The sequence below is a fragment of the Macaca mulatta genome, chromosome 16, assembly GCF_049350105.2.
Source record: "Macaca mulatta isolate MMU2019108-1 chromosome 16, T2T-MMU8v2.0, whole genome shotgun sequence".
Lineage (NCBI taxonomy): Eukaryota > Metazoa > Chordata > Mammalia > Primates > Cercopithecidae > Macaca > Macaca mulatta.
Window position 1 is genome coordinate 46,233,526 of NC_133421.1, and position 71,293 is coordinate 46,304,818.

At 45.3% G+C, this 71,293-nt stretch overlaps 1 protein-coding gene across 1 annotated transcript; it reads right to left on the reverse strand.

The window, feature by feature from the left end:
* Positions 1 to 36,152: 36,152 nt before the first annotated feature.
* On the reverse strand, positions 36,153 to 44,740 carry LOC144335562 (TBC1 domain family member 3G-like). The gene is made up of 13 exons (XM_077971037.1): positions 44,669 to 44,740; positions 44,424 to 44,506; positions 43,094 to 43,133; positions 42,541 to 42,621; positions 41,981 to 42,088; positions 41,542 to 41,651; positions 40,262 to 40,310; positions 39,860 to 39,980; positions 39,053 to 39,147; positions 38,639 to 38,704; positions 38,069 to 38,168; positions 37,546 to 37,698; positions 36,153 to 36,568 (listed from the first exon to the last, which is right to left on the reverse strand). The coding sequence occupies exons 1-13, from the start codon at positions 44,738 to 44,740 to the stop codon at positions 36,153 to 36,155; spliced, it is 1,494 nt and encodes a 497-aa protein (XP_077827163.1).
* Between the last annotated feature and the right edge of the window lie 26,553 nt (positions 44,741 to 71,293).

Below are 71,293 nucleotides of genomic sequence, written 5' to 3' on the forward strand. Positions count from 1 at the left end.
AAATTATGTAACCACTTCCCTAATGCTGGCCTTTTGTATTATTTTCTGTTTTTATTATTATACACAGAAAGCCTTTGTGTGTATCCATCATTATTTTGATAAGTTCCTAAATTAGAATTGCAGGATTAAAAAACACACTCATTCGCAGTTTTTTCTATAATATTGCCAAATTTCCAAGTTTGATATTTTGTGGTAGGATCAGACTGTTTATGGCAAGAACTATGTTTAAGCTTATGCTTCTTCATAAATCTTTCATGATAATGTAAATTTTTACTTGTTCCAAAAGTACATATTTTCGCTTGGAAAAAGAGTAGATCAATTATTGTAAATGAATGCCAGACTTTAACACACACACACACACACACACACACACACACACACACAGAGAGAGAGAGAGAGAGAGAGAGAGAGAGAGAGAGAATTAACTTTGTAATGAATTGTTTTTACCAGTTCTCCTTAATACTCTTTTTATCTGAAAATGGATGTTTGTAGGTTTTAGCAGTTTGTGTTATGGAAGACAGAAATTTCTTTTCCTACAAGGTGAATAAGATAACTTTCATTTTTGGCTTGCTTTCCCTGAGTCTCAGTCAGAAGAAAATACTGACTTTGAATTAGTGTCAAGCTTGTAGCTATTTGTTTTCCACGGGACTGTTGATACATTTTTAGAAAGTTTTTGGTTGCTGTTTGGGTTAATTTCTCTTCCTTTCTACAATTGTTGTCTTTCAGTACTCCCTGATGTTTTTAGTCTTAAAGAAGTAGCTAGTTAATTTTAAAGTTCTTCTCCTCACCCCAAGAACTTCTGCCTTTATAATTGTTTCTCTCTTCATATTTATTTTATACAAGATATGTGGCTGATTATATTGTTTCTGTCTGTACAGATGGAGAGTTAAGGAATAAAGAGGACAGACTAGATTACCTCAAACACTGAAATGCTATGATTTGTCGCAAGTCATACATGCATTATCTGACCAGACATAATATGCTTTTTCTCTAGAAGCATTTTACCATTTTGAATAAAATAGATCTTCTGAATTTACCTTAATGAAGTTGACAACTTTCAGAGTTTTTCAGTGGTGAAGAGAAACTAGAATAAGGAGATAACTGACACAAACAGAAAAAGCCTCGTCTCTTCTGGATTCCTTTAATGCCAGTGGTCATCACCAGCTGTAGATCAGCCACCCTTTACCCAAGCTGGGACCTCCACCTTCTCATCTACAGGTGTATCACCTCAGAAATCTTCTGCATCTCACTGTCACCCAACACATTTTCTCCTTCCAGGCCTCTGTAGTCTCACAAGTTTGTCTGTATTTTTCTTCTTATAACCTACCCTGCTACCCTAGCCCGCCTGGATCTCACAGGAGATTAACTGAAATCCTCCCAACATTGGGCCTTTCCTGTGCCCGTCTTCCTGCTGTACCCTGGTAAAATGCCAGCCCAATCCAGTCTGTTGTTCTACTTCTGTATCTGAAGGCTAAAGAAAAAGCAACTAGTCATAGAGATGAACCCTGTTTTAAAGTAACTACTAAATCTTTTCAAACTCATACAAGTGCTCAGCCTTGCCTAATGCCTTTTCCTTGCCCAACCCTGTTTAGGTCTCTCATTCTCTTCAACATCTTTACCCAATCTCCTTCCCCCTCTTGACCTTCCTGTCTCTTCACCTGATACTGAGGTTCTTAGCTCCTACTTCATTGAGAATGTTAAGGTTTTGCTCTCTTCCATAAATTGACCTATAGGAGTATCCTTCACCCCTTTCCTATGGTTTTTAGGGGATGGAATATTTGTCCTGAGAAGGCCAATACATCCATCGGACGCTTGTCTCTATCCCCATTTGCTACGTAAGTATTTGACTTCAGCCATCCGGTACGCTGGCTCTGTCTCTGGTTTACACCTGCTGTCTCTGTGTCAGCACTCACTTCCGCTTTAGCCCATTGACTTCTTCCCTCACAACACTACTGAACTTGTCAATAGGCACATCGGTGATCTCCTGCATGCCAAGTCTCACGGACATTTTTCTTTGTGTTGTTTGGCTGCTGCTCTGCCTGACTTGATATTATAATCTCCTTTCCTGAAACCCTAGGCTACTGTAGCACAACACTTTAGTGGTTCTCCACTTACCTTCCTTACTTCTCTTTCATTTTTTTTTCTAGATCCCTCCAGATGTGGCCTAGGAATCCTTTCAAACACAGTGCTCCAGGCAGAAATTAGTTGGAGTTAGTTCACAAGATGCAATTTATTTGCCATCCACCCTTGCATTTCAGCTCCATGATTTGTCCTTGACATGCCTGTCTATAAAAACACTTTCTCTTTCCCAGAGATGGCAGCTAACAAGACCTAGCAAAGAGAAATGGGAATTTTCATTCACAATTTCATAGGGAAAGCAATTGATAAGATTATTTTACTGCTAAGGATAATAAAATGAATGAGAGAGTTGAAGAAAGAGGCACAAATTCTGAAACTGTCTAGAACCATCTAAGAGGTAAAGCTGAAGCGTTTTATCCATACTTGTAGGCTGTGATTTTTTTTTTTTTTTTTTTTTTTTTTTTTTGAGACGGAGTCTCGCTTTGTCGCCCAGGCTGGAGTGCAGTGGCAAGATCTCGGCTCACTGCAAGCTCCGCCTCCCGGGTTCCCACCATTCTCCTGCCTCAGCCTCCCGAGTAGCTGGGACTACAGGCGCCCGCCACCACGCCCGGCTAATTTTTTGTATTTTTAGTAGAGACGGGGTTTCACTGGGTTAGCCAGGATGGTCTCGATCTCCTGACCTCGTGATCCGCCTGTCTCGCCCTCCCAAAGTGCTGGGATTACAGGCTTGAGCCACCGTGCCCGGCCTGTGACTGTTTCATAGAAGTACTCTCTGATTTATGGGCATGTCATTGATCACAACTAGAATTACAGATTGGGTACATTAAGCACATCAGCGTAAAAATCCTTGACATTTTGGCCGGGCGCGGTGGCTCACGCCTGTAATCCCAGCACTTGGGGATGCCAAGGCGGGTGGATCACGAGGTCAGGAGTTCGAGATCAGCCTGACCAACATGGTGAAACCCCGTCTCTATTAAAAATACAAAAATTAGCCGGGTTTGGTGGCACGTGCCTGCAATCCCAGCTACTCGGGAAGCTGAGGTAGGAGAATGGCTTGAACCCGGGAGGCAGAGGTTGCAGTGAGCCAAGATCTGGCTGTTGCACTCTAGCCTGGCGACAGAGGGAGTCTCCGTCTTAAAAAAAAAAAAAAAAAAAAAAAAAAAAAAAAAAAAAAGCCTTGACATTTAAAAAATACCTCTGGCACGGTTTCAGTGTAGTCATAATATTTAAAATATTACCATGATTTTTCAGTTTCTTACACATAATTTTGTTTAGTCACATGAGTGATAAGAACATATAGACTTCTTGCTGGGGCATTGGCTCATGCCTGTAATGCCTGTAATCCCCTCTACTCAGGAGGCTGAGTCGGGAGGATTGCTTGAGGTCAGGACTTTGAGACTAGCCTGGACAATATAGCAAGACTCTGTCTCCTACAAAATACATAGCCATAAATAGATTTCTTGGTTTGCAGGGTTAACTTTTAATATTTTCCTCCCATTAATTGGCCCCCCCCTTTTTTTTTTTTTTTTTTTTTTTGAGATGGAGTCTCGCTCTGTCACCCAGGCTGGAGTGCAGTGGCATGATCTCGGCTCACTGCAACCTTTGCCTCTCGGGTTCAAGTGATTCTCCTGACTCAGCCTCCTGAGTAGCTGGGACTACAGGCATGTGTCACCACGCTGACTAATTTTTTGTATTTTTTTAGTAGAGTTGGGGTTTCATCATGTTAGTCAGGATGGTCTCGATCTCTTGACCTCGTGATCTGCCCGCCTCGGCCTTCCTAAGTGCTGGGATCACAGGCCTGAGCCACCGCGCTCGGTCTGATTTGCCACTTTTATCTAAGATACCTTAACTTTTTCCTTGGATTGGTGATATAGTGAAATGATTAGGGCAGGGTTTTGAAGCCAGAGAGATTTGGGTTCCTACCCTGCTGTGGGCTGTAGATTTTGGGGGCAGTGGACTTAAATTCTCTGACTTTCCAGTTACTTTTATTTATTTTGTTTTTACTTTTTGAGATGGAGTCTCCCTCTGCCATCCGGGCTGGAGTGCAGCCGCGCGATCTCGGCTCCCTGCAAGCTCCGCCCCTCGGGTTCACGCCATTCTCCTGCCTCAGCCTCCCGAGTAGCTGGGACTACAGGCGCCCGCCACCATGCCTGGCTAATTCATTTTTGTATTTTTAGTAGAGATGGGGTTTCACCGTGTTAGCCAGGGTGATCTTGATCTCCTGACCTCGCGATCCGCCCGCCTCAGCCTCCCAAAGTGCTGGGATTACAGGCCTGAGCCACCGCCCCCGGCATCCAGTGACTTTTAAGTGGGTAAAATAACCCTTACTTTGTAGAATGTTGCAAAGATTAGAAAGGATGTATGTAAAATGTTTACCTATTCCAGTGCTTGGTATGTAGTAGACGAATTCTAAAATTACACTGAGCCATTTTGCCCACTGTGGCTTTAGAATAGAAAAGTATACTCATACATTAGAATTGTGCACCTAGAGCTAAGTGACTCCAGCCCTGGGGAACCCTTCAATGCCAAAATGGCATGTAGGACTAGATAGACGAATGTCACCTGTCCCTGTCTATTAAAACTCGCTGTATTGGGCCGAGGACATCGCTTGGCGGATGAGTAAGCCTCACCCATCTGCACAGCAGCATTTATACTTCAACGTTACTTTTATCTTCATATTTGCTGCTTGTTGTTATTTATGTGGTAACTAGCATGAATGATTCACATACACACATACATATTCTCTGTCTTGTTGTGAAATATTACACCAAGGAGAAAACACCATTGTGCAGTTAGTGACAGTAAAGTAGCCCCAGACACAGTGCTCTTCAGTGGAAACATGAGAAGTTTACGGAAGAAGCTCTGTGTCATAGTGATAGCCGTAAACTTTGGAATATGCAAAGATCTTGAAGTGTATCTCTCACCTATACCAGGGATTTTGGTAGAGTAGAGAATTGCATTTTGAGCTTATGAGAACTGGTAGCATTGGATTATTTCACTTTATGTCTATCACTCCGTTCATGGGGTATTTTCAGATTTCACGTCAAGGCTCCATTTGGCTCAGATGGTACAATTGTCTGCCATGTTGAAATAGGTGGCAATGCAAATTAATATTACCCTGAAACAAGACTTTATTTTTTTTATTTTCAAAATTTTTAAAAATTATAGTTTAAGTTCTGAGATACATGTGCAGAACATGCAGGTTTGTTACACAGGTATACATGTGCCATGGTGGTTTGCTGTACCTATCAACCTGCCATCTAGGTTTTAAGCCCTTGATGCATTAAGTATTTGTCCTAATGCTATCCCTCCCCTTGCCCGCCGTCCCCTGACAGGCCCTGGTATGTGATGTTTCCCTCCCTGTGTCCATGTGTTCTCATTGTTCAACTCCCACTCATGAGTGAGAACATGCGGTGTTTGGTTTTCTGTTCCTGTGTTAGTTTGCCGAGATGATGGTTTACAGCATCATCCATGTCCCTGAAAATGACATGAACTCATTCGTTTTTATGGCTGCCTAGTATTCCATGGGGTACATGTGCCATGTTTTCTTTATCCAGTCTATCCTTGATGGGCATTTGGGTTGGTTCCAAGTCTTTGCTGTTGTAAATAGTGCTGCAGTAAACATACGTGTACATGTGTCTTTAGAGTAGAATGATTTACAATCCTTTGGGTATATATCCAGTAATGGGATTGCTGGGTCTAATGGTATTTCTGGTTCTAAAAGTCTTAAAATATCCTCTAAAGCAGATTTCAAAATACAACATCCATGAGTCCACAAGAGACCTGCTCACAGACGGCATCTGTAATTTATAGGAAGATGACGCTGACACTGGCTTAACCATGCACTTAGCACACCACAGTTACAATGAAAATCCAATTTTGTGCCAAAAGTGGGAAATAAATGGAGGTGTAAGTGTTTGCTTTAGGAGACTTTGATCCATGTAAATAGAAAATGGTTTTATTACATGTGAAATAAGATTTAAAGTGGTCACTGTGAGGAATCGCCATACTGTCTTCCACAATGATTGAACTAATTTACACTCCCACCAACGGTGTAAAAGCATGCCTGTATCTCCACATCCTTTCCAGCATCTGTTGTTTCCTGACTTTTTAATGATCGCCATTTTAACTGGCATGAGATGGAATCTCATTGTGGTTTTGATTTGCATTTCTCTAATGAGCAGTGATGATGAGCTTTATTTCATATGTTTGTTGACCGCATAAATATCTTCTTTTGAGAAGTGTCTGTTCATATCTTTCACCCTCTTTTTGATGGGGTTTTCTTTCTTGTAAATTTGTTTAAATTCCTTGAGGATTCTGGATATTAAATCTTTGTCAGATGGATAGATTGCAAACATTTTCTCCCATTCTGTAGGTTGCCTGTTCACTCTGATGATAGTTTTTTTGCTGTGCAGAAGCCCTTTAGTTTAAGTGTTTATTTTAATATTTGTGTAATAATGTCCAGTTTTATCAAGCAGAATGATCTACATAGGAGCTTTTATACAGAACTCAATGTTCTTCACTTAGAGCTTGTTAGTCCCGTAGTAAAGTCAAATCCATCTTCAGTTGCTACGTGCCTTTGTTACACAGTTAAACTTGAGTTGGAGATGCTCTGCTGGAGGGAGGAATTTTCACTCCCCAGATGTGTTTGTGTAATATAATGTATTTTTCCCCTTTCCCCTGTGGAAACTTTGTGGAGGATTATTTCAGTGTTAACCCTGATGGATAGTTTAGTAATCGAACAAGTGTCTGTTACTCCTTTATTCGTTGATTTATCAAGCACTTAATGTGTGTCTTCTGGGTGCCAGACACTGCACTAGACTCTGGGGAGTCAAAGGTGAATCACACTTAGTCTCTACCCCCTGGGAATTCATTCTGGTGAGAGAAATTGCAAACAAACCATTATGATCCTATGGAATATTTTTTAAAGTATGAAATGAGATAATGTGTGTGAAAAACTTTGTAAGCTTTACACATTTAAGATTTTTTTCTCCAGTGCATAGCATGATGCCTGACATATTTTAATTGCTCTTTATACCCTTGAATGAACTGGTGAAGGGCCAAGAGTTATGAGAGTATAATACTAGAGTGGAGACGGATTCGTTCTGCTGAATGGACAGGTGGGATGCAGAGGCTTCCAAGAATATCACTTTTGCACCGGACTTCGAAATATAAGCTGTTTATTTTAAGAATCAAGAAAAGAGATTCTGGGGGGCAGCTGTCAGTCGTTAAAGTGCCTGGATTAAGATGAACCACATATCTACAGGCTTATACAGTTTACAGGACGCTTTGTTTACAGTATCTCTTTTGAGCCTTATGACAGGTGCATGAGGTGAGTTCATACAACCAAGAGAAGCCTTGACCAGACCTGGGTTCTAGGGTGTAAGAGACAGCATCTGGCCGGTTTATTCTCTTCAGTTTCACGGATGCTATGATTGCTAATATTATGGTATTTCAATTTGTGAAAGCATGGTTTTCTGAGTTACAAGTATATGAAAGACAAATGTATACATGTAATAAAATGTATAGTTTTCTTTTTCTTTTTCTTTTTTTTTTTTTTTTTTTTTTTTTTTTGAGAGAGAGTCTCGCTCAGTCCCAGGCTAGAGTGCAGTGGTGCGATCTTGGCACACTGCAAACTCTGCCTCTGAGGTTCAAGCTATTTTCCTGCCTCAGCCTCCCAAGGAGCTGGGATTGCAGGTGTGCACCACCATGCCTGCCTAATTTTTGTATTTTTAGTAGAGAGGGGGTTTCACCATGTTGGCCAGGCTGGCTTCGAACTGCTGACCTCATGATCTGCCTGCCTCGACCTCCAAAAGTGATGGGATTTTAGACCTGAGCCACCGCACCCATAGTTTTCTTTTTATTTCTGTGTAGCAGGTTAGCTTGTATTGATACATGAGAAGGTTTTTTTCAGAGGTTTCAAAAACAAGCTAGAAAATGCTTCCATAATATTTCATAGATTCTTTATGATTCAAGCAGTTTTTCAGGATTTTCAGTCCATTTAAAGCATTTCTCTAACGAACACTAAAAATTATGAGCTCTACATTCTCTTGTAAGCTTTCTTTTTCTGTTATAGTTGAGCAACTTTGTTGACATTTTTACTTTTATTTTTATTTTTTATTATTTTTTTGAGACGGAGTCTCCCTCTGTCACCCAGGCTGGAGTGCAGTGGTGCGATCTCAGCTCACTGCAAGCTCCACCTCCCGGGTTCATGCCATTCTCCTGCCTCAGCCTCCCAAGTAGCTGGGACTACAGGCGCCCGCCGCCACGCCTGGATAGTTTTTTTGTAGTTTTAGTAGAGAGGGTGTTTCACCGTGTTAGCCAGGATGGTCTCGATCACCTGACCTCATGATCCACCTGCCTCAACCTCCAAAAGTGCTGGGATTACAGGTGTGACCCACCATGCCTGGCCCAGTTGTAGCTCTTATGTTTAGATCTTCGATCCATTTTGAGTCAATTTTTGTGTGTGGTGTAAAGTAAGTGTCCACCTACATTCTTTTGCATGTAGATAATCCAGTTTTCCCAGCATTATTTGTTGAAAAGACTCTTTCCCACGGAATGATCCTGGCACTTTGTTGCAAATCACTTCCCCATATAAGGGAGAGTTTATTTCTGAACTCTCTATTCTCTTTCAGTGCTCTGTTTTTATGCCAGTACAACACTGTTTTTTATTTTATTTATTTATCTTTTTGAGGTGAAGTTTCACTCTTGTTGCCCAGGCTGGAGTGTAGTGGCCTGATCTTTGCTCACTGCAACCTCTGCCTCCTGGGTTCAAGCGATTCTCCTTCCTCAGACTCCCGAGTAGCTAAGATTACAGGCATGCACCACCACGCCTGGCTAATTTTTGTAGTTTTAGCAGAGACAAGATTTCTCCATGTTGGTTAGGCTGGTCTGAAACTCCCGACCTCAGGTGATCCACCCACCTCGGCCTCCCAAAGTGCTGGGATTACAGGCATGAGCCACCACAGCTGGCAACACCATTTTGATTACTGTAGCTTTGTAGTAAGTTTTGAAATCAGGAAGTGTGATGTCTTCCAATTTATTCTTCCTTTTCAAGATTGTTTTGACTATTTGAGGTCCCTTGAGATTCTATGTGAGTTTTGGAATGTATTTTTTTTTTATTTCTGCAAAAAAGCATTCTTGGGATTTTGACAGGGATTTGATTAAATGCGTAGATTGCTTTGGAGTAGGAACTCTTAGCAACACTGAGGTGTTGCAGTCCAAGAACATGAAATGTCTTTCCATTTATTATGTTGTCTTCAGTTTATTTCAGAAAAGTTTTCTGATTTTTCTGTGTAGAAGTCCTGCATCGTCTTCATTGCTGACTTATATATACTTGTTTTGTTTGTTTTTTCTTTCTTTTTTCTTTTTTTTTTGAGGTGGAGTTTCGCTCTTGTTGCCCAGACTGGAGTGCAATGGCAGAATCTTGGCGCACTGCAACCTCCGCCTCCTGGGTTCAAACAGTTCTCCCACCTCAGCCTCCCAAGTAATTGGGACCACACATGTGCACCATCACACCTGGCTAATTTTTTATTATTTGTAGGGACGAGGTCTTGTTATGTTGCCCAGCCTGGTCTCGAACTCCTGGGCTCAAGAGACCCTCCTGTGATGGCCTCTCAAAGCTCTGGCATTACAGGCGTGAGCCACCATGCTTGGCTTTAGGTTAGTTTTTAAAATCCAGTTTGTCAATCTGTCTTTTTTTTTGAGACGGAGTATCGCTCTGTCACCCAGGGTGGAGTGCAGTGGTATGACCTTGGCTCACTACAACCTCCACCTAGTGGGTTCAAATGATTCTCCTGCCTCAGCCTCCGGAGTAGCTATTACAAGTGCCTACCACTACGCCTGGCTAAATTTTTTTTTTTTTTTTTTTGTATTTTTACTAGAGAAGGGTTTTCACCATGTTGGCCAGGTTGGTCTCGAACACCAAACCTCAAGTGATCTGCTCTCCTCGGCCTCCCAAAGTGCTGGGATTACGGTCGTGAGCCACTGCACCTGGCCAGTTTTTGTCTTTTATTTGCTGTATTTAGGTATTTGGGGCATTTACATAGTTACAGATGTTGTCAGAGTCCCATTTATTTGGGGGGGACGTGGGGGGACAAAGTCTTACTCTTGCCCAGGCCGGAGTGTAGTGGCTCAGTCTTGGCCTACTGCAACCTCTGCCTCCCGGGTTCAAGCAGTTCTTGTGCTTCAGTCTCCCAAGTAACTGGGATTACAGGCATGTGCCACCATGCCCAGCTAATTTTTGTATTTTTAGCTAGAATTACAGGCCTCAGCCACCATGCCTCTTTTAAGTTTTTGTTTTTTGATTGCTCTTTTTCCTGCTTTCTTTTGGGTTACTTGAACATTTTTGGAATTCCATTTTTCTTGTATTTTTTTTTCTACCCCAATTCACTATGCCAAAACCATTTTTCTTTATTGTGTTTTGTATCTGTTTATTTTAGTTCGTTGATATTGTTTGGATATTTTTTCCATTGAATTATTTTTTCTTCTTTTTTGAGACAAAGTTTTGCTCTTGTTGCCCAGGCTGAAGTGCAGTGGCACGATCTCGGCTCATCGCAAACTCCGCCTCCCAGGTTCAAGCGATTCTCCTGCCTCAGCCTCCTAAGTAGCTGGGATTACAGGCATGTGCCACCACACCGGCTAATTTTAGTAGAGATGGAGTTTGTCCATGTTGGTCAGGCTGCTCTCGAACTCCCGACCTAAGGTAATCCACCCACCTCAGCCTCCCAAAGTGATGGGATTACAGGCATGAGCCACCGTGTCCGGCATTTTTTTGGGGAGGCCAAGATGGGTTAGTCACCTGGGGTCAGGGTTTGAAATCAGCCTGGCCAACATGGCAAAAGCCCGTCTCTACTAAAAACACAAACATTAGCCAGGCGAGATAGCGGCACCTGTAATCCCAGCTACTCAGGAGACTGTGGCAGGAAAATCGCTTGAATTTGGGAGGTGAGCTGAGATCATGCCAGTGCGCTCCCGCTTAGGCAACAGAACAAGACTCCATCTCCAAAAACAAACAAAAAACAACCACAAACAAACAAAAAAAGTTTTTTTCAGTTAATTCTGATTCTTATTTCTAATATCTGTGAGATATTAGAAATAAGATATATCGATGTTTGCATTTGTTTATTGCCTTTTTCCATTCAATTTGAAATCTTCCCAATTCTTGGTGTCTTTTTGGTATCACAAATAACTTTTGATTGAAACCTGCACATGTTTGTGTTGTCATGAGACTATGCAGCTGAAACAACTGTTTTAACTCTTACACTGATCTAACAGGGGTAGAGTGTTGGTGCCACCTTGTTAAGCCACGTAGGGGATGAAGTTCAGGTTCTCTACCTTGTCTATGTTGACGTTTGAGGTAAACTGCCTTTTAGTTCCTTTTTTTTTTTTTGAGACGGAGTCTCCCTCTGTCACCCACCCTGGAGTACAGTGACCCGATCTCGGCTCACTGCAAGCTCCGCCTCCTGGGTTCACGCCATTCTCCTGCCTTAGCCTCCCGAGTAGCTGGGACTACAGGCGCCCGCCGCCACGCCCAGCTAATTTTTTTGTATTTTTCTTAGAGATGGGGTTTCACCGTGTTAGCCAGGATGGTCTCGATCTTCTGACCTCGTGATCCGCCCGCCTCGGCCTCCCAAGTGCTGGGATTACAGGCGTGAGCCACCGCGCCCGGCCTCCCTTTTAGTTCTTTGCAGAGGTGGAAGTCGTGGCTCCCCACCTGCCTGATCTCCGTGGTGGATGTGGCCTCATTTGTTACTGTGTGTGGGTGAAAGTTCTGACTGTCTCCTAGGTCTTCTCTGCTACCGCTCCAGTGGGAACAGGGAGGGATGCCCTATTACTGGCAGATGGTGGTGAAGGCCAGGCTTCCCCACGTTTCTCCACTGACACGGTGGGGAGAGGATGCTCATTAACTAGCATTTGGAATGAAAGTTCCAGTGCCCTGCTTAATTTGCTCTGACACCACCTGTGGGAATCTTGGATTGTTTTCATGACAGTCTCACGAGGGTGGATATCTAGGTTCCCATGCGATCATTGCTGGTATGGGTGGGGCTAGGTTTTCTGTGGTGTTATGCTGGATTAGAGCAGTTCTTCTTCAAAAGTTTTCTTTCTGGTGAACATACCACTTTACTGGTAATTTGGTCCGGAGAGAGAAGGTTTTCGTTGGGGCTTCTTTTTTTTTTTTTTTTTTTTTTTTGGAAACAATCTCTTTCACCCAGACTGGAGTGCAGCGGCGCGATCTCTGCTCACTGCAACCTCCGCCTCCCGAGTTCAAGCGGTTCTCGTGCCTCAGCCTCCGGGGTAGCTGGGATTACAGGCGCCGGCCAACACGCCTGGCTAATTTTTATTTTTAGTGGAGACGGGATTTTGCCATGTTGGCCAGGCTGGTCTCCAACTCCTGACCTCAGGTGATCCACCCGCCTCGGCCTCCCGAAGTGCTGGGATTATAGGCGTGAGCCACCGCGCCCGGCCCTGTTGGGGATTGTTTTGGTCTGTGCCCATCGGTGTTCCTGATGTACTCACTTCTTGCATTCCAGGAGTAGGATACATTAGTCAAGAAGAATACCCAGGGAATTTACTGCTATACTGTGCCTTGTGTCTTGTGATCCTGAACTAATTTGCCTTCTCTCCACCTTTCAGAGAATATTCGTTTCATTTATAATATTCACTTTTTAAATTTGTACTTAGTGGGAGGAATAGGGAAAAGTATGTCCGTTCCATCCTCCCAGAAGTGTAAGTCTAACCTTTGATTTCATTGAGTGTGCCCTATTTTTCTGTTTCTGTTTCATTGACTTCTGCTCGATCTTTCTTTTGCTCTTCTCGTTTCTTAAGGAAAAGATGAAGTCACTGATTTGTTTCTTTTCTAATATAGTCGTGTAATCGTATAAATTTCTCTCTCAATTACTGCTTTAACTGTCTTAAAAATACTTGATTTTTTTTTTTTTACCCGTTGGTTATTTTATTTAATTAATTTATTTATTTTATATTTTGAGACAGATTCTTGCTCTGTCGCTCAGGCTGGAGTGCAGCGGCTGCGATGTTGGCTCACTGCAAACGCCACCTCCTGGGTTCAAGCAATTCTCTGCCTCAGCCTCCTGAGTAGCTACGGTTACAAGTGCCTGCTACCATGCTCGGCTAACTTTCGTATTTTTAGTAGAGACGGAGTTTCCCCATCTTGGCCACACTGGTCTTGAACTCCTGACCTTGTGATCCACCTGCCTTGATCTCCCAAAGTGATGGAATTACAGGCGTGAACCACCGCTCCCGGTCCCCATTGGTTATTTTAAAAGTATGTTTTGATTCCAAATATCGGGATTGTCTATTGATTTTTTTTTCTGTCACTGATTGCTAAATTAATAACACAGTGGTAAGAAAAAAACTCGTGATAAGACCTGAAACCTTTTAAATTTACCAAGAGTTGTTTTTCTGGTTCTAATATAGTATATCTTGGTAAGTGTTCCAAATGCACTTGAACAGAATTTTTATTCTGGTAGTTTGTGCAGAGTATTCTATAGTTAGGTCAGTTTGCTTAATGATGTTATTCAAGCTTCTGTATCCTTACTCATTCTCTGTCTACTGGTCCTGTTATTATGATTATCATTCCTTTGTTTTGAACATGATGTCGCTCTGTCACCTAGGCTGGAGTGCAGTGACATGCACAATCATAGCTCACTGAGCCTCCACCCCCTGGGCTCAAGTGATCCTCCCACCTCAGCCTCCCCAGTAGCTGGGTCTACAGGCGTATGCTACCACACCTAGCAAAAATTTTTTTTTTCTTTTTTGAGATGGAATCACGCTCTGTCGCCCAGGCTGGAGTGCAATGGCGCGATCTCTGCTCACTGCAACCTCCGCCTCCTGGGTTCAAGCGATTCTCCTACCTCAGCCTCCCGAGTAGCTAGGATTACTGTTGTACGCCACCACGCCCAGCTAATTTTTGTATTTTTAGTAGAGACGGGGTTTCACCATTTTGGCCATGCTGGACTCAAATTCCTGACCTCAGGTGATCCGCCTGCCTCAGGCTCCCAAAGTGCTGGGACTACAGGTGTGAGCCAACACGCCCGGCCCACCCACTTAGTTTTTTAAAATCTTTTTGTAGAGACAGGGTCTCCCTGTGTTGCTCAGGTGGGTCTTGAACTCCTGTGCTCAAGCAATCCTGTCTCGGGCTCCCAAAGTTCAGGGATAACAGGTGTGAATCGCCACGCCTGACCTGGTTCTATCACATAGAGAGGTTTGCTGAAATTTTAAAATATAATTGTAGACTCTGGCCGGGAGCGGTGGGTCAAGCCTGTAATCCCAGCACTCTGGGAGGCGGAGACGGGTGGATCACAAGGTCAGGAGATGAAGACCATCCTGGCTAACACGGTGAAACCCTGTCTCTACTAAAAAATACAAAAAACTAGCCGGGCGAGGTGGCGGGCGCCTGTAGTCCCAGCTACTCGGGAGGCTGAGGCAGGAGAATGGCGTAAACCCGGGAGGCAGAGCTTGCAGTGAGCTGAGATCCGGCCACTGCAATCCAGCCTGGGCGACACAGCGAGACTCCGTCTCAAAAAAATAAATAAATAAAAAAATAAAAATAAATTGTAGATTCTTTCATTTCTTCTTACAGTTCATACTTTCATTTTTGCTTTTTTTTTTTTGAAGCTCTGTTATTAATAGGTAAATAAATGTTTAGAATTTGCATGTGTTCTTGATGAATTAAACCCTTAATGTTTATAAAATGATGCTCTTTTTTCCTCATAAAATTTTTATTTTTGTCTACTTTACATGATAGTATTATAACGATTTCAACTTTCTTTTGACTTTTTAGTGTGTAATAAGATCTTTTTCTTTGGCTGCATTAGAATTTTAATTTCTGATTTTAGTCATTTTGGTCGTGGTTTACCTTATTTTTTGGAGATACACTTTTACTCTATCGCCTGGGCTGGAGTGCAGGGTCACAATCATGGCTCACTATGGCCTCAACCTCCTCCTGCCTTAGCTGGAAGGACCACAAGTGTGTGCCACTACCCGTGGCTAATTTTTGTGTGTGTGGTTTTTGTTTTGTTTTTGTTTTTTTTGAGACGGAGTTTCCCTCTTGTTGCCCAGGCTGGAGTGCAGTGGCACAATCTCGGCTCACTGCAATCTCCGTCTCCGTGGTTCAAGCAATTCTCCTGCCTCAGTTTCCCAAGTAGCTGGGATTACTGGCATGCACCACGATGCCTATCTATATTTGTATTTTTAGTAGAGACAGGGTTTGTCCATGTTGGTCAGGCTGGTCTCGAACTCCTGACCTCAGGTGACCTGCTGGCCTCGGCCTCCCAAAGTGCTGGGATTACAGGTGTGAGCCACAGGGCCAGGCCATGTTTCGTGTGTGTGTGTGTGTGTGTGTTTTGTTTTGTTTTGTTTTGTTTTTTTAAGAGACGGTGTTCTGCAGTGTTGCCCACACTGGTCTCAAACTCCTGGCCTAAAGAGATTTTCCCATCTCGGCCTCCCAGAGTGCTGGGATTACAGGCGTGAGCCACTGCACTCAGCCACTTTTCTTCATGTTTCTAATGACTGATAGTTGATTAATAGAGCGCTGTGTTATATATGCTTATGATTTCCATCAAACGTGAAAGTTTTTGGCCATGATTTCTAAAGTTTTTTTTTCTATATTATCTCCTGTTTTGTGGCTCTGGTTACAAGTATGTTTGGCCTCTTGAAGTTATTTCAATTATCACATATTACATTTTTTAGTGTTTTTTTTTTCTGTTTCATTTAGGTTAGTAAGTTTGGTTTCACGGGTTGTAAATTTCAAAGTGTATTTTTCATCTTAGACTTTGTAATTTTTCATCTTTAGAAGTTCAAATTTTAAAAATATTTCATATTTTTTCTTGTTTGTTCTAACCTTCTGATCACATGAAATAGCATCATAATTGTTTTAAAGGACTCGTGTACTAATTCTATTTTCTGTTTCATTTCAAAATTGGTTTGTTTTTTTGTTTCATTGTGGGGTGTAATTTCCTGCTTCTATGTAAGTCTTATAAATTTTGATTGACTTTTAACCAGTGGGAATTTTACCTTGTTTTCTCGTTTCTCTAGTTTTGCTTGCCTTTTAAAAATATTTGTGGACTTTGTTCTGTAGTAGTATTCAGTTGCTTGAAAACAGTTTCTTTCTGTTGGGTCTTTTATGTTTTCTTTGACTGGACCAGGGCTGTGTTTAGGGTTAATTTTTTCCTCCTTCTGAAGCTTTTTCTTTCCTAGTACTCCGATGTCATATCTCCAATGTGATATAAATTACATCACATCATTTCCTTTTGGATTTTGGGTACGGGTACTATTCACATCCTTATGTCAGTTCTGGATGCTATTACCTCTAATTCTTTTGGTGATTTCTCACCTTGCCCTTGGATAGTTCCTTTACATTGCAAGTGCTGATTTGTCATTCAACCAAAAGTTCTAGGGTGAGCCTTTGTAGATCTCTTCATTTCTCTCTCTCTCTCTCTCCAGCTGTCTACTCAGTGCTGGTCTCCCTTGTGAGCTCTAGGCACCTTGGTCTCCTTGGACTTCCAGCTCCATTTCCTCAACTTGGGGAGACCACATGCTCTGCCTGGGTTCCTCCTCCCTGTTCCACGACCTGGAAACTCTCGAGGCAGTAAGCTGGGCACGCCTGCAGCCCGTTTGTTTTTGTCTTCCAGGGATCACTGTCTTTTGTTACTTGTCCAATATCTTCAGTGTTGTTGTTTCATTCATTTTATTAGATTTTTATTATTTCATGCAAGGAGGCTAAATCTGGTCCCCTTATTCACGCCGTCTTGACCGGAAGTAGTATCATTGTGGTTTCAATCTACCTTTTCATGAGAACTGGTGATACTGAGCACATTTTAGCTTGTGTGTTGACGATTTGTGTGCTCTCATTGGTGATGAGTTTGTTCATTTAGCCTTTAGTGTTCTTTGTTTTCTTTTTTTCATCTGTTTGAGTTGCAGAAGGTGTTTTCTATGTCCTAAATACTCATCCTTTGTTAGATAAATGTTTTGTAAATACTTTCCTCAAGTCTATGTGGTTTACCTATTTATTTTAACTGTACCTTTTGATGAGCAGAAATATTTATATCTGATAAATTTAATTTATCAATGTTTTCTTTTGTAGTTATTGCTTACTGTGAGCTAAGACACTTTTGCCTAACCTCGAAATCATGAAGGTAGTTTCCTTGATTTCCTCTAAAGGTTTTGCTTTTGCTAATTTGTATTAGGTCTGTGATGCATCTGCAGTTATTTTTGTAGGTTTGAGTTTTTTGTATATGGCTGTCCAGTTGTTTTTCACCATTGGTTGAAAAGAGTCTCCTTTTCTCGCTGGGTTGCTTTGGAAACATCCTGTGGCTGCATAAGTGGGATCTCTTTCAGAAATCTTCCTTCTGCTCCAAAAATCTGCTTGTCTAGCTCAGTTAGAGTATTCTGATTAGTTTGTAACTTTATATTGTCTTGAAGTCAGAATTGCAAGTCCTTAAACCTTTTTCTTCTTTTTCGAAGTTCTGCATATTCTACGTCCTTTACATTTCCGTATCAATTTTAATAATCTCTTTTCTCTCTTCTCCAAAAAAGGCTGATGGGATCATGATTGTAATTGTCTTGAATCTGCTGATCAGTTTAAGGAGAACTGACATCTTGACAACCATTGAGTCTTAATCATTAGTATAGTATATCTCTCCATTTATTAGGTCTTTTTTGTTTTGCCTGAGCAGTTGTTTGTTGCTTTTAGCCTTTGGTCTGTTTTTAAAATTACTTATTTTTTTTCCTTTTGTTGAGACGGAGTCTCACTCTGTTGCCTAAATGGAGTGCAGTGGCACAGTCTTGGCTCACTACATCTCCTGGGTTCAAATAATTCTCCTGCCTCAGCCTCCCAAGCAGCTGGGATTACAGGCATGTACCGCTAAGCCCAGCTAATTTTTATAATTTCAGTAGAGATGGGATTTCACCGTGTTGGCTAGGCTGGTCAACTCCTGACCTCAAATGATCTGCCTGCTTCAGCCTCCCAAAGTGCTGGGATTACAGGCATGAGTCACCACGCCTGGCCTAAAATTATTTTTATTTTTAAGTATTTGGTCCTTTTTTGATGCTATTTGTATTTTAAAATATTAAATACATTTTTCAGCAATTATAAAGTATTATAACATTTTCTAATTTTTGGTTGGAAATTGAATTTTTGTATATTAACCTGTTTCTTACAACCTTACTTAAGTCCTATTAATTCTACTAGTTTTTTAGGTAGATTTCTTAGATTTTCTAATAGATGATTGTCATAAAACAGTTTTCTCTCTTTTTTCCCGTTGTAATTCCTTTTCTTCTCTTCTCTTAGAGAATGGACTTAATCTTGTTTTCATTCTTCAAGGATAGCATTCAGTGTTACACCATTAATTATAAGTCAGCTGTAGGGGTTTTATTGATGAACTTTATCAGATTGTTTTCAAATATAGGTTTTATTACTATTTAGATATGACAAGGCCAACAGAAGCCACTGTGACTCCCATTGAAAAGATAGTTATAGTCACAGACCCCAAGAGGAATAGTCATGCCATGCCATGGAGAATACACAGTTGAGTAAGGTCTAGCCCTCGCTTCCTGAGGGTTTATGTCATGAATGCATATTGAGTTTTCTCAAAAGCTTTTTCTGTATCTATTGAGATAATGCTATATATTTAAAGATATTAATGTAAATTTCATTGTTTTATTTTCACATGTTATATAGTAAATGCCATTTGGTGTCATGGTGTATTATTATTATTATTATTATTTTTGGAGATGGGTACAGTGGTGCAATCTCTGCTCACTATAACCTCCACCTCTTGGGTTCAAGTGATTCTCCTGCCTCAGCCTCCCAAGTAGCTGGGATTACAGGCACATGCCACCATGCTCAGTTAGTTTTCTTTTTTGGAGACAGGGTTTCACCATGTTGGCCAGGCAGGTCTCCTGACCTCAAATGATCCTCCCTCCTTGGCCTCCGAAAGTGCTGGGATTACTTTCGTAATCCGTGTGGGCCTCCGCAACTGGCCTATTCTTCTTTTTTTTTTTTTTTTTTTTTTTTTTTGAGACTGAGTCTGGCTCTGTCGCCCAGGCTGGAGCGCGGTGGCCGGATCTCAGCTCACTGCAAGCTCCGCCTCCCGGGATCACGCCATTCTCCTGCCTCAGCCTCCCGAGTAGCTGGGACCACAGGCGCCTGCCACTTGGCCCGGCTAGTTTTTTGTATTTTTTAGTAGAGACGGAGTTTCACCGTGTTAGCCAGGATGGTCTCGATCTCCTGACCTCGTGATCCGCCCGTCTCGGCCTCCCAAAGTGCTGGGATTACAGGCTTGAGTCACCGCGCCCGGCCTATTCTTCTTATATATTGTTGGATTTAAATTGCTAATAGTAAATACGTCCAGTGAATTTTTTGTATTTTTAGTAGAGATGGGGTTTTACCATGTTGCCTAGGCTGTTGTTGAACTCCTAACCTCAAGTGATCCACCCGCCTCAGCCTCCCAAAGTGCTGGGATTACAAGTGAGAGCCACTGCAGCGGCCAGACTTTTATAAAAGTTTTATGGTTATAAATGGTTATATAAAATATCTTTGTACATATATTTTCGTGTCTTGAAGATAAAGTATATAAATGTTAAAAGACACAAAGGTAATTTATAAATGCTGTATCTTATATTATTTGCTTTGGCTCTCTAGAAGTTTTTCTCAATTCTTATTGCTTAATTGCTGTCCAAAAGAATAGGATTATGGTGTCATCGAAATTATATAAAAATGAATATTGAGTTTTGTTTTGTTTTGTTTTTTTTGACAGAGTCTCTCTTTGTCACCCAGGCTGGAGTGCAGTGGCGTGAGATCTTGCCTCACTGCAGCCTCCACCTCCCAGGTTGAAGTGATTCTCGTGGCTCAGCCTCCTGAGTAGCTGGGATTACAGGTGCCTGCCACCACGGCTGGCTAAATTTTTTTTTTTTTTTTTTTTTTTGAGATGGAGTCTTGCACTGTCACCAGGCTGGAGTGCAGTGGTGTAATCTCAGCTCACTACAACCTCCGCCTCCTAGGTTCAAGTGATTCTCCTGCCTCAGCCTCCTAGTAGCTGGGACTACAGGCATGCACCACCATACCCAGCTAATCTTTGTATTTTTTATAGAGATGGGGTTTCACCACGTTGGCCAGGATGGTCTCGATCTCTTGACCTTGTGATCTACCTGCCTTGGCCTCCCAAACTGCTGGGATTATAGGTATGAGCCACTGTGCCCAGCCTAGGTTTTGTATTTTTAGTAGTGATGGGGTTTCGCCACGTTCGCCAGGCTTGTTTTGAACTTCTGACCTTACGTCGCCCGCCTGCCTTGGCCTCCCAGAATGCTGGAATTACAGGCATGAGCCATCGAATCTGGCCTATTTTTGAAAATTAAAATTTTTCTTTCTTTTTTTTTTCTTTGTTATAGCAGCGATGGGATGTTTGTAGTTTTGTTCCTTTTATCCCTTCATCATGTAGTTTTTGAGTTACTGTGCCTGGAGACTGTGCCTGATGTTAGGGGTAGCTACAGCCATAAAATGGAGCTTATAATCTAGCAGAGGAGTTAACTTAATTGCATAAATAGTTAATTGTAATTGTAATATTTCCCAAGAAGGAAGCATAGTTAAATCATCATATGGCACCTGACCTCATCTAGAGATTCAGAGACATTGTCTTTCATGAAGTGACTTTAAGCAAGGACCAGAGGGATACATAGAAGTTATCCAGCTGCAAAAGAGGGTACAGTGAATAATAATATTCCGTTTAGAGTAAAAACAACCCGTTAAAAGCCTTTGAAGTGGGAATGAGCTCTGTAGAATTTATAGAATTGAAAGAAGAAAAAGCCAGTGTTGCCCATAAAGTGAAATGTTGGAAGGAGGGAAGGTTGTGGAGGTAACAAAGGGTTATATGATATAGGGAAACTATTGAAGTGGTTTTCTTGTTTTGTTTTCTTTTTGTTTTTGTTTTTGAGACAGTGTCTCACTCTGTTGCCAGGCTGGAGTGCAGTGGTGCAATCTCGGCTCAGTGCAATGTCCTCCACCTGGGTTCACGCCATCCTCCTGCCACAGCCTCCCGAGTAGCTGGGACTACAGGTGCACACCACCACACCCAGATGATTTGTGTATTTTTAGTAGAGATGGGTTTTCACTATGTTGGCCACGATGGTCTCGATCTCTTGACCTCGTGATCCGCCCGCCTCAGCCTCCAAAAATGCTGGGACTACAGGTTTGAGCCACGGTGCCCGGCCTATTGAAGTGTTTTTAAGTGGGCAGTGGTGCATTTGGATTTCCATTTCTGAAGTTCATTTTCTTGTGAAAATTTCATTCTGCAGATTGGTGATAGTTGGTTAAGAGTGAATATTAAGAGACTACAGTCATTTTCCATTATCTGTGGTTTTTCTTTCCTTGATTTTAGTTCCCCATGATCAACACCTCTGAAAATAGGTGAGTAGAGTACAGTGAGGTAGAATCATGTGTTGTGTCATGCAGGAAGGAGGTATTTTCTTAGAAATACCTCATTAGGTGATTCTGTCATTGCACAATCATCTTAGAATGTTCTTAAACAAAGCTATATTGTATAGCCTACTACACACCTAGGCTACAAGGTATAGCCTATTTCTCCTAGGCTGCAAACTTGTATGCTTCATTACTGAATCCTGCAAGCAACTTAACATAATGGTAAGTATTTGTGTTTTTAAACATAGAAAAGGGACAGCTAAAATAATGGTATGAAAGAAAAAAAAAAACGCACTTGTATAGGACTTTACCATGAATGAAGCTTGCAGGACTAGAAGTTGCTCTGGGTGAGTGAGTTAGTAAGTGGTGAGTGAATGTGAAAGCCTGGGACATTATTGTACATTACTGATAGGGTTTGGCTGTGTATCCCCACCCAAATCTCATCTGGAATTGTAATCCCAATGTGTTGAAGGAGGGAGGTGACTGGATAATGGGGGCAGTTTCCCCCATCCTGTTCTCGTGACAGTGAATGAATTCTCTTGAGATCTGATGGTTTTGAAAGTGGCAGTGTTTTCCTATGTACAGATTCTCTTTCTCTTGCTTGCTGCCATGTAAGACGTGCTTGCTTCCCCTCCCACCGTGATTGAAAGTTTCCTAAGGCCTTCTCAGCCATGTGGAACTGTGAGTCAATTAAACCTCTTATCTTTATAAATTGCCCAGTCTTGGGTAGTTCTTTATAGCAGTGAGAGAACGGACTGCTACAACTACCATAGACTTTATAAACATTGTGCACTTAATGTACACTACATTTAGTTTAAGAATTGCTCTGTCATGTTACTATGGCTATTACATCACTATGTCACTAGGCAATAGGAATTGTTCAGTTCCATTTAATCTCATGGGACCACCACTGTGTGTATGGTTGTTGTTATGCAGACTGTATTTTGAGAGAGACCACATTCACGTAACTTTTTCATAGTAAATTGTTATAATTTTTTTTTTAATTTTTAAATTTTTTTGAGGTGGAGTCTCTCTCTGTCACCCAGACTGGAGTACAGTGGCACGATCTCAGCTCACTGCAACCTCCCGGGTTCAATTGATTTTTTGTGCCTTAGCCTCCTGCTTAGGTGGGACTGCAGGTGTGCACCACCACACTCAGCTAATTTTTTTGTCTTTTTAATAGAAATGGGGTTTCACCATGTTGGCCAGGCTTGTCTCGATCTCCTGACCTGAGGTGATCTGCCCCCCTTGGCCTCCCAAAGTCCTGGGATTATAGGCGTGAGCCACTACAGCCGGCCTGTTCTATTTTATTATTGTTGTTAATCTGTTACTGTGCCTAATTTGTAAATTAAACTTTTTTATAGGTATGTATGTATAGCAAAAAACAGAATCAAGTGCTCAGTACCATTTGTCATTTCAGATATCCACTGGGGTTCTTAGAATGTTTCTCCCATGGATAACTGGGCAACTGCTGCATTTAGGAGGTGACTGAAGTGGTCCTGATGAAAGGCGATGCTGGCTTTAAGTAGGGTAATAGTGGAGATGGAGGGAGATAGGCAGATCTCACCAGTATTGAGGAAGAGGAAAGGCACAATATAGTTATGGATTAAAAGTGAGGTTAGGGCCGGGCGTGGTGGCTCACACCTGTAATCCCAGCACTTTGGGAGGCCAAGGCGGGCGGATCACAAGATCAGGAGATCGAGACCATCCTGGCTAACACGGTGAAACCCCGTCTCTACTAAAAATGCAAAAAATTAGCCGGGCATGGTGGCGGGTGCCTGTAGTCCCAGCTACTCGGGAGGCTGAGGCAGGAGAATGGTGTGAACCCGGGAGGCGGAGCTTGCAGTAAGCCAAGATTTAAGCCAAGATCGTGCCACTGTACTCCAGCCTGGGCGATAGAGCAAGACTCCATCTCAAAAAAAAAAAAAAAAAAAAAGGTTAGGGAGTAAGGTTTGAAGTGGTCAAAGATTATGTATACTAGGTGTGTTGCATGAGCCATGTGTCCTTGAAAATATCATTACCAATATATGGAAAGAGCAGGAAGAGCAGGTTTTGTCATAAATTGTGGAACGTTTCAAGTGTCTATGTAGGCTGCGTGCAGTGGCTCACACTTGTAATCCTAGCACTTTAGGAGGCTGAGTTCGGTGGATCACTTGAGGCCAGGAGTTTGAGACCAACCTAGGCAACATGACGAAACCCCATCTCTACTAAAAATAGAAAAAGTTAGATGGAAGTGGTGGCACACACCTGTAATCCCAGCTCCTTGGAAGGCTGAGGCAGGAGAATTGCTTGAACCCTGGAGGTGGAGGTTGCAGTGAGCCGAGATCGAGCCACTGCACTCCAGCCTGGGCAACAGAGCGAGACTCTGTCTCAAAATAAAATAAAATAAAGTGTTTATGTAGCATATAGAGTTTTATACCTGAACCTGAGGACCGATACAAATAGATAAAATTTGGGATTCTCTGTTTTATTTTTATAATTTAGTTAGTAATGGAAATTTGGACAATGAATAAGATTGCCTAGTATTTCACGTGAAATAAGATGACATCTTAGGCCAGAGACTTGAAGAACTTCACCATTTAAAGGTTTGATAGGGTGATCAGAAAGGTGCTGCCAAAGAGGTAATAGGAAAATCAGGAGAGTGAAATACTGAAAGGCAAGAAATATAGCGGTATTAGTCTGTTTTGTGTTGGTATAAAGGAATACCTGAAACTGGGTAGATTATTAATATAAAGAAAAGAGATTTATTTGGTTCACAGTTCTGTTGGCTGTACAAGCATACCACCAACACCGTTGGGCTGAGGAAACTTTTACTCATGGGGTAGTGGGAATGGGGACAAGGAGTGTCACGTGGTGAGAGAAGGGAGCAAGATGGTAGGCTCTTTTTACCAATCAGATCTCACGTGAACTAACACCAGCAAGAAACTCACTCATTACCACAAGGAAAACACCAAGACATTCATGAGGGATCTGCCCCCATTACCCAAACACCTTTTGCTAGACTCCACCTTCAACATTGGGAGTATATTTTTACACGAGATTTGGAGGCACAAATATCCAGACTTTATCAATACGCTCTGTAATTTCTTTTTCTTTCTTTCTTTTTTTTTTTTTTTTTTTTGAGAAGTTTAGCTCTTGTTGCCCAGGCTGGAGTGCAGTGGCGCGATCTGGGCTCACTGCAACCTCTGCCTTCCAGTTTCAAGTGATTCTCCTGCCTCAGCCTCCCAAGAAGCTGGGACTAGAGGCACGTGCCACCACACCCAGCTAATTTTTTGTATTTTTAGTAGAGACGGGGTTTCACCATGTTGGCCAGGATGGTCTCGATCTCTTGACCTTGTGATCTGCTTGCCTCGACCTCTCAAAGTACTGGAATTCCAGGCATGAGCCACCGCACCTTACCAATAGACTCTATTTCTTAAAAAAATTATTTTTTGTAGAGATGAGGTCTCACTTTGTTGCTTAGGCTGATCTTGAACTCCTGACCTTAAGTGGTCCTTCCATTTTGGCCTCCCAAAGTGCTGTGATTATATGTGTGAGGCACTGCACCCGACCTCAGTAGGCTTTTATGGCTTATGCCTTCTGTCCTTTTAAAACTATTTCAACTTAATTTTCTACTCTTAATTGTTTGTTGTAGTTCATATATGTATGTAAGTGTATATATATATGTAGGGTGTGCAAATATAGTGTGTATATATATGTAGTATCTGTGTGTATGTGTGTATATATAGTGTGTGTGTGTATATATATACATTTTTTGTTTATTTCGAGATAGGGTCCACTCTCTTATCCAGGCTGGAGTGCAGTGGTGCAATCATGGCTCACTGGAGCCTTGACCTTCTGGGCTCAATTGATCTGCCCGCCTCAGCCTGCTGAGCAGCTGGGACTACAGGTGCGCCACCACCACATCCAACTAATTTTTTTTTTTTGTAGAGGTGGGATTTTACCATATTGCCCAGGCTGGTCTCGAACCCCTGGGCTCAAGCGATCTGCCTACCTCAGCCTCCCAAGTGTTGGGATTACAGATGTGATCCGCTGTGCCCAGCCTATATTACTATGTCGTATGCTGCAGAACCTCTTTTGGAAACAAACTGGGATATAAAAATTACTCAAGTGCGACTTTCAGGAACTTATTCTTCATAGTAAGACAATGCCATTGAAACTTACTGTGTTTCATAAGAAGCGGAAGTACTGGCTCTACATTTATTTTTGCTTTTCCATTCTGAGGATGGGAGGGAGAGGGATCTAAAATAAATTTTGAGTACCATTGCGTTTGAACAATAATAGCTGATTAGCCTAATTCCCTTCAGAAGGGAAATCAGCATGCATGAGATCATTTCTTGCCATGTAAATAAAAATTCTAAATTCGTGAGTTTGGCTCTTTAAGAGAAACCAGACCTACTTGACTGCAGTCGTCCTAGATGGCCATAAGACAGGAAGTAAAGGGCCAGGCGCGGTGACTCACACCTGTAATCCCAGCACTCTGGGAGGCTGAGGCGGGCGGATCACAAGGTCAGGAGAAGGAGACCATCCTGGCTAACACGGTGGAACCCCGTCTCTACTAAAAATACAAAAAATTTAGCCGGGCGTGGTGGCGGGCGCCTGTAGTCCCAGCTACTCGGGAGGCTGAGGCAGGAGAATGAACCCGGGAGGCGGAGCTTGCAGTGAGCTGAGATCGCCCCACTGTGCTCCAGCCTGGGCAACAGAGCCAGACTCCGTCACAAAAAAAAAAAACAAAGAAAAGGACAGGAAGTAAACAGGTAACAGGCAGATGTTAAAAGCTTTGTTTCATTCTTGTGTCGAGAGGACCTTTTTGATTTTTTCTCCCTCTCCCTAGGTAAATAATCCCAGCATCCTTGTGTTTTCATTAATGTGAGATTTAAAAAATTGTGGCAGGAGTTTTTTGTTTTGTTTTGTTTCTTTTAGGTGGAGTTTCGCTCTTGTTGCCCAGACTGGAGTGCAATGGCACGATTTTGGTTCACCGCAACCTCTGCCTTCCGGGTTCAAGCAGTTCTCCTGCCTCAGCCTCCCCAGTAGCTGGGATTACAGGTATGCTCCGCCACTCCTGGCTAATTTTTTATTTTTAGTAGAGACGGGGTTTCTTCATGTTGGTCAGGCTGGTCTCAAACTCCCGACCTCAGGTAATCCACCCGCCTCGGCCTCCCAGAGCTCTGGGATTGCAGGCATGAGCCACTGAGCCTGGCCTGTGGCAGGAGTTTAAAAGTTAAAATGTACTTTATTTATTTGTTTATTTTTTTTTTTTTGAGATGGAGTCTCGCTCTGTTGCCCAATCTCAACTCACTGCAAGCTCCACCTCCCAGGTTGTTGCCCTTCTCCTGCCTCAGCCTCCCGAGTAGCTGGGACTACAGTCGCCCGCCACCATGCCCGGCTAATTTTTTTATTATTTTAGTAGAGATGGGGTTTCACCATGTTAGCCAGGATGGTCTCGATCTCCTGACCTCGTGATCCGTCTGCCTCGGCCTCCCAGAGTGCTGGGATTACAGGCGTAAGCCACTGCGCCCAGCCTAAAATGTACTTTAAAAAAATAGCTTGTCCTCTGAAGAAGATCACATGTCATCGGGAACAACTGTTTGTGAAGAAAGTTCTGAAATATTCTTGGGGGGCAGCTAGTACAAATGCTGCTCTCCCATTTTCAGGAGTTTTGAAGTTGTAGGGAAGATACTACGTTTTTGATCGTCTGAAATGTTTCTTCATTACCTGTTTCTTTTTTTTTCTTTTTCCTAGAGATATGAACTGTGTCCCCATCAGGATGGAGCCTAAAAAAGAATAGATAATGGGGGTAAGTGCAGAGATTTCTTGAAAAAATTTTTATTGAAAACTGGGCCGGTGGAGTATCTTCAAATACCTGGCAGTTTATTTTATTTCATCAAATTAAACAGCGTTTTCTACTCATGTTTAACAGTAGTGGCTATAATTTATGAATCCTTATTGTATTGACTCACAATTTTTCTACTTGTGTACAAACAAGCATTGGATATTTTATGCAGAATGATCTATTAAATACATACTTCTAATTAAAATTCTTATTTTTTTGTCTGGGCGAGGTAGCTCACACCTGTAATCCTAGCACTTTGGAAGGCTGAGGGAGGCGGATCACCTGAGGTCAGGAGTTCGAATCCAGCCTGGCCAACATAGTGAAACCTGGTTTCTACTAAAAATAGAAAAATTAGCCGGGTGTGATGGTGCGTGCCTGTAGTCCCAGCTACTTGGGAGGCTGAGGCAGGAGAGTCGCTTGAAGTCGGGGAGTGGAGGTTGCAGTGAGCCAAGATTGCGCCATTGCCCATTAGCCTGCTGTCTCAAAAAAAAAAAAAAAAAAAAAAAAAAGTCTATTTTTGAAAATGGATATAGCTTCTTGTGTTGGGAATTTTTTTTTGAAAAATGAGCCACATTTTGTTGTTGTTAGACCTAAAATCTGTTGTTTTAGATTCTTTTTTCTCTTTTGTACATCTCTAGACAGATGATGTTCCTAGTGAATATTAATTTTATTTAACTCTGAGGATCTTTGTTGCTTGAATATAAGGAAATGTTGACTTTTAGGCGGGGTGTGCTGCCCGACATCTGTAATCCCAGCTCTTTGAGAGGCCAAGGTAGGAGGCTCACTGGAGCATAGGAGTATGAGACCAGCCTGGGCAACATAGGGAGACCTTGGTCTCCGCAAAAGTAAATATAAAAAATAAAAATAAAAAGACTTAGTTACACATGGTGGCAAGCGCCTGTAGTTCCAGCTACTTGGGAAGCTGAGTCAGTAGGATGACTTGAGCCTGGGAGGTCGAGGCTGCAGTGAGCCATGGTCATACCACTGTACTTCAGTCCCTGGGACTGGTGAGAGTGACACTCTGTTTCAAGAAAACAAACAAAAAAAAAGAACGAAAGAAAGAAAGAAATGCTGACTTCTGTATCACGTTTTGGTGTGCTTTCCTATGGACTCTTGTGTATTCCTCATTTTCTTGTCCACTTTTAGTTATCTTTGTCAGATAAATCATATTTTTGTACAACTCAGTACTATTCTGAAATGTGTACATGTGAATTTATTAGACCCTGGCATATGTGATGAGGCAGCTAAAAAAAGGAGAGGTTTAGCTATTATTACTATACTCTTCTCCAGTTTGGGTAGCCACCTCTAAAGTAGTTTTGCCATTGACTAGAGTAATGGTGTGAGTAGATAAAAGGGAAAAATACAATGATTTTGGCTAGCTATATATATTTTATGGTTTAATTTTCAGACTATGTTATAGAGTCAGATTGTACAAAATTTGAAAATATATTCAAAATCCTTCCTGTTACTCCTCTTCCTCATCTGCCCAGTTTATCAATAGCATTCCTGCTACCATGTAATTATTACTTTCTTGCATGTCTTTCTAGGTTTCTTTTGCATATTCAAATGTGAATAGACAAATGTTTACTCCCTCCATCTTTATACAAATGGGTTAATATTATATACTCTTCTGCATCTTAACTTATTTCACTGAACAATTTACCTTGTTTTGTTTTGTTTTTGGAGATTTTTCTTTTCTTTTTTCTTGAATTTTCTTTTTTTATTTGAAGCTTCGCTCATTCGCCCAGGCTGGAATGCAGTAGTGCAGTCTCAGCTCACTGCAACCACCACCTTCTGGGCTCAAGCGATTCTCCTGCCTCAGCCTCCCAAGTTGCTGGGATTACAGGTATGCGCCACCACGCCCAGCCAATTTTTATATTTGTAGTAGAGATGGGGTTTCATGATGTTGGCCAGGCTGGTGTTGAACTCCTGACCTCAGATGATCCTACTGCCTCGGCCTTCCAAAGTACTGAGATTACAGGCGTCAGCCTCCGCACCCGGCATGAACAATTTATCCTGTTATCAGTACAGAGCTTTCTTTTCCTTTTTAACCATGTTATCTAATTGATCAGTTGTTGATTCACTTTCTGATCTTCTACTTTGATGACTAACTCTTGTATATGTTTCATTTGCTTGTATACAAGCATATCTATAGGATTATTAATTTCCATAGGTGGAAACATTGGGTCAAAGGAGTGTTGCAATTAATTTTGATAGATAGTGCCAAATTATTCTCCCTATAGTTTTACGAATATGTCTTCCCAGTTTTACCAATATATGAATAAAAAAGCTGTTCTTCATACCTTTGGTAATCTAACAACAGGTAAAAGTTTGTATATCCAACAGTAGTTTTGCATTTCTGTTAGTATTAGTGAAGGTGACATTTTTTAATAGTTTGAAGAGCAATTTGTTCTTTTCTGTGGTCTGCTTTTTGACTTGGTTGTTGATTTTTTTTTTTTTTTTTTTTTTTTGAGACAAGGTCTCCCTCTGTCACGTAGGCTGGAGTGTAGTGGCTTGATCTTGGCTCACTGCAGCCTCTGCCTCCCCCGTTCAAGGGACTGCCCTGTCTCACTCACCCGAATAGCTGGGATTATAGGCGCACGCCACCATGCCCGGCTGATTTTTTTATTTTTAGTAGAGACGGGATCCACCCACCTCAGCCTCCCAAAGTGGTGGGACTACAGGTGTGAGCACCGTGCCCAGCCACAGTTGTTGATTTTTTTAGTGTGATTTACTGGAGCTTTCATAAGGAGCCCCTCATATATTATTATGCTGTTTTCATATGAGTTGGACTAATTTTTGCCCATCTGGCTAGTCTTTATTTATATTGTGCTTTTGAAAAAAACTTTTTTTTTTTTTTTTTTTTACTATGCATGGGTTTTTTACTTCATTTTGTTCAATTTATTAATCTTTCACGGTGTCTGTATTTTGAGTTATTAGTTAGAAAGGCCTTCACTATTCCAAACTTCTGTTTTGTTTTGTTTTTAAATGACAGGTTTTCATTCTGTTGTTCGGGCTGGAGTGCAAGTAGCAGGATCCTAGCTCACTGTAGCTTTGTAGTCCCGGGCTCAAGTGATCTTCCTGCCTCAGCTTTGAGAGTGTTGGGATGACAGGAATGAGCCACTGCACCTGGTGTAAACCTTCCATCTTATTACATGTTTTGCATTTGTCTTTCCTATTCTGGTTTGTTTCACTCATTCCATTCTACCCTCTCTATTAGCTTAAAAAAAAGTTAATGTTACTATATACTTTTTTCCTCCTTCTTAATCCTCTGAAACTCTTAGGATACTGTAAATTCACTTGTCCATCTCCTGACATGTATTTTATTTTTGTCATGTACTTTCATTCTCTGTTTCTTTAAGAATTATAGTGGTTTTGTCAGGTGTTTGTTGAGGATTATGCTTGTCACTTAAAATGAAACAGTTTGTGTAAATTTGATGTCATTTTTCTTTGAATTCTATATAGAACTTCGTGAGAAACTGAAACTTTTCTGGGAAAATTTCTGATAAATTTGTTTTCTGGCAAAATTATAGGGACATTCCTTTTTCTCTCCTTTCTCTTTTCTGTCCTCCCTCCCTCCCTTCCTCTCTTTCTCTCTTTCTCCCTCCCTCCCTTCCTCTCTTTCTCTCTTTCTCTCTTTCTTTTTTTTTTTTTTTAGCAGTGTATCACTTTGTTGCCCAGTGAGCCAAGATCAATATGCGAGAGTGCAGTGATGCAGTCATAGCTCACTGCAGCTTGAAACGCCGGGTTCAAATGCTCCTCCTGCCTCAGCCTCCTGAACAGGTGGGACCACAGGCGCACCATGCCTGGATAATATTTTTTCTTTTTCTATTTTTTGTAGAGACAAGCGGTCTCGCTTTGTTGCCGAGGCTGGTCTTGAACATCTGGGCTCAAGCTATCCTCCTGTCTTATCCTCCCGAAGTATTGGGATTATAGGCCTGAGCCCTTGGGCCCAGCCTATTTTTATATACTTAAGTCAATTTTGGTGCGCTCTATTTTTCCAAGACTACTTTGTACAAGTTGCTGAAACTGTTGGACTAACATTGCCAATAGTAGTTATTTATTTATTTATTTATTTATTTATTTATTTATTTTTGAGATGGAGTCTTGCTCTGTCACCCAAGCTGGAGGGCAGTGGCACGATCTCGGCTCACTGCAGACTCCACCTCACAGGTTCGAGTGATTCTCTGCCTCAGCCTCCCAAGTAGCTGGGATTACAGGCAGGCACCACCACGCCCAGCTAATTTTTTTATTTTTAGTAGAAAGAGGATCTTGCCATGTTGGCCAGTCTGGTCTTGAACTCCTGTCCTCGGGTGAACCACCCGCCTTGGCCTCCCAGAGTGCTGGGATTACAGGCGCACACCACTGCACACGGCCGCCAATAGTATTTTATTATTATTTTGTTAATTTTGCTGGCATTGGTGGTTGTTACCCCATTGTTATTCCTGATGTTGGTGAATTTTTTTTAACTTAATTTTTTTTTTTTTTTTTTTTTTTTGGAGATGGAGCCTTGCTGTTGTTACCCAGGCTGGAGTGCAGTGGCAGGATGTCGGCTCACTGCAACCTCCGCCTCCCTGGTTCAAGTGATTCTCCTGCCTCAGCCTCCTGAGTAACTGGGATTACAGGTGCACACCACCACACATAGCTAATTTTTTGTATTTTTAGTAGAGACGGGGTTTCACCATGTTGGCCAAGCTGGTCATGAACTCTGGACCTCACGTGATCCACCCGCCTCGGCCTCCCAAAGTGCTGAGATTACAGGCGTGAGCCACCACACCCGGCCAGATGTTGGTGATTTGTGTTCTGGATTTTTCTGTTTTAATTTTAATTTTTATTTTTTTGACCAGTCCAAATAGAATTGCTCAGTTTTGTTGACCTTTTTAAAGAAAGTTTTGGGCTTGTTAATTTTTTATGCCATCTCCCTGTTTTCTGTTTTGTTAAACTTCTGCTCTTTATTATTTCCTTCCTACTACTTACTATGTGTTATATTTTCCTCTTCTTTTCTAACTTATAAAGGTGGAAACTTAAGTCTTTTCTTTTAGATATTCTTTTCTAATGAAAATATATATGCTGGAAGTTCCTCTCTGTTGCTTTTATTGAATCCCACAAGTTGTGTTTTTTTGTTTTTGTTTTTGCCACTGTTGTTGTTGTTTTGAGACGGGGTCTCAATTTGTCACCCAGGCTGGAGGGCAGTGGTGTGATCTCGGCTCACTGAAGCCCCAACCTCCTGGGTTCAAGCGATCCTCCTGTCTTAGCCCCTCAGGTAGCTGGGACTACGGGTGCACGCCACCTTATCTGGCTAATGTTTTGTATTTCTCGTAGAGTCAGGGTTGCACCATGTTGCCCAGGCTGGTCTCAAGCTCCTGAGCTCAAGCCATTAACAGGCGTCAGCCACCACTGCCCCAGCCTACATCTCAAGTTTTCATAAATTTCATATTTGTTGCCATTCCGTTCAAGACATTTTCCACTTTCCCTTGTGCCTTTCTCTTCACTATCTTGGTCTGTCTTGGACAGAAGTAGAAGTCTTCTGCTGTTTGTTCTTAACATTGATTTTCCCTCTTACTTCTCTTCTGTTTTTTTGTGATTATTTTTTAGTGCTGTATTTTAATCAGTTTAACAATGCAGCAGTTAGTATTGCATTTAAATTTAATTAATTACATTAAATTGCCTTAAATTGCCTTTTGGCCATATCTCTTCCTATATAGATAAGTATTTATATTTATATAGTGGTTGCTGTAGGGATTGTAATTTTCTTATCAGTAAATTGAGTCTACTGAGTGTGTCCCTTTTTTGTTTTTTTTTCTTTTTGAGACAGAGTCTTGCTGTGTTGCCCAGGCTGGACTGCAGTGGCAGTATCTTGGCTCACTGCAAGCTCCACCTCCCAGGTTCAAGCAGTCCTCCTGCCTCAGCCTCCTGCGTGGCTGGGACTACAGGCACACACCACTGCACTCAGCTAATTTTTGTATTTTTAGTGGAGACATGGTTTCGCTGTATTGGCCAGGCTGCTCTGAAACTCCTGACCTCAAGTGATCTGCCCGCCTTGGCTATCCAAAGTGTTGGGATCACAGGCGTGAGCCGCCTCCCCCGGCCTGTGTGTCCCACTGAACACGAAATGTAGAATGAAACCCTAGAGACTTCCTTCACCTGTTGCGTTTCCAGTCTTTGTTATAGTTTTATCAGAAAGCTACACACATTCACAAACCAACCAGTGTTTTAATCTTTAATGTAAATGGTCATTTGCGTTGTAAATGAGTGGGAAGGCATTAACGTTTTATATGTTCATTATATATTCAGTGTGCCTATGTGTTTATCGCTCTTCATGTTTTTCTTCAGTCCTGAGCTTCCTTCTGGAATCATTTTCCTATTACCCAAGGAAAATTGTTTGGTGTTCCCTTTAATGGGAATCTTTTAAAAAATGTTTTCTATCTTTATTTAGTTATCTACTTTTTCGTTTGATAACTTGCCTTTTGTTTTTAAAATTTTCATTTCTTTCCCTTAGTTTTCTGTAGTTTTATTAATGTCCCTTGGTGTATATCTTTCTTTACTTTGATTTATAGTGGTTCTTCAGTCAGTGGCTTTGGGTTTTCTGTTCTGGAAAATTTTTAGGTATTATCAATATATAAAAGCATATTAATATTGATAGTGAATCTTGGTATATATTTAGTGAATAAAATTAATCTGTAGGAAACTCTTTATATTTTTAACACCTTTAGTTAGTTGGATTTTGGCCCCAATTATACATTTTGTGATGATGACTTTGTTTCTCATATTCTGCTGAATTCCTATCACCCATTTATTTATTTTCATTTTTATTTACTGGGAAACAGTAAAATTGAAGTAAGGCTGTTTTGTAACTCGCTTAAAAACCTTCAGAAAAATATATTTCAATACAACTTTGGGAATTCTTTAGATTTGGTCACTATTTGCTGTCACACAGGATCCTGGTGTTGGTACCATTTGATTGGGTGTTACATATTTGTATCCATGTTCCTTTGAAGGGTCAGTATGTCTGATGTCCCGAGTGTCTATTTCTCATTCTTTTTAATGGTAGATATTCACACACTGAAGCTTTAAGGCTTATTTTTCTTTTAGTTTCTAATTTTAAATTATGATCTTTCCCTTGTTGAATGGGGCTATTTCTTTTTAAAATAAATACTACAAGGGTCCCCTGTCTTACAAAATGAGCAGATTAGGCCTCTAATACTCTGGTCCTTGTATATGAATTACTTAAGAGTGTGTATCTGTATATCCTTTGATGCTGAATGCTTTGATTTATTTTAATGACTAGCAAAAATTTTGAGATTATAAAATTGAACATTTTTCTTCCTAGGTGTAATAAGCATATTGAAATGTTCATTTTTTTTTTTTTTTTTTTTTTTTTTTTTGAGACGGAGTCTCGCTCTGTCGCCCAGGCTGGAGTGCAGTGGCCGGATCTCAGCTCACTGCAAGCTCCGCCTCCCGGGTTCGGGCCATTCTCCTGTCTGAGCCTCCTGAGTAGCTGGGACTACAGGCGCCCGCCACCTCGCCCGGCTAGTTTTTTGTATTTTTTGGTAGAGACGGGGTTTCACCGTGTTAGCCAGGATGGTCTCGATCTCCTGACCTAGTGATCCGCCCGTCTCGGCCTCCCAAAGTGCTGGGATTACAGGCTTGAGCCACCGCGCCCGGCCGAAATGTTCATTTTCTAAATGAGAGATGATGTGTATAAAATTTTAAAAATGGACTTTGAAGAGTGTGCAAATAGAATTTTCTTATTGCTAATTATAGACATGATGTTATCCCATTTGGTAGTTGAGAAAAAATGTCTAACAATTTAATAAGATTGTATAATCTTTACATTTGCATGGAATTTGAACTTTTTTATAGTGATTTTTATCTAGTTTACACCAGTTAGATGTGGCACCACCAACTTTTAAACACCTCAAATAACTCTCATCTTCATACTTAATTATGCAATGGTACAAGTGTTTTAAACAGAAATGTGAGATGCTCTTTAGTAATGCTTTGAAAAGTGCATGAGTCTAATACTGACATTTCCTTTAATGTTTTTATTTTTTTCTTTGTTTGCTCTATCAAATATAATGTGCAGGAATTTTTTCTTATTGAACTGCAGAGATAAATTTTTAGAAAACTGTATACCTTAATACTGATGGTATAAAAGTCTTCTTGCTTTCCCTAGTGGCATAAAGTAACACTTCAAATATTTACCTTTCTATTCTTCACTGGTACAATCATGGCTCACTGCTTCCTGGAAGTCATGGGCTGCAGCAGTCCTCCTGCCTCAACTTCCTCACTAGGTGGGACCATAGACACATGCCACCAGGCCTGGCTAATTTCTTTGACTTTTCTCCAGAGACAGGGTTCACCTGTGTTTCCCAGCCTGGTCTCAGACTTCTAGACTCAAGTGAACCTGAACCTCCCGCTTTGACCTCTCAAATTGCTGAGATTACACGTATTAGTCACCACATCGGCCTAAATTTCTTATGTGCCATGGTACTGCAAAACGCCATAATTAGGGGCAGCTGGATGGAAGGTGTAGGAGGACACTGTAGTGCCTTTTCAATATTTCTGTATATCTAAAATAATTTAAACAGAAAACATTTATTTTAAAACATGAAGGGGGTTATCCTTCCATAAGGGTAGAGTACAAAGGCAGGCTCACGGTGTTGTTGGAATTCAGAATGCTGGTGGCAGGACTGGGGGTGCTGGGAGGGGCTGGACATGGTTGACTTTGTGATCTGGGGACTAGTGTGTTCCTTGCGTGAATGTCTTTCGAGGTGCACACTTTCTTAATAAATTTTCATAAGTTTAACAAAAAATAAAATGAGAATGTGAAGCTGGCTCGGGTTGTTCAGAAGGGACGCGGACCCAGCAGCTCTGTTCGAAATCATAATGGGGGAACCAAGGGCCCCCTATGTCCAAGTCCGTCGGGAGCCGGGGCATCGAGTTCCACTCCAGGAATCTCCAGGAACCCTGAGGTCTTCCCTGAGCCGGGGCCGGGCTGGGCACACCCTGAGTGTCCACAGGGTAGGTGTCTTCCCAGACAGCTCCACCAGGACAGGATGTGGAAGAACGAGGTGCCCACGGTGGGGAAACTAACCAAATGGGCCGCTGGAACCGGGCTGGTGGGCCTGGAGGGGCCTGCCTGTCCCCCTTGCAGAGGGTCATCCTGCCACTTGAAGCCAGCACAGGCCTAGGTGCCGAGAACCCTTGCTCCAGTTTGGCTGAAAGGAAAACAGTCGTGGTCAGCGTCTCCACTGAGCCCATGCAGGCCTTTCCCGGCCAGGCCCCACCTGCCTAGGTCTCTGGAGTCCTCAGGGTCTCTGTGTGGCCCCGTGGTCTGACACTGAGGACGCACCTGTAGTCTGCTGATCCCAGGGGAGAGGTGTGTGCCACCTGGCATGGGGAAGCTGTGGGGGGATGGCAGGTGGCTCCTGGGACTGCCCCCAGGGTTCAGACTGGCTGGGGGCTTCCTACCACACACCCTCGTCCCAGGACTATTGGGCCAGGGATACAGCCCCCAGTGAGAACTCAGGTGGGAAGGGACTTGGATGTCACCCAGCCCTTTGCCACCTCACATGGGGACCCATCTCCACAGTGGGTGATTGGACCCGGACATGGGTCACCCTCTGCCCTCCTGGGCTGCCCAGTCCATGCCAGGACTGACCGTTCCCACATCTGGCTGAATTCTTGGCTCTAGCTCTCACCCGGGGTCCCGCTTGTGCCCTCTCCCTGAGTGCTCTGGGGTCAGGGACACCCGATTCCCTTGTCTCCCTGGCTCAAGGCTGGTTGTCCTGGCAACCTTGGAGGAGCGTGCAGCAGTGAGGGGCCTCTGCTGCTGTCTGAGGCTGTGGGTGCTTGCAGGGAGGGGTGGGGTTTCCCACAAATGGGTCTGGCTCATCTAGTGCCCTAGAGGGTCCTGTGATGGGGCGACAGAGACACTGTGGAATGTGGGAGGGGGCTTGTTGGAGGGTCATGCCCACATCCTCCTCCTGCGGGCACAACACATCCAGTACACATGCACTGAGCGCCTGCCCTAAGGACCGGTGGGCCTCCTGTACTTTCTTAGAGTCCAGGAGGAAGAGGAGGAGGAAAAGGTGAAGAGGAAGGCCCAGGTAGTAGGGTTGCGGGTCTGGGGCACTCCCCCACTATTGACTGCCCCAGAGGGTGACATGGGAGGGGACATGGCACTGGAGCCCACCTGGGGGTGGCAGGTCCCCTTGCTTCCTTGTTAGTTTCTTCATAGAGGCCCTAAGATGCTTGAGCACAGCGTCATCATCCAACTCCCAGGTATAGAAGAACTGGTTCCGAAACCGTGCCCACAGGCCACACCTGGACGTCTTCGTGAGGCGCTCTAGGGACAGGGTGGACATCAGGCCAGGAGAGTTCCCTGGGAGGGGGCACAGCTGATACCCTGTGACCACTTCAGTCTCCCACTGGGCCGTGCCAGAACCTTCTGTGGCCACCCCAGGGGTCCAGATGTGCACAGGAGCCTGTGGCTGGGGGACAACCTGGGCAGGGAAGTGCTCAGGACACGCCTGACTTTCATCTGGGCCATGTGGGGGGCGGGCTCGGTGTCACTGTGCCTTCCCCAGCCCACCTGGTCAGACCTCCCTCTGGGCCAGAACAGAGGATCATGAGGACAGTGTGAGGAAGCTGCCCTCGGGTAAATCGGGGTCTGACCCCAGGGCTCCCCACGCCCCACTGGGCACACGGAGACTTACTCCTCTGAACTTTAAAGGCAATGCTTCTCATCGGCATCAACACCTGTTCTCCTTCCAGCAAATACACGTCCCACAGGCGCAGGATGAGCCCAAGAGAGATCTGTGGGGATAGCGGGTGTGGGAGACGGTAGCCCTTCCAGGCTGGGGTAGGTGGCTCGAGCTGAGCCCACTGGCGCTTCAGTCCCCAGAGTCAGTGACCTTCCCCATGAGGGTTTCCTGAGCACTCCAGGACGCTGAGTCAGACAAGGTCTTGCAGCTCCTCATGGGGGGCACTCATTGGAGTGGGGGTGTGGCTCCTGGAGAGAGGGGCTTGCCCAGGGCTTGAGGCTTCCCTGATCCCTGCCAAGTTGGGTCCTGGCCCAGTCTGCCTGTAAGGCGGGGTCTGAGTCCCAGTTATTGCCCTGGGATGACCCCCCTTGGGCAGAGGGTTTTGTTTGGGTGTCCTGTGGGGACCCCCCTGTGGGCAGAGCCTCCTGTGGGCTGTGGGTGAGCCAGAGCCCCGGGCTGGGGAAGCAGGGCACTGCAGGGCAAGGAGGGTCCCTGAGCCAGGGTCTCCCTATGCCTTCTTACCCCGTCATTCAACATCTGGAGAAGCCAGCCTAACGAGGAACCCTGTGCGCAAAGACCTTCCTTGTCCTGATGGGAGGAACAGAGATGCTCAGGGCCCCCTGGGCTGCCCTAAAAACTTCCCTCTTCCAGGGCCTCTGAAGACCCTTCCCCTAGTGCAGAACAATGGGCGGTGTCCAGGGCTCCCCACAACACCGTCCCCTTCCCACACTCCCGGTGGACACACTGCCCTTTGCCCTGCTCTGCGGGAGCTGGGCCCCCATCCCTGTGCCTCTGTCCTATAGACCAACTCCCGGCCCATGGAGAACCCGACATCCCAGGTCAGCCAGTGGCTGGACTCAGCCAGTCACCAGCGCCACGGGATGCAGGGCCTCTGGAGAAGAGCCCAAGCTTGCTCACCAGACGCCATAAACTCACCAGACGCCACATGGTCTTGGGTTGTGACATGGGGACCACATGCTCCTGATGGTCTTGGAGCCCCTGGACTGTCCCGCCATTTGGGCTGTGGAATCCTGAGAAACCCCCAGCCCATCATGAAATCAGACCCTTTCCCCAAGATGTGGAGCCATCAGCTGGAAGAGCTGGGCAGCTGGAGAGGCCCCCAAACCGCAAGGCCTTTCACCCTCCCATCTGGTGACCCAACCATGCAGCCTTTGCCCTGGGGAGGTGGGTCAGGAACATCCCCTGGAGTCTGGCTGCAGGTTTCCCTAGAGGCCTCCTGGACCAGGGTGCAAAAAGGGCAAGCCTGACTTGAGGCCACCACATGGCGGCCAGAACAGGGCGGGTTCTGGGTTTCCTGGTCGTCTCCTGGAAGTGGGGTCGGGCCAGGGGACACAGGATGGGGAGATGCTGCCACCTGGGCTTGGTCGGCCCATTCGTGGGCACCAAGGGCAGCAGGAGCCTGGGCAGCTGGAGGGCAGGAGGACTCTCAGTGAGGGGAGAGTGAGCTGCACAGAATCAGAGCCAGAGGGCGTGGCAGCAGGACACAGAGGGTGGCCACGGGGAGGATGACATGCCCTCCACTGATGGGGATGAAAGGCGTCTGACTTGGGCTTTGGGGGTCAGCCGCGGACTCCTGTGGGACCCTCAGCAGAGACACCCTGAAGACTCCCAAGGAGCTGGCTACACAAGGAAGGTGTCTTGGCTGAAAGCCGAGATCACCTGGCCAGGGTGGCCGTCTCTGGGTCTGGCTGCATGAGGTCCCTTGGGCAGCTGTCCACCTACCCTGCAGGGAGTGCCTCTCACTGGCCAGCAGCTGCACCAGTGCCCAGAATGCATCCTCCTCAGGCAGATACAGGAGAAACAAGGCCGCGATGGGGCTCAGGTCCCTGCAGTAGCCCACCTCCTGCAAGAGCCAGAGTCACCGTGAAAGGACATCACCTGGGAGGACTGAGGTCACCTGGGAGGACTCATGGCATTGGAGAGGGCAGAGGTGACTGGGGAGGCTTCCTCTGAAGAAGAGGCTTCCTCAGGGTGCAAATTCATTTCATGACAAGAGCCAAGTCCATCAGGCACTTCAGCACCTTGTCCATACTAACCTTAAAAGAAGCGATGGCACCCCACCAGACACCCACTCCTGTGAATAGGGAAATACTGCCCGGGAACGTCACTGCCGGGAATACTCACCGGGTTATACTCCGAATATGCCAGGAGGATGTAGAATAGTTCCCGCTGCCTAGGAGACAGAGAAAGGAGGCTTTTGTTTGTTTTGTGCAGATGCCGTTGGTTTCACTTTGTCCACAAAGCCTAACAACGAATCCCATTTCAGGTTCAGATGATTCACCAGATAAGCAGTGAGCTTCTCAGGGCCTTTGAAGAAATATTTCAGTAAAATCCACATCTGTGACATGCAGATAGCCCAGTCGTACAGTGGCTTGCCTGATCCTTTTCACTCTGAATGATTTTATTTTTTTTCAGTTTGCACACACACCAGTTCAGTCTTTGGATGTACAGTTCCTCCACGGTTCTAAACCAATGGGCAGAGTCTCCCGGCCACTGCTCCAGCCCCTCCTGGAGTGACTCCTTCATCTTCCAAGTCTCCAGGGTGGCCCCTATGCACCCAGCCTCTCCCCAGTCTGTCAACCCTTGGCCACCCAGACTACTTCTCAGTCCCTATGATTTGGTCTTTTCCAGAATGACCCAGGAAGGGGAATCCTACGTGGTAGCTTATTGGGGCTGGCTTCTTTCCCTCAGCAAAATGCATCTAGGATCCACCCACATTCATCCGGCCATCACTGGCTCGATCCCTTTTCTCACTGGGTCTTCCGTTTGGAGGGAGGACCGGTCTTGCTCTCCCCATTCCCGTGTTGAAGGCCATCCCCGACGTCTCCATGTATGAGTGACAATGAATTAATCAGTGAACAACTTATGTGGATGTCAGTTTTCAAATCAGTGGCTTCAATATCTGAGACACTTTGGGGACACGTGGTTGAAGTCCATTGAGCTTTGTGAGTCACTGCCCAACTGGCTGCCAAAGTGGCTGTGCCATGTCACGTTCCCAGCAGACAAGGATGACAGTTTCTAGGACCCCTTATTGCCCCAGCATTTGGTGATGTCAGTGTTACCTCGGGAGGCTCTAGGGCCCTCTGTCCTGCCACCCTCCCGTGAGTCCTACCGTGGGTCCCCGTGGGTCAGGGAGAGCACCTTTCACCATTGTGCATGATTTTGTTTGCTGCCTTCTGTCTCCTCAGGATCCTCCTGGGTTCTGGCCCCACGTGTTCCAGTCTGGCCCAGGGCTTGGAACCAGGGAGGTGCTTATTTCATGGTGCCAGCTGTTCCCTGGGCCAGGAGAGCTCTTGGCAGCTCTGTCATCCCTCCTAGGTGACCCTGGCTTCTGCTCTGGGGAAGGCCCCATCCCTTTCATTCACTCCATGTCTGCTGTGATCCTGTGGCTCCCATAGGCTTACTTGGCTCCGTATCGATCCCTGAAGAAGATGTGAGTCCTTAGTGTCTTGCTTATGTCCACGTTGATCTGGTGGATGTGTTCAGATGACCTCTTGCCCTTCTCCTTCATGACCTGTAGGGCAGGGCCAAAAGGAGGAAGCAGCCTCAGAACAGATGGAAGACTCCCGGCCCCAAATGGCAGTCCGCCCACAGTCAGCACTCCGGGAAGGAAGGAAAGCAGGAAGGTTTCCTTCTGCACAAAGCTGCTTTTTGGCTTGTTACTAAAGCCGGGGAGGGTCACCAGAGCTGAGTTTGTCTGTGGTGACTATGTCACCGTCCGTGCCCAGGATGTGCATCTGACCATCCCATTCACCCCCATGGCTGGGCTTGATGCTCCCTCCAGCTGGAGACCTGGGCCCCTTACACGGCCTGTCCTGTTTGTTGTGCTCTGCCTGAGCGTACCTTGTATGTTCTGGGGTTTATCGACTTGACTTCCTGTATGTTCAGCAGGACTGACCACACTTGGCCCCGGATGTTCATGGGAATGCCCTTATATACTCGATCTATCAGCTGTGGGCAGAAAACAACCTGGTGTGACAGGCCACGGGGCGACCCCTGTGAGGACCAGAGCCCGAGGATTCTGGAAATGGTTGGTTTTGATGCTGTGATTCCTCGTTAGAGGTGACATTAAGCTGGGACACAGTCTCCCTTCCCAGGATTGAAAAAGTGGATGGACACTCAGAGTCGGGACTCTGATCTGAACATTTTCCTTCCTTTGGGTCACCAGGGCATCTCTAGCCTTGAGCTCCGGGTGGTCCCAGCCCTAGATTCAGATTCCCTCCCAGCAAGGTGATGCTTGCACAAATTGGCAGGCAAACCACCGACCAGGTCCACAGTCCTCTAGGTGAGGACAGTGTGCCACCCGCTCTCTGAGAGACTGATGGCGCCAGGCCACAGCCATGGGTGCCCGTCCCCTGTCTCTGCAGAGAATGGTTCCGGGGGCCTCTCCCTCCACACATTACTTTTTTACTGTTCTTGTATGTCTCCCATTGTCCCAGCATTTCCATCCACTTGCTCTTTCGTGTTATCTCCCGTCGCATTTGCTGTCAAATGAGGAATGTTGGCGTTAGGGGAGCTGCCAGGCTTCCCTGAGCCGCCCATGAATGCTGGGTCTTGGGCTCTGGAGCCCTGGTGGACCCAGCTGGAGGGAACCAGGGAAGGACAGACCCTAAGGGCTGAGAGCCTTTGTGCAAATGAGCGCCAGTGGGCTGGCTTTGGGACCCCGGGACGTGCCATCCTCAGGCCACAGACACAGCAGTCTTAGGTCAGGTCCCAGCCTCTGTGTGGGGTCCTGTCCACCCCCAGGCCACAACTGTGGTTCTCACTTTGGAATGTTATCAAACTGCCCAAGTTACCGCAACTTGGGGTCAGATCCAGCAGGGACTGCTGCCCCTCCCAGTGAGAGCATGTTGCCCTCACCGGCCACCGCCCCGGCCAGCTGCCTCCTCTGCCTCACCGACCACCCGTCCAGTCCCCATCCCCCTGAACCAGCCCCTCCAGGCATCAAGTTCTTACCTTCACCTCCCGAGCAGTGGCAGGAGGCAGCTGTGTCTCACTGTAAGGCAACCCAGGCAGAACTGAGGACCTGCACAGGGCCTGGAGCTGCCCCAGACTGGGAGCCAACCCCCAGAAAGGACAGGCTCTGTCCCTATCCAGCTCAGGGCTCAGCCCAGGAGAAGACACAGGGAAGGGAGGACAAGGGCCTTCCTGTGGGGCTGACTCCCAAGAGGGGCAGGAGCTGGGAGGAGAAGGAGTGCGGGGCCAGTCTGGGCGGGGTTACTGGGGCCCCTGGCATGGGGGGCGGTCAGGCTGCATAATGGAGCTGCCTGTCCTGGACTGGAGGTGGTGCTTTCCACTGGAGCTGAGAAAGGTCAGGCCTGAGATGGCATGGGGGCTGCCCAGGGTGGGCGACAGGGCCCTCACAGGAGTCCCTCAGGGAGTGACTGCATCACCCCACCGGGGTCAAGGGAGCCTGCCCTGAGACCTGCCCGGTGTACTCCTGGTGTACCAGGGGCCCATCCCACTTGACAGCCCCAAGGCCCTTGCAAGTTCTGACCTCCCAGCCTCCACCTGCCTCTCTCTGCACCTGACCCACACACCCTGCGTTTTAGAAGTGGCACCGCTCATCAGCTCCCTCCCACCCTACCTCCCCCGGGATCCTCTGTCTCTTCATCCTGTGATCCCTAAGGGATGGTCTCCTGGCTGGGCTCCTCTTACCTGGCCCCAGATCCCTTCCCAGCACCAGACCCAGGGTCTGTAGCCACAAGCCCTGCTGCCTCCCTGGCCTTAACATGAGATGCCCAGAACGGGACCCTGCCCGTCTTCTCCCCCATTCCCCTAGGGCCACAGCCCCCACTGTCTCCATGCCTTTCCATCTTCCCGATGGGGGCAGTGAGGGCTGTAGCTCTAGGGAAATGAGGGAGGACAGGGGCAGGTGGTCCCTCAGAGACCTGCTGGACAACAGCCCTGAGGCTAGGCCAGGCGTCCCCTCACCCTGTGGCCACAACACATGGATCTCACTGGGGTTGTCTCCAAGTAGACATGGCCAGACCCTCAGGCTGCCGCGCTCCTCTTGTGCTGACTTGTGGACAGAACTGCTGAGAGTCCAGGGGCCTGACCTAGCCCAGTCTCCATTCCCACCCGCTCCCTAGATGGGCCCCGCACCTCTGGCCTAACAGCAACCTCAGGCTGGACCTGCAGGGGAGCCAGGGAGGAGTTCTGACCCTGGAAAGGAGGTTGACCTGACCTGGTGAGACATCCTGCCTCAGAAAGGCCTTTCTGAAAGCAAACCCATCCCTGAGCTGAGACAGGTGCTTCAGGGGTGAGGGGAGCACAGAGGACTCACTGCAGAATCCCGAAGCGATCAATGTTGTTGTAGATTCCAACAGGCTCAGGCCCCATGTCCTCGGGCAGCCCAGCTCGGTGTCCCTGCAACCCAGAGGGAGGCTTGGTGAGGGGTCCAAGGTAAAGAGTGCAAGGGCCTGGAGGTAGTGGCCACCCGTGCCCACCCTGTGCTCCTAGGGAGCCCAGGAACCTTTGACCAGGGTGCACTGGAAGAAGCCTCCCTCCAAGGAGCAGACCGACCTGTACCTTCTCATAGTTCATAATGATGTTCTCTCGCTCCCGTGCCCGCAAACTATCTGCATCCTCTGCGATTTCCATCCTGTGAGCCAAAAATCATCTAAAAGTTACATTGTACCCGAGAGCTTCAGAGAACACCTGAACCGCTCTCATCGGGCTCCCAGATGCTGGGTGGCTGCGTAACCCCCATTCCACCACCATCCCCAGGTAAAAAGGGGCCAGACTCAGTGGCCCACACCCGCATGAGTCTCTGGAGTCTCAAGCCCCAAGCAGGGGTGGGCATCATCCCAAGGACTTGAGGACAGTGCGACCTGGACAGAGAGTCCAGTTGTCCCCAAATGCCATGAAATGGGGATACACCTGCCCCAGCAGGTTGAATAGTGTCCACCTGCCAAGGGTGAAGGGCCGATGGTGGGCTATTCCAGGGATGTGGAGGCAGACTGGGTGCAGCGATCAGAGGTCTCTGTACAGTTGGCCTCCTGAGATGCTCAGGGACCACAGAGATGCCCAGTTTCCTACAGGGATCAAAATATCTACTGACTGCTCTGTTCTTCTCCGCTCATCACTTTGGCTCCCGTGGCCCTTCAGTCTGAACAGTGAAGCCACTTTAGGAATAATGCCAGTTGAGCAGGAGGGTGTTCGGTTTGGGGGATGAAAATGATCTATTGTGCTAGGGGAAACCCTCACTCGGGGAGGGACTGTGGACTCCACCATTCTGAGCTGTCCCTACAGGAGGGGGCTTCATTTTCCCATGTCACTGAGGAAGGACAGTGGGTCCTTGGTCCCGGAGAACACCTGGATGGACCGTCCCTCCTGGGAACACTTGGGGCAAAAGGAGGGCAAGGCCTCGAGAGGACCAGACAGAGCAAGAAATACGTGAAGAGAACCCCAGTGCCTGGACCCCTTTGAACAGAAGGGAAGAGGGTCTCCCCCCAGCCAGCCCTCCAGGGCTCCTTCATTTTCCACAGCTGCCCAAGGGCAGAAGGTTCCCCAGGATAAGGGACCTTGTGTGTTCAGTGGGGCCCACAGCCACCATCAGGACCCAACTTAGAGCACAGAGGTGTTCTGAGGACCCTCCTATCCACCACACCTACAGTGGATCCATCCCAGTGACTCTGCCAGGACCAGGCTCTGCCCCGTCGGGATGGGAAAACTGGGAAGACTTGGGATCTAGGGCAGGGAGGTCACAGGGTTCAGGCCTGAATTCCAGCACAGTACACAGCAAGGGTGAGAGCAAAACCCAGGTTCATGTCTGGATTCACAGGCCGGTTACCGCCTCTCTGACCCCAGACATCTCACCTGTCGAATAGGTACACTAGGGAATGGCACTCACTCTATGAAGCCACCATGAGGACGAAAGAGCCAATTGTCTACACTGGCAGTGTAGAACGGGCGACCGGTGAGTGCTCAGGGATGACCCTCCTCGGTAGCTGCCCAGAGGCCAACACCACCCACAGCATAGCCACTGTCCCCAAGTCAGCCTGGAGGGAAGACAGCAGGTCACACTCACCTGATTCCGATGAATCAGTTGGCCTGCGTTATGCCTCTCAGGTAGAAAACCTTCGAGTCCACAAAACTGTTCCCAGATACCACTGTGCGTGTGTAGCTGATACCACTGTGCGTGGGTAACTGCTGTAGAACACAGAGGCAGGCCTGAGAGCGGATTGGTGCTAAGCACCAGTGACACTCTGAGGTCATGGCACGCATCACAGTGGGGCCTTGCCCGGGTCAGCAGGGCCCAGAGACAGGGTCCTCCGCTGCCTGAGGTGGCCACATGCCTGCCTGCAATGTGTTTGTGTGCATGCGTGCACAAGTGTACATGGGTAAACACATCTGTACACGTGTGTGTGCCTTCTCTGGCCAGGCCTGGCTGCCCCACTCGTCTGCACCCAGTTCCTCATCACTGTCATCCTCGAGGTCCAGGACCAGTATCAGAGCATCCACGGGTGTTCCCTAACCTCAGCCCTCCTCGCCCAGGGTTGTCCTGGATACACATAAGGGTGGAGGGAAGTGACCACTGCTGTTGAATCTCAGAATACAAATGCTAATACTATTACCTAATGGTCTTTTGTGTGTCTCTAATGGTATCTCTTTTTTAATTTCTGATATTTTAACTGAGTATTTCTCTCCATGACCCTTGAATGTTCTAGCTAGAGGATCCTGTGGGGAAAGTGCCAGGCACACAGTAGGGCCTCACTCTATTCTAGACATGTTATGTAAAATCTGGTTCATCTGTCCTTCCTGCCAGGGCCTAGGGGATGCCAAATTCCAGGGTCCAGAAAGAGCTTGGGATAAAATGAAGCTTCAAGGGGTGGACTTTGACCGGGGCTGAGTCTGCCTGTGCCATACAAATGGAGTCTCAAGTCCCGAGATAGGGAGTCCAGATGCCTCAATGCAGGGACCTCTGATTGACACCTGCTCCCCTGTACTCATTAGCAACCTCACCCACCCTACTCTCAAAGCACACTTGGCCGTCATAACCGGGAGCTCTGCATCTGTGGATTCAGCAACAGCAGATGGAAAATATTCAGAAAATAAATTGGATGGTTATGTCTTTACTGAACATGTGCAGACTTTGTTCTTGTCATCATTCCCTAAAGAATACAGTATCACAACCGTTTATGTAGCATCTGCATTGTGTTACAGATGATAAATAATCTAGTAATGGTCTAACGTCTATGGGAGGATGTGCATAGCTTATATGTAAATACTAGGCCATGTTATATCAGAGATTTGAGCATCCATGGATTTTGGCATCCCCAGGACCCTAAAACTAATCCTCCATGGATACCAAAGGATGACTGTATAAACTCACTCACGAAGTCTTCTTATTGGAGGAAGGACCCAGGTCAGTACAGACAGGGACATCGTCCTTGGACTACTGTCCATCTGTTCATCCATTTATCCAGTGGCACTACCCTCTAGGACTGTCCCAGTGACAGCCCTAGCAAGTGGAGACATTAAAAAAGACTGACTCACGTTGTCCAGCTTTGAGGTCATGGAAGAAGTTGCACCAGTGTGAGAATAGGGGGTCAGTTTCCTCCAGGATCCAAAGAGCATATCAGGGCCCCTTGGGCTGAGGAAAGGAGCGCGGCCTCTCCAGCAGCCACACGGGCTGCAGTAGGATGGGGCTGGAGCTGGCCATGTGGATCACCTGAGCCTCATGAGGGCAAAAGAAAGACCAGGGGGTAGAACAGGAGCATGGGGTAGCTGGATGCCTAAGGAGAAGGCACCTCAGGGAAGGGGTACTAGTTTGTTTTCACGCTTCTGTAAATACTCGAGACTGGGTAATTTATAAAGGAAAGAGGTTTAATTGACCTGCACTTCAGGGAACTTACAATCATGGCAGAAGGTAAAGGGGAAACAGGCACCTTCTTCACAAGGCGGCAGGAGGGAGTGAGTGGAGAACGAAGATGTGCCACACTTTGAAACCATCAGCTCTCCTGAGAACTCCCTCACTCTCAGGGGAGCAGCACGGGGGAAACTGTCCCCAGCTTCAATCCCCTCCCACCACGTTCCTCCCTTGACACAGGAGGATTACAATTCCAGATAAGTGTTGGGTGGGGACACAGAGCCAAACCTATCCGGGTCTCAGCCTGTCTTGCAGCTCCCCGGGGCTGAGGCTGAGTACAGATCTGCTGGGCCTGCCCTGCAGCACCGGGGGCTCTGCCTGTGCGCCCCCATCTGCTGCTTCCTGGGGTGGTGGCTGCTTCCTCAAGAGGAGGTTGGATCTGCTCTCCTGCCCACCCCTTTCCAGGACCTTGTGGAGCCCTGGCCACGTCCTCCCAGGGTAAGGGCAGGAAACTGGGCTCCTTGCCCTTCTTGTTGCTTGGGTGACAATCCTGGGGTCATTCGTAGGCCCCATCACTCTTCCTCCTTCTAAATGGAGAACATTTTGGCAAATCTTCCCGGCAGAGGCCGGGGGCTCATCCCTGCTATTTGCTGTAGCTTGGTAAAGCCAGGTGAAGACATCTGGACAAGCAGATAGTAGAGTGGCCCCCAGGAAGGGTGGGGCGAGGGTGCTGGCCTTTGGGCTTGCCTGGACCAGGCTGGGAGGGGGCAAGGTTACTAGGAAGCAGGGTTGTGAGGGCTAAAATCAGGAGGCGGGAATAATGCTGGTGGAGGATGGGGGTGTGTCGTGGCTTGGGGTGGGGCATGAGAGCCAAGGTTTGTCAGCACACAGAGGGGTGGCTGACTCATGGACTAGAGGCTGTGGAACCCAGTGGTTGCCCTTAGTTCCTGGATCCTGGGAGACCTCTGGAGCCTGGGGCTGGGGCAGCCTAGGGGTGGAGGTGGTGGGAGACAGGGGTAGGGGTGGGAGAGGCCTTGCATGGTAGGGTGAAGGGTAGGAAACCAGCCAGTGGCCAGTTTGCATTGGAGGTTCCCATCTCCACCCCCAACCCCAAGCCCACCCCTACCCCCACCCTGCTGCAGAGACCGGCCTGGGCTGGTATCCTCTGCTTTGGCCTCAGCAGATGGCACGATGGAAGCTGGCAGCCCCATGGGTGCGCCACTCAAGCCAGCTGTGACTTGCAGTTTCTGCTTCCTGGAGTGTGGGGCGCCCACCCAGGAGAGCACGGGCACACCTCACACGCTCATTTTGAGGATGCTGGGAGGTGGAGGACCAAGGGCCTGCAGCCCTGTGCTTGCGCTGTGACGGGTAGCCTAGGAGTCCTGTGTCCGCCCATCCACGTGGGGCCCCAGGAGCCTGAACAGTGGCAGGCAGAGAGATGAGAAGGGAGAGAGAAGTGGAAAAGAAGGAGAGAGAAAGAGAGATGGGGAGAAGGGAGTGAGAGAGAGAGAGGAAGAGAGATAGGGAGAGAGACAGAGGAGGTTGAGAGGAAAAGGAACAAGAGAGATAGGGAGAGAGACACAAAAGGCAAAGAGAGAGACAGGGAGAGACGAGCATGAGTAGGGGGTCAGGTCACTGTTGATCTCAGTTCCCAGTGAAAACTGGAGCTCGCCGTCACCTCACTGCGCATGCAATGAAGTCTTCTGCCTGCTGCTTATAGCCCGAGAACCCCTTCTCCGGGAGAGTCAAATCTTTGACCCTTGCCCTTTCTCACTGGAGTTTGCTTGTGTCTTCTGATGAACTGCGATGTCTCACCTATCGCCTTCCTGGGCTCAAGGATCCATGAAAAGCCGACACCTCTTTTAGGGAGGCTGTGCAGTGCCTTCATCTCACGAGGCTCCCCAGGAAGCTTGCGATCTTGGCTTGAGCCCTAAGCAGCCGAGTATGTGCCAGGCCTCTGCTTCTGTCTTTCAGTAAGAGGGAGAACCAAGAAAGACACTGAAGCATGGTCTGCAGAGAAGGCACTTGTGCAAACACCAGGAGAATGAGGGGCCTGAGTTGTCTTCATTTCTCCTAAAAACACGCGTTCCCTCCCTGGCCACCCTAGTGAGGGCATGAAGCACAGCGTGCGTGTGTTTCTGTGTGTGTGTGGGTCTGTGTGTGTATGTGCGTCGTGTGCATGCAGATATATGCATGTGTATGTATGTTCGTGTGTGTGTGCAGGTATGTACATGTGAATATACTTATGTATGTGCATCTGTGTGCATGCATGTGTGTGCCTGTGTGTGCATGTGTGTGCAGGTATGTACATGTGAATGTACTTATGTATGTACATCTGTGTGTGTGCATGTGTGTGTGCAGGTATGTACATGTGAATGTATTTATGTATGTGCATCTGTGTGCATGTGTGTGGGGGGGCACGTGTGTGTGTGTTGCAGGGCTTTACAGTGGACAGGATGTGGGAGGACAGCTGCAGCTCCAAGCAGCAAGTCTTTCTGATAGAATGGTTAAGATTCCCTGGACCACAGAAAGAGTGTTTTCATTTGCACCCATTTTTATTAGTATTTAAACCTGTATTTTTTGTAGCATGTAAAGCTTAAGTTGCTTAACTATTCTTACAAACATTTAAATCATTGGTCCCGAAACTTTTTGGCACCAGAGACCAGTTATCTTGAAGACAACTCTTCCACGGACCTGGGAGAAGGGGAAGGGATAATGCGGAGGTGATTCAAGCCCATTATATTTATTATGTGCTTTATTTCTATTATTATTTCACTGTAATATATAATGAAATAATTACACGACTCACCATAATATAGAATCAGTGGGAGCCCTGAGCTTGTTTTCCTTTAACTACATGGTCCCATCTGGAGGTGATGGGAGACAATCACAGATCATCAGGCATTAGGTTCTCATAAGGAGCACGCAGTCTAGATCTCTGGCATGAGCAGTTCACAGTAGGGTTCATGCTCCTATGAGAATATAACGGCACTGATCATCTCACACAAGGCAGAGCTCATGGGGTAATGCGAGGGATGGGAAGCAGCTGTTTCTACAGATGAAGCTTTGATCACTGGCTGACTGCTCACCTCCTGCTATGTAGCCTGGTTCCTAACAGGTCAGGACCCCTGATTTACCCAGCAAGATACACACGTTTTTATGTCAGTTGAAATTATTCATCCTGCACCACCCAAAATTATCTTGCATACCTACACCCACCCGAGGGTCCCATAGTGCACATTGGAAGCTGTAGACAGTAAGCCTGGAGCTCCGTTGCACGTTCCATCCCTTCACCATCTGTGGGCTAACAGGCTGTGTTAGTTTCCTAGGGCTATTTTACAGGACCACAGACTGGGCACTCTCAACAACAGAATCTTATTGTCTCACAGTCCTGGAGGCCATGAGTCCGAGATCAAGCAGGATGGGTCCCTCTGAGGTGGTGCAGGAAGGCTCTGTTCCAGGCCTGTCTCTTGGCGTGTGGGTGGCCGTCTTCTCCCTGTGACTCTTGGTTAAGGGTGACTCTGGCCAGGGCTCAGAAGAGGAGAGCTGGACAGAATGTCAGTAGCATATGAAGGGGTTCGTGTGTAGTGTCTCATGCCTGGAATCTTAGCACTTTGGGAGGCCAAGATGGGAGGATCGCTTGAGGATGAGGCTTCAAGACCAACCTGGCCAACATAGGGAGACTCAGTCTCTTAAATAAATAAAAATATGAAAGGGAAAAGTCATTCAGATGAAGCCTCAGATGGCAATGAAGAACATGTTATTGGAAACTGGAGGAAAGGTGATGCTTGTCATAAAGTGACAAAGAACTTGGCTGCATTGTGCTCCTAGTGTTTTCTGGAAGGCAGAGCTTGCTAACGGTGAACCTGAAATTTGGCAGAAGAAATATCTAAGCAAAGTATTGAAGGAGTACCTTCATTCTCTTGAATGTTTCTAGGAAAATGAAAGAAAAGAGGAATGATTTACAGACAGAACTTGTAATCAAAAGGGAAGCAGAACTTAAACATTTGGGAAATTTTTAGCCTTCTCAGCCTGTCCATATTGAACAGATAAGAAAGTGTGTTTCGGAGAGAACACGAGGGTGTGGGTCAGGAGGCCTGCATGGATCAGGGCTGTGCTCTTCACCAGGACAATGGAAGAGAAACCCTGAAGGCAGTTTGTAGATCGCTCAGGCTGCACTCTCATCACAGGCCCATGGTGCCAGGGCACTGACAGCAGTACGGTTTCCAAGAAAGGCCCTGGGGCGCCCTGAGGACCTTGGGACTTGCTGCCCAGCACTCCCTGACATCACTGGTCCCCACGTTCTGGTGTGGCACTCCTTGACTCCTCCAAGTGTTGCTTAATGGGCTCCTGTCCAGGGGAGAAGTGATGTCCCCCCTCCAGGGGACACAGGCAGAAAACTCTTTGGCAGCTTCCATGTGGTGCTAATTCTGCAGGTGTACAGATTTTGCTTTTCCCTTATAGAAATGGTGGAGTCAATGAAGAAAGTAGCAGGGATGGATGTGGAGCTGACAGCTGAAGAAAGAAACCTCCTCTCTGTTACATGTAAGAATGTGATTGGAGCTAGAAGAGCCTCCTGGAGAAGAATCAGCAGCCTTGAACAGAAAGAAGGAAACAAGAGAAGAGAAGACAAGCTAAAAATGATTCGGAAATACCGGCAAATGTTGAGACTGTTGTACAATAGTCCCCCCTTATCCGCAGTTTTAGTTACCAGTGGTACAGTACAATAAGATATTGTGAGAGAAAAAGAGACTACGTTCATATAACTTCTATTAGAGTACGTTATAATTGTTCTGGTATTCATCTTTCACTGTGCCTAATTTATAAATTAAACTTTACCATGAGTATGTATGTATAGAACAGAATATAGTATATATAAGGTTTGCTATTATCCATGGTTTCAGCATATTTACTCGGGGTCTCAGAATGGATCCCTCTCAGGTAAAAGGGAACTATTGTATTTTCAAGAAAAATGATGAGTGTTTTTGGTTAAATTTGTCTCGTTCTTTTTTTATTGAAAGACTCAAGTTTCTTTAATCCAATGTCATAGTTTTTAATCTTTGGGTTTTATGCAACAGAAATTATCTGGGGGAAGGAGGTTGTTGTTTCCTGAATATGTCCTAATTTTTGCCTTTTATTTTTATGGTTCTAGAAAATGTCTCTGAAAAGGGAGGCTTGTTTGAGTGTCTGGCTTAGTTCTCAGGCTTATGTCTGTTAGTAATTTGGCCATAGTCGTTGGCATTTGAGGTCACAGTCTAGTACTCAGATGACTGTATATATAGTACACATTTTACATCTTGGTAGATTTTTGTCTTTTGCTCACGTGGATTAGGCTATAGAATATTTCAGGGCAGAGATGAGTAACTTTTTCTCCTGGAAGCTGCAGTAGTGGGCAAAAAAGTGAGACCCTGTCTCTAAAAGTAAAGTTGTAAGCTGGGATTGATGTTACCATTACCATGAAATATGTTGGGTCAAAGAATTTTGATGACCAATAGACAAGTTTTGTGTCCCAGTGGAATGAGGAAGTGAGAAAGTTGAAAAAGCTGAAGAAAGAAGTCCATGAGTTACACTGTGGGACTTGGGCTAGCTAGGAAAGGGAAGCAGGAAGCAAAGACAGCAACTGATACATTGGGAGAAGATGTGAAAAGTTCGAGTCTGCATGTGTTACATGAGATACATGCATAAAGAAGGAAGGAAGGAAGGAAGGAAGGAAGGAAGGAAGGAAGGAAGGAAGGAAGCAAGGAAAAGGAAAAGATAAAGAAAAAGGAAGGAAGGGAGAGAGAAAGAAAAAGAAAGAGAGAAAGAAAGAAAAAAGCAAAAAAGAAAGAAAGAGTGTAGATGTCTTGATCAGTTCCTAAATAGAAACAACAAGAGAAAAGGAATTAAAAGAGGAAGCCATGGCTAAGAGTGGAGCATTACAATATAAGACTTCTAGTATGGAGCGGCACAGTTAGGGCTATGGACAAGTGCAAGTCTTGGAGTAGAAAGCAAAGAACTCTGTTGACGGGAACGTGGCCACACCATACTTTGGTGTGATCTCAGGTATAGGATAGTTTGCCTGTAGATAGTCAATGAATGTGGGAGAAGGGCCTAGAGATCTATTGATGACAGAAATGGAGAAATGGAATGTAGAATATCGGCTTTTGAGGAAGAAGGGTTTGGAGAAACAGGAGAGCAGTCATTGAGTATGTGAGGAGCTAGGAGAACATGGAAACCTTTCGTCTCCTACAGCAGTCTCTATTTGAAAAGCTATCAGGGAGATAGTTGATTCAGAAAACAGTTTTGCTTAGCTAAGATAAGGATGCAATTACGGAAAAAAGACTGAGAGAATGTTTTACAGAAATGAGGTTCCAGGGACATGAGAGGAACCTAGAAAGGTTCAACAGTGGTGCCATGAGTTCACAGAAATTAGAAAGCAAGTGGCCGGGGCATGGTGGCTCATGCCTGTAATCCCAGGACTTTGGGAGGCTGAGGCGGGTGGATCACAGGGACAGGAGATCGAGACAATCCTGGCTAACATGGTGAAACCCTGTCTCTGCTAAAAATATTAAAAAAAAAAAAAAAGGGAAAAAAAGCCGGGCATGCTGGTGGGCGCCTGTAGTCCTGGGTCCAGAATTGGTGGGTTCTTGGTCTTGCTGACTTCAAGAACGAAGCCGCAGACCCTCGCAGTGAGTGTTACAGTTCTTAAAGATGGTGTGTCCAGAGTTTGTGCCTTCCGATGTTTGTACGTGTTCGGAGTTTCTTCCTTCCGGTGGGTTCGTGGTCTCGCTGGCTTCAGGAGTGAAGCTAAGCTGCAGACCTTCGTGGTGACTGTTACAGCTCTTAAGGTGGCACATCTGGAGTTGTTCATTCCTCCTGGTGGGTTTGTGGTCTCGCTGGCCTCAGGAGTGAAGCTGCAGACCTTCAAGGTGAGTGTTACAGCTCACAGTGGACCCAGAATGAGCAGCAGCAAGATTTATTATAAAGAGCAAAATACAAAACTCCCACACTGCAAAAGAGCACCCAAGAGGATTGCCACTGCTGGCGCTGGCAGCCTGCGTTTATTCCTGTATCTGGCCCCACCCACATCCTGCTGATTGGTCTATTTTACAGAGAGCTGATGGACCATTTTGACAGAGTGCTGATTGGTGCGTTTACAATCCTTTAGCTAGACACACAGTGCTAGACAGAAGTGTTCTCCAGTAAGGATTGGTGTATTTACAAACCTTGAGCTAGACAGAGTACTGATCAGTGTATTTACAAACCCTGAGCTAGACACAGAGTGCTAAGAGTGCTAGACAGAAAAGTTCTCCAAGTCCCCACTAGGTTAGCTAGATACAGAGTACTGATTGGTGTATTTACAAACCTTGAGCTAGACACGGAGTACTGATTGGTGCATTTACAATCCCTCAGCTAGACATAAAGGTTCTCCATGTCCCCACCAGACTCAGGAGCCCAGCTGGCTTCACCTAGTGGATCCCTCACTGGGGCTGCAAGCAGAGCGGCCTGCCAGTCCCGCGGTGCACCTGCACTCCTCAGTCCTTGGGCGGTCCATGGGACCAAGCCGCGCGGCGCAGCAGGCAGCGCTCCTCTGGGAGGCTCGGGTAGCGCAGAAGCCCACGGAGGGGTGCAGGGAGGCTCGGGAATGGCAGGATGCAGGTCCCGAGCCCCCGCCCTTCGGGAGGCAGCTGAGGCCCGGAGAGAATTCAAGGGCAGCGCCGGCGGTCCGGCACTGCGGGGACATGGCGCACCCTCTGCAGCTGTTGGCCCAGGTACTAAGCCCCTCACTACCCGGTGCTGAGTGCGGGCACCGCCGAACCCACGCCCACAGGGAACTCGCGCAGGCCCGCGAGTGCCGGGCGCAGCCCCGGTTCCCGCCCGCGCCTGTCCCTCCACACCTCCCGGCAAGCAGAGGGAGCCAGCTCTGGCCTCGACCAGCCCAGAGTGGCTCCCACAGTGCAGTGGCAGGCTGAAGGGCTTCTCAAGCGCCACCAGAGTGGACGCCGAGGCCCAGGAGGCGCAGAGAGCGAGGGCTGCTAGCAGGTTGTCACCTCTCAGTCCCAGCTACTCGGGAGGCTGAGGCAGGAGAATGGCGTGAACCCTGGAGGTGGAGGTTGCAGTGAGCTGAGATTGCGCCATTGCACTCCAGCCTGAGAGACAAAGTGAGGCTCTGTCTCAAAAAAAAAAAAAAAAAAAAAAAAAAAGAAAAAGAAAAAAAATAGGAAGCACGCTAAGAATGTGCGTTTAGAGGTGTTGTACATCTTCAGCATTATAAATGAATTGAGATGAGTAGCAATAGTTTTTTTGGTCCATAGATTTTTGGTATCTTAACTAGTTTTGGATCTCTTCCACTAAAGAGATTGCCTGTGGAACCTTGTTAGGAATGTAAGTACTGAAGGCAAACTGCTTGGGTTTGAATTTTGTTCTGTCCCTTGCACCCTGCCTGGGTTCAAATCCTAGCTCTGCTTAGTAAGTTCTTTTAAGGGGGTGATCTTCGAGCAAATGTCTTAGCTCCTGTTTTCCCAAGTAAATGGACAGAGTAGTTGCTACCTTGTGAAAGATTCACGTAATTGACCAGCATTTACCAAGTAGCATCGGTGTTTAGTTTTAGTCATTGGTGATTGTGTAGTTGGACTGTGAGGCGGTGCTGGGGTGGGGGGTGGTGTGTGTGTGTAGCACTTAATTGCATGCGGAAAGGAAAAGATAACTTTTGATGACCGAGAGGCAGCTTTTCTCTGCTTTTGTATCAAAAGGGAAGAAGGGAGTTTGGAGAGGGAAAGGAATTCTGTTCAATACTAAGCTCTCTTCCTCAAAATCAGAGGTACATAGAATGTGTAATAATTTACAGAATTTCTAGACTTGAGCAATCTGATTTTTTAAAATTTATTTTTATTTTTTTCAGGTCGAGGCTGAGCTGGAGTTAATCTGTAGCGACATGCTGGAGGTACTAGACAAACACCTCATTCCAGCAGCTACCACTGGTAAGTCCAAGGTTTTCTATTATGAAATGTAGGTTATATACTAGAAAGGAAAATGTAAGATTCAAAGTTGGCCTTTTTAGAATCATGACTTTCTTTTATGTAGGTTTCCAATTTTTATTTAAAAATAATTGTTTAATGTTAGAAGGATAGTTGATGTTGGAATAAAAAGATGGTCAGGCTATTATCAAAATGCATTAGCTTTTGCTTTAGTTATTTATATTCTTTTGCTTTCATGGAACCTATCTCATTTCCCTCCCCCAAACGGCCACACATTGCACAGCCCTGGCTGAATGTTTCGTGTAGAAATTTTATGTTATGATTCATACACTTGTGGCATTTCTTGGAACCACTTGCTTGTTTAATTCTAGTCTATGGAGTGATAATTTTGTTGATACTTGGAAGCTCCTCAGTTAATTTCTGTGGGATTTTTGGTTATATTTAATAAGGAAAATAATAGGAAATATCTAAGAAAAAAAGAAACAAAGCCAATTATTCTTGAGAGTGTTTAAAATTATTGAAGTACACTTGTTAGTTCTTAGTATAGAACCTACATTTCATAATAGAAAACCTTGGACTTGCCAGAGTGGTAGCTGCTGGAATGAGGTGTTTGTCCAGTGCATCCAGAACGTCGCCACAGATTAACTGTAGCTCAGTCTAAACCTAAAAAAATAAAAATAAATTTTAAAAAATCAAATTGTTGAAGTCAAGAAATTCTGCAAATTATTACACATTCTATATACCTCTGATTTTGAGGAAGAGAGCTTAGTATTGAACAAAATTCCTATGCCTTTCCAAAACTCCCTTCTTCCCTTTTGACACAAAAGCAGAGAAAAGTGACCTCTCCCTTATCAAAAGTATCTTTTCCTTTCTTAAGTGCTACACACACACACCACCCCCAACCCCAACCCTCTCACAGTCCAAATACAGAATCACCAATGACTAAAACTCAAGGCTGATGCTACTTGGTAAACACTGGTCAATTACATGATTCCTTCCACAAGTTAGCAACTGTTGTGTCCTTTTACTTGGGAAAACAGGAGCTAAGACATTTGCTCAAAGATCATCACCTTAAAAGAACTTACTAAGCAGAGCTAGGATTTGAACCCAGGCAGAGTGCAAGGGATAGAACAAAATTCAAACCCAAGCAGTTTGCCTTCAGTGCTTCCATTCCTAACAAGGTTCCACAGGCAATCTCTTCAGTGGAAGAGATCTAAAACTAGTTAAGATACCAAAAATCTATGGACCAAAGTAACTATTGCTACTCATTTCTATTCATTCATAATGCTGGAAATGTACACACCACTTCTAAAGGCATATACCCAGTTTGTTGCTTTTTTTTTTTTTTTTTTTTTTTGAGAGGGAGTCTCACTCTATTGCCCAGGCTGGAGTGCAGTGGCAGGACCTCGGCTCACTGCAAACTCCACCTCCCGGGTTCACGCCATTCTCCTGCCTCAGCCTCCAGAACAGCTGGGACCACAGGCACCTGCCACCATGCCTTGCTCATTTTTTGTTTTTTTAGTAGAGATGGGTTTTCAACGTGTTAGCCAGAATCATCTCGATATCCTGACCTCGTGATCTCGGCCTCCCAAAGTGATGGGATTACAGGCGTGAGCCACCACGGCCTGCCTTTTTGTTTTGCTTTTGTTTTTGTTTTGTTTCGTTTCCCCATTTTTTTGTTTGTTTGTTTGTTTGTTTTTGAGACAGAGTCTTGCACTGTTGCCCAGGCTGGAGTGCACCATCCCCGCTCACTGCAAGCTCCGCCTCCTGGGTTGAGGCTATTATCTTGCCTCTGCCTCTATAGTAGTTGGGACTACAGGCACCTGCCACCACGTCTGGCTAATTTTTTTTTTTTTTTTTTGTATTTTTAGTACAGACAGGGTTTCTCTTCACCTCGTGATCCGCCCGCCTCGACCGCCAAAACTACTGGAATTACAGGCATGTGCCACCACACCTTGCCAATAGACTCTATTTTTTTATTTTTATTTTTATTTATTTATTTATTTATTTATTTTTATTTTTTCTTTTTGTTGAGACAGAGTCTCGCTTTGTCGCCCAGACTGGAGTGCAGTGGCCGGATCTCAGCTCACTGCAAGCTCCGCCTCCCGGGTTCACGCCATTCTCCTGCCTCAGCCTCCCTAGTAGCTGGGACTACAGATGCCCACCACCTCGTCCGGCTAGGTTTTTGTATTTTTTAGTAGAGACGGGGTTTCACCGTGTTAGCCAGGATGGTCTCGATCTCCTGACCTTGTGATCCGCCCGTCTCGGCCTCCCAAAGTGCTGGGATTACAGGCTTGAGCCACCGCGCCCGGCCCTATTTTTTTTTTAAAAATTATTTTTTGTAGAGATGAGGTCACACTTCGTTGCTTAGGCTGGTCTTGAACTCCTGACTTTAAGTGGTCCTTCCATTTTGGCCTCCCAAAGTGCTGTGATTTTATGTGTGAGGCACTGCACCCGGCCTCAGTAGGCTTTTATGGCTTATGCCTTCTGTCCTTTTAAAACTATTTCAACTTAATTTTCTACTCTAATTGTTTGTTGTAGTCTATATATATATGTAAGTGTATATATATTTGTAGGGTGTGTAAATATAGTGTGTGCATATATATATAGTATCTGTGTGTATATGTGTGTGTGTGTCTGTGTGTGTGTGTATATATATAGGTATATATATATATACACACACACACACACATTTTTTGTTTTTTCGAGATAGGGTCCATTCTGTCACCCAGGCTGGAGTGCAGTGGTGCAATCTTAGCTCACTGCAGCCTTGACCTTCTGGGCTCAATTGATCTGCCCGCCTCAGCCTGCTGAACAGCTGGGACAACAGGTGTACCACCACCATATCCAACTAATTTTTTTTTTTTTTTTTTGTAAAGGTGGGATTTTGCCATATTCCCCAGGCTGGTCTTGAACCCCTGGGCTCAAGCGATCTGCCTACCTCACCCTCCCAAAGTGTTAATATTACAGGTGTGATCCGCTGTGCCCGGCCTATATTACTATGTCATATGCTGCAGAACCTCTTTTGGAAACAAACTGGGATATAAATAATACTCAAGTGTGACTTTCAGGAACTTATTCTTCACAGTAAGACAATGCCATTGAAAGTTACTGTGTTTCATAAGAAGGGGTAGTACTGGCTCTACGTTTATTTTTGCTTTTACATTCTGAGGATGGGAGGGAGAGGGATCTAAAATAAATTTTGAGTACCATTGCATTTGAACAATAATAGCTGATCAGCCTAATTCCTTTCAGAAGGGAAATCAGCATGCATGACATCATTTCTTGCCACTTAAATTAAAATTCTAAATTCGTGAGTTTGGCTCTTTAAGAGAAACCAGACCTACTTGACTGCAGTCATCCTAGCTGGCCGTAAGACAGGAAGTAAAGGGCCAGGCGCAGTGGCTCACACCTGTAATCCCAGCACTCTGGGAGGCTGAGGCGGGCGAATCACAAGGTCAGGAAAACGAGACCATCCTGGCTAACAGGGTGAAACCCCGTCTCTACTAAAAATCCAAAAGATTTAGCCGGGCGTGGTGGCAGGCACCTGTAATCCCAGCTACTCAGGAGACTGAGGCAGGAGAATGAACCCAGGAGGCGGAGCTTGCAGTGAGCCGAGATCGCCCCACTGTGCTCCAGCCTGGGCAACAGAGCGAGACTCCATCTCAAAAAAAAAAAAAAGGACAGGAAGTAAACAGGTAACAGGCAGATGTTAAAAGCTTTGCTTCATTCTTGTGTTGAGAGGACCTTTTTGATTTTTTTCTCCCTCTCCCCAGGTAAATAATCCCAGCATCCTTGTGTTTTCATTCACGTAAGATTTAAAAACTTGTGGCAGGAGATTTTGTTTTGTTTTGTTTTGTTTCTTTTAGATGGAGTTTTGTTCTTGTTGTCCAGACTGGAGTGCAATGACACGATCTTGGTTCACCGCAACCTCTGCCTCCCGGGTTCAAGCAGTTCTCCTGCCTCAGCCTCCTCAGTAGCTGGAATTACAGGCATGCGCTGCTACTCCTGGCTAATTTTTTACTTTTAGTAGAGACAGGGTTTCTCCATGTTGGTCAGGCTGGTCTCAAACTCCTGACCTCAGGTAATCCACCCGCCTCGGCCTCCCAGAGTTCTGGGATTACAGGCATGAGCCACCACGCCTGGCCTGTGGCAGGAGTTTAAAAGTTAAAATGTACTTTATTTCTTTGTTTATTTTATTTTATTTTTTTTGAGATGGAGTCTGGCTCTGTTGCCCAATCTCAACTCACTGCAAGCTCCGCCTCCTGGGTTGTCGCCGTTCTCCCGCCTCAGCCTCCCGAGGAGCTGGGACTACAGTTGCCCGCCACCATGCCCGGATAATTTTTGTATTATTTTAGTAGAGACGGGGTTTCACCATGTTAGCCAGGAGGGTCTTGATCTCCTGACCTCATTATCCGCCTGCCTTGGCCTCCCAAAGTGCTGGGATTACAGGTATGAGCCACTGTGCCTGGCCACAAGTATCTATTTCTACCAAACACAGTTCAGTTCTCTGAGAAAGATTTCACAGTAACATGTAACATGGAACAGAAAGGTGCAGAATGTAGTCACTTTTTTGTGACTATTGCCGTTGGAAAAACTTTTTTTTTTGAAGATGGACTTTCGCTCCTCTCGCCCAGGCTGGAGTGCAGAGGTGTAATCTCAGCTCACTGCAACCTCTGCCTCCCAGGTTCAAGCGATTCTCCTGCCTTAGCCTCCCGTTTAGCTGGGACTACAGGTATGCGCCACCACACCGGGGTATTGTTTTGTATTTTTAGTAGAGTTGGGCTTTCACCGTGTTGGCCAGGCTGGTCTTGAACTCCTGACCTCAGGTGATCTGCCCGCCTTGGCCTTCTAAAGTGCTGGTATTACAGTTGTGAGCCATTGTGCCTGCCCGGAAAAACTTTATTTTGACATAATTTCATACTTAAACAGTTTCAAGGGTAGTATAAAGAATTCCTATGCTAGGCTCAGTGGCTCATGCCTATAATCTCAGCACTTTGGGAGACCAAGGTGGGTGGATCATGAGGTCAGGAGTTTGAGACCAGTCTGGCCAACATAGTGAAACCCCGTCTCTACTAAAAATAGAAAAATTAGCCGAGCATGGTGGTGTGCTCCTGTAATCCCAGCTACTCAGGAGTCCTTATTTTATAAATGGAGAAACTAAAGCATAAAATCACATAGCTCACTTATTATCACACAATAAGTTAATGGTGGAAACACAGGCTTCCTTCTAGGACACTGCTACTTCCTCTGTCCTGTTGCTTAAAAACTGCACTTCTGCCAGGCACAGTGGTGCGTGCCTGTAGCCCAAGCTACTCAGGAGGCTGAGGCGGGAGGATCATTGGAGCCAAGGATTATTAATAGAATCTAGCCTTGACAACATAGTGAGACCCTGTCTCTAAAACAAAATAAAAGTCTTTAGCAGTTAGCCTATTTCACAGCATACATTTCTGATCTCCATGCATAACTAATTCAGGAAATAGATAATATTGTTATTTAAAATTTGTTTCTTATATGCTAATATTTTTCACTCCCTGCTAATATTTTTCACTTGTCTTCTACTCTTAGCCCCCATTCACTGGGGAGAATGGAAAGAAAACAACTGACAACATCCTCAAATGTAAACTCAATTTGCCTCCCTACCTCACACAAGAAGCCAGAGATCTGCTTAAAAAGGTAAGGTTCTTAAATGGTCACCAACACTATAAGATTCAATGACTAGGATTTAACTAGATAGAATTTAATGTATATTTTGAATAATACATATTGAACAAAAAAAGTCTTCAGTTTTTGAAGGCGAAGTACAGATTTATCTAACGACTTTCTTTTCATATTGGTTTTTATAATTCTTTTTTTTTTTTTTTTGTGACAGAGTCTTGCTCTGTCACCCAGGCTGGAGTACAGTGGCGCGATCTTGGCTCACTGCAACCTCAGCCCCCCAGGTTCAAGCGATTCTCCTGCCTCAGCCTCTGGAGTAGCCGGGATTACAGGCGCCCGCCAGCACGCCTGGGTAATTTTTGTATTTTTAATAGAGACAGGGTTCCACCATGTTGGTCAGGCTGGTTTGGAATTCCTGACCACAGGTGATCCAGCTGCCTTGGCCTCCCAAAGTGCTGGGATTACAGACCCTTAAACAATTACTCAGTAGTAATTAGTAAACTCTATTTTCTTTTCTTTCTGAGATGGAGTCTTGCCCTGTCATCCAGGCTGGAGTGCAATGGCATGATCTTGGCTCACTGCAACCTCCGCCTCCCAGGTTCCAGTGATTGTCCTGCCTCAGTCTCCCTAGTAACTGGGATTACAGGTGTGCACCACCATGCCGGGCTAATTTTTGTATTTTTAGTAGAGAAGGGGTTTCACCATGTTGGCCAGGCTGGTCTCGAACTCCCAGCCTCAGGTGAACCACCTGCCTCAGCCTCCCAAAATGCTGGGATTACAGGCATGAGCCACCGTGCCCGGCCAGTAAACTATATTTTGTCAAGGCAAAGTAGACAAGCAAGTCTAAAAAGGAAAAAAATCAGTTTGACTAAGGTTCTTTATCCAGGCTTTTTTTCCTCTATCAAGCTGCTTCTCATCTGGGAGCTGGGCCTGGGGACCCTGGAGAAGTTCAAGTAGGGATTGGCATGTTTGGTGTTTTGTGGGGAAGATAGTGCTAGTTTTATGTATTTCTCAGGGTTATATGTAGTTGCTTTTAAGTTTAGCTTATTTTGTGACTTATAATTTCAAAAAGGTGATTAATTTCTCAATCCAGCAAAGTCTATTCCCCTCAACTTTTCTTTCTGCTTTTTTTTCCCCTAGGCTCATCCATTCTTTAGACACATTAACTGGGAAGAACTTCTGGCTGGAAAGGTGGAGCCCCCCCTTTAAACCTCTGTTGGTAAGTATACATGAAAGCATATAATTGGGTGCAAGGGCTCATACCTGTAATCCCAAAACTTTAAAGGGCTGAGGTGGGAGGATTGTTTGAAGCCAGGAGTTCAAGACCAGCATGGGCAACATAACAAGACTTCATCTCTACAAAACATTTAAAAGTTAGCTGGGCCGGGCGCGGTGGCTAAAGCCTGTAATCCCAGCACTTTGGGAGGCCGAGGCGGGCGGATCACGAGGTCAGGAGATCAAGACCATCCTGGCAAACACTGTGAAACCCAGTCTCTATTAAAAATACAAAAAATTAGCCGAGCGTGGTGGCGGGCGCCTGTAGTCCCAGCTACTCGGGAGACTGAGGCAGGAGAATGGCGCGAACCCGCGAGGCGGAGCTTGCAGTGAGCGGAGATCACGCCACTGCACTCCAGCCTGGGCGACAGAGGGAGACTCCGTCTCAAAAAAAAAAAGTTAGCTGGGTGTGGTGGCGTGTGCCTGTGAGTCCCAGCTACTTGAGAGGCTGAGGCAGGTGGATCGCTTGAGACTTTTTTGGAATAAGAAAAAACGCGGCCGGGCCCGGTGGCTCACGCCTGTAATCCTGGCACTTTGGGAGGCCCAGGCGGGCGGATCACGAGGTCAGGAGATCGAGACCATCCTGGCTAACACGGTGAAACCTCGAATCTACTAAAAATACAAAAAATTAGCCGGGTGTGTTGGCGGGCGTCTGTAGTCCCAGCTACTCAGGAGACTGAGGCAGGAGAATGGCATGAACCCGGGAGGCGGAGCTTGCAGTAAGCGGAGATGGGGCCACTGCACTCCAGCCTGGGCGACAGAGCCAGACTCCATCTCAAAAAAAAAAAAAAAAAGAAAAAAAAAGAAAAAATCTCAGAGCAGACAGAAACATTATTTTCATTAGCAGTTCAGAGATCTCTGGTTTATCCTCTCTTCAGCATCTTTGTTTTTATTTTTTATTTATTTTATTTTGAGATGGGGTCTCACTCTGTCACCCAGGAACCCAGCATGGAGTGCAGTAGCACGATCACAGTTCAACGCAGCCTTGACCTCCCCAGAATCAGGTGATTCTCTCACCTTAGCTTCCAGAATAGCTGCGACTACAGACATGTGTCACCATGCCTGGATAATTTTTTGCAGAAACAGAGTTTCACCATGTCACCCAGGCTGGTCTCGAACTCCTGGACTCAAGTGATCCACCCACCTCAGCCTGTCAAAGTGCTGGGATTACAGGTGTGAGTTTATTCAGTAGTAATTAGTAAACTCTATTTTCTTTTCTTTCTGAGATGGAGTCTTGCACCCAGCCAAGCATCTTTTATTTTTGTACTGTTTTTTTAAAGAACTAAAGCCAGTGGCAGTTGACTGTATGAGCTATTTTTAAATCAGTTTCCTAAGACAATTAAGTATTTCAGGTAGTTGGGACTTTTGTTTTTTTGGTTTATTTTATTTTGCTTAATTTAACCATTTTAAATATGATTTTCTGGGAATTCTTTCTTCAGACTATAGAATATATGTGCATTCATTTGCTAGGCTTGCTGCAACAAAGTACCACAAACCGGGTGGCTGAGACAACAGAAATTCATTATCTCATAGATCTGGAGACTAGAAGTTCTACATCATGTTGTTAGAGTTGGTTTCTTTGACGACTGTGAGGAACTGTATGTTCCTTGCCTCTCCCCGGCTTCTGGTGGTTTGCTGTAATCTCTGTCATTCTTTGGCCTGTAGGTGCATCACCCGGATCTCTGTCTTCATGTTCACATGGTGTTCTACCTGTGTGCATATCTGTGGCCAAATTTCCCCTTTTTGTAAGGATACCAGGCATACTGGATTAGGGTTCCTCTCTACTCCAGTAGGACCTCATCTTCACTAATTATGTCTGCAATAACCTTTTCCAAATAAGGTCACATTCTGAGGAGCTAGAGGTTAGAATTTCAACATACGAAATTTTTTGGGGAGTGGGTAAGGCACATGCTTCACCCCATAGCAATATGTTTATGAGTAAATGAGTTAGTATGTTAGTTATTGTCTTTCTCCCACCTCAGAATCTGAGAAAATACAGTTTCTTTTTCCATTCCTTGGGATGTAGGTGGAGAAGGAGGAGGAGGATGATGGTGATTGTTTTTTGGTCATGGAGCATAATGTGACCCACTTTAAAAAGCAACAGACAATTGTAAGGAGGAGAACTGTCATACACCTACCGCCCAGCTTAAAAAATGATTAGGTCATCTTGTTTAAACATAACTGCCGTCCCAGCATCACACCTCAGAAGTTGACAGTTTGCCTGGTTTTTTTTTTTTTTTTCTTTTTTTGAGATAGGATCTTTCTCTGTTGCCCAGGCTGGAGTGTGGTGGCATGATCATGGCTCATGGCAGCCTCAACCTCCCAGGCTCAAGGGATCCTCCCGTATAGCTGGGACCACAGGGGTGTATCACCACACCCAGCTAGTTTTTTGAATTTTTCTAGAGATGAGGTTTCCCTGTGTTGCCCCACCTAATTTTGTTGTTGTTCTTCCATTCTTTTTTTTTTCTCGTCCTGTTTGTAAGGATTTAATCAAGGTCTGTATATAACTTGGTTACTATGTCTCTTAAGTCTTTTGTCATTTACAGATTCCCCTTGTGATTTACTGACGAAACCGGGTCATTTGTCCTGTAGAATTCTCAAATTTTGATTTTGCTGATATTATCCCCATAGTTTCACTGACCATGTTCATCTGTTCCCTGAATTTCCAAAAACTGGTAGTTAAATTTAGGTGGTTGATCTGATTCAGATTAAACTCTCAGTATTGCATGCTTTGATCAGGAGGCATAATGTGTAGTTGTATTTGTGTGTGTGTGTGTGTGTGTGTTTGTGATGTTAGTGGTCACTGATCATTGCCTGTGTCAGCATTTCACCACCAGGGTAATTTGGCAATGTCCGGAGACACACTGATTGTCACAGCGTGGGGGAGGGAACGCCATAGGTACCTTCAGGGGTAAGAGTCGGTGCAGCACAGCCCCCCACAGGAAAGTATTAATAGGCCTAAAAAGTCAGTAGCACTGAGGTTGAGAAACTCTGGCCTACTTTTGTAATTTCGTCAGGTGTTTATGAAATGGTCTTATTCTAACTGTTATTTCTTCTTTCCTTGTTAGCTGGAATTCTTTCATAAAGAGAAAGTCTTTGATCAGTTAGTTACTCAAGGTAGACTTCACACAGGAAAGACAGGATGTATGTTTGATTCTTTCCTAGTTTTCAAAATAATGAATTAGTTCCCTAGCATCTCCCAAAATTGACCAATGAACTTTGTGTGTGTGATTTTTTCTTTTTTATTTTACTATGAACTTACACGTTTTAACGTATTTGTGTTTCATTTCATTGCAGTTGTTTTTATTTTATTTTTATTTATTCATTTATTGTTTTGAGGCAGGGTCTTCCTCTGTCACCCAAGCTGTAGTTCAGTGGTATAATCTCTGCCCGCTGCAGCCTTGATTCCCGGCCTCCAGCAATCCTCCCACCTCAGCCTCTTGAGTAGCGGGGACCACAGGTGCACCACCATGCCCAGCTAATTTTTGTGTTTCTGGGAGAGACTGGGTTTTGCCATGTTCACCAGGCTGGTCTTCAACTCCTGGGCTCAAAAGCAGTCCGCCTGCCTCTGCCTCCCAAAGTGCTGGGATGATGGGTGTGAGCCCCCGCACTGGCAGTTGTCTTTATTGATGCTCAGTTTTTCCGTTTGTTGAATGCTGGCTGCAGTGAACGCTGGGAGCGTCTTCCTGTTGGTTTCTGAGTCTTTTGACATGAGCACATGGGCCGGTGTTGTACCAGAGAGCAAAATAAGGAAACTGGTGTTCTGTGCTTATCTTGTGCATTTCCCCACACCTGGAATCAGCCGCTCCTCCAGGGAGTGCGGTTCACAGTCTGGGCTCTGGGAGAATTATAAGGTCAGTGTGGTCACCTTTTAGGATGAAGTCAGATATTCTAAATTATTATTTATTTCCTACATTTAGCCCAAGAGTCTAACCAGATATTTTGGGAAGGAGAGAAGGAATTAAATAAATCAATCTCATGGTTAGCACTGAAGTGATAACTACACTTTCACAGGGAAATATAACTTACAACCCATGCAGAATAGAGAATTAGTTTTGCTCCTTTAGATTTCTAAAGGAATGAGATAATCTGTGGGAAGAAATTTTAACTGGAGCATCTTACCAGTTAAACACATGAATTAAAAAATTTGTGTTTTATCTCTGCTTCAGTAGTTTTTCAGGTTTATTACAAACCTGCAGTAGCCAACTGAACTAATTATCTCTACACAGGGATTTAGCCAGTGGACTAGGCACACTGAAGCTTTGTGAGAGGGGAAATTGGTATTGACATTTTTTCCAGCTTGTTTTGAGTTCCATATATTCACTTTTTTTTTTAATTGAGACAGACTCTCACACTGTCGCCTGGGCTGGTGTGCAGTGGCACAATCTGTGCTTGCTGCAACCTCTGCCTCTCAGGTTCAGGCAATTCTCCTGCCTCAGCCTGCCGAGTAGGTAGAATTACAGGCGCCCACCACCATTTTGTATTTTTAGTAGAGATGGGGTTTCGCTATATAAGCCAGGCTGGTCTCGAACTCCTGACCTTGTGATCTGCCCGCCTCAGCCTCCCAGAGTGCTGGGATTACAGGCATGAGCCACCATGTCCAGTTGATATATTCACATTTTTAATAGGAATAACTGTATACTAAAATCTATTCGAGTGCATGTTTAAGATTTGAAGATGTAATTTGACTCAGTACTATCCACCTGCATTTTTTCCTTCATTCTGTGCCTGCTAAGACTATTCTAATACTTCATTGTAGTTAACCCCTGTGAAAAGAGCTCCCAGAGCTTAAGGTGCATTTGATTGATGTCATATGGACTATTTGTTATTTTCTAAATTATTTTGTTTGTATAAGGCAATCTGAAGAGGATGTAAGTCAGTCTGATTCCGAGTCTACACATCAGACACCTGTCGACAGCCCAGATGACTCAACTCTCAGTGAAAGTGCCAATCAGGTCTTTCCGGTAAGTGAAAGAATTTCCACGTAGTCATGGGAAATTTTAAGTATGAGGATGGGCTCTTGGATAAGAAAATTCAGTTTGCCTGCTTTGCAGTTCATGTAGGTATCCTGGCCCACTATTGTTTTTTTTTTAATAAGCCATGCTTTCGTAACTCATTGATACCTACAGAATTGATTTTCATAAGGCAACATTTTATTTTAGCAATTAGAGTGGAAGGTACAATTTTTGGAGAGTATGATTCCCTTTTTAGGTTGGGCCACAGACTTAAAATGGTGTTTGGCTTAGCATCTCAACCAAAAATTAGTCATAGCAGTGGGGGAGGAAAACCTCACTAACTGCATGTATTTTATTCCTGAAACAGCTGTAGATTTTTGGTACTTCTTTTTTTTTTTTGAGACAGGGTCTCACCTTGTAGCCCAGGCTGGGTGTAGGGTGTAGTGGTGTGATCACAGTTCTCTGCAGCCTTGACCTCCCAGGCTCAAGTGACCCACCCATTTCAGCCTCGTGAGTACCTGGACTACAGGTGTGTGCCACATCCAGCTAAGTTTTTATTATTTTGTAGAGACAGAGTCTCACTATTTTACTCCTGGACTCAAGCTATCTTCCCGCCTCGGCTTCCCAAAGTGCCAAAATTATAGGGATGAGCCATCATTCCTGGCCCTAGTTTTGGTACTCTTAACATAAGTAGGGGATTTTTTTTTTTTTTTCATACGCAGTCTTGCTCTGTCACCAGGCTGGAGTGCAGTGGCATGATCTCAGCCTACTGCAACCTCCGCCTCCTGGGTTCAAGTGATTCTCCTGCCTCAGCCTCCTGAGTAGCTGGGACTACAGGCACGCGCCACCACGCCTAGTTAATTTTTGTATTTTTAGTAGAGGCGGGGGTTTCACCGTGTTGGCCAGGATGGTCTCCATATCTTGACCTCGTGATCCTCCCACCTTGGCCTCCCAAAGTGCTGGGATTACAGGCATAAGCCACCACACCCAGCCTATAGATTATTGTCTTTTAAGACTCTAGGTTTGGGGCAATTGGTTTCATAACAAGATTAACTGATAGCCTAACTGACCAAGTATATGGGGCAGGTAAGAGGAATAGTCTAAGACAAACCTTCATTTTTCAGCGTGGATAGATGGATCAGTCAACATTGGGAAGCTCTATTAGAATAAGTAACTTGATGGCATTACCAGAGGAATAGGGAATTTTTTTGAAAGACCAAGTTTAGACAGATATCAATAATTTGGGCTTGGAAATACTGAGTCTTAGGAGTTCCTGGGAAACATACAGGTGAAGATATCCAGTTGGCAATTTGATATAAGGATCTGGAGCTAGAAGATTTGATGTAAAAGCTGTGGCTTTGAATAACATTGCTCATTTATGCGTTTTCAGAACCTTTTTTTGTAGATTCTTTGTAGACAGTGTTGTCTACAAATAGAAACAGCTTCTTCCTTTCTGATGCCTAAGCCTTTTATTTCTTGCTTTATTATATTAACTGTAACTGCCAATATGATGTTATTAATAAATTAAATGGGAATGGTGACAGTAGACATCTGTGCCGTGCTCCTGATTTTAAGGGGAATATATTCCACCTTTTACCATTAAGGATGTCAGCTCATTTGTTTGTTTCCCTTTTTTTTTTTTTTTTTTTTTTTTTTTTTTTTTTTTTGGGAGACAGAGTCTGACTCTGTCGTCCAGGCTGGAGTGCAGTGGTGCCATCTCAGCTCACTGCAACCTTTGCAACCTTCATCCTCAGGGTTCTAGGAATTCTCCTGCCTCAGCCTCCCAAGTAGCTGGGATTACAGGCAGCTGCCACTACGCCCTGCTAATTTTTTTATTTTTTATTTTTAGTAGAGATGGGTTTCTCCATGTTGGCCAGGCTGGTCTCGAACTCCTGACCTCAGGTGATCCACCCACCTTGGCCTCTCAAAGTGCTGGGATTACAGGCGTGAGCCACCGTGCCTGGGCTGTTTGTTTCTCTTTTTTTTGAGATGGAGTCTCACTCTGTCGCCCAGGCTAGAGTGCATTGGTGTGATCTTGGCTCACTGCAATTTCCACATCCCACTTTCAAGCGATTCTCCTGCCTCAGCCTCCCCAGTAGCTTGGATTACAGGTGTCTGCAAGCACACCTGGCTAATTTTGTATTTTTAGTGGAGATGGGGTTCCACCATGTTGGCCAGTCTGGTCTTGAACTCCTGAGCTCAGGCGATCCACCCACCTTGGCCTCCCAAATTACAGACATGAGCCACCATACCTCGCCTGGACAATTTCTCTTGATCCAGCTTCACTAACTCTTTGCTCTATTGGTAATCTTTATCCTATTATTGATACCTTCTAGTGAAATTTTTTATTTCGGATATATTTTTTCAGTTTACATTCTGTTTACATTGAGTTTACATTACAGTTTATATTCCGTTCAGTTCTTTTTCATAGATTTTTCTTCTGTTGAGAACTTATATCTTAATGTTTACTTCAAGCATGCTCACTTTTATCTTATAG

Excerpts from the sequence above, each read along its gene's own strand:
- LOC144335562 (XM_077971037.1), bottom strand. The coding sequence starts at position 44,740 with ATGGAAATCGCAGAGGATGCAGATAGTTTGCGGGCACGGGAGCGAGAG. Across the intron at positions 38,169-38,638 it reads TCCAGATGTTGAATGACGGG|ATCTCTCTTGGGCTCATCCT; the intron begins GTAAGAAGGCAT and ends CTATCCCCACAG. Across the intron at positions 36,569-37,545 it reads AGGGGACCTGCCACCCCCAG|CCAAACTGGAGCAAGGGTTC; the intron begins GTGGGCTCCAGT and ends TTTTCCTTTCAG.